At 43.6% G+C, this 72,089-nt stretch overlaps 2 protein-coding genes, 1 non-coding gene and 1 pseudogene across 5 annotated transcripts; all 4 read left to right on the top strand.

Annotated features, from left to right (window-relative positions):
- The first annotated feature begins 21,310 nt into the window (after positions 1-21,310).
- Positions 21,311-47,604, top strand: GCN2 (protein kinase family protein). Of its 2 annotated transcripts, none has more exons than XM_048702121.2 (30): positions 21,311-21,786; positions 22,496-22,567; positions 22,666-22,725; positions 22,799-22,904; positions 23,805-23,909; positions 24,785-25,222; positions 25,770-25,901; positions 26,003-26,089; positions 26,188-26,274; positions 26,384-26,480; positions 27,019-27,136; positions 37,004-37,058; positions 37,160-37,326; positions 37,973-38,160; positions 38,601-38,749; positions 38,905-39,154; positions 39,739-39,997; positions 40,129-40,225; positions 40,975-41,055; positions 41,188-41,244; positions 41,435-41,566; positions 41,644-41,730; positions 41,950-42,058; positions 42,140-42,276; positions 42,876-42,980; positions 45,528-45,616; positions 45,714-45,816; positions 45,891-46,013; positions 46,818-47,037; positions 47,126-47,604. In XM_048702121.2, exons 1-29 carry the CDS (start codon positions 21,668-21,670, stop codon positions 46,926-46,928), a joined length of 3,720 nt encoding a protein of 1,239 aa, XP_048558078.2. In that variant the 5' UTR covers positions 21,311-21,667; the 3' UTR covers positions 46,929-47,037; positions 47,126-47,604. The 2 variants fall into 2 exon arrangements, with proteins under 2 accessions (XP_048558078.2, XP_048558077.2); XM_048702120.2 differs by having other exon boundaries at positions 24,755-25,222.
- Positions 29,006-30,537, top strand: LOC147985969 (uncharacterized; annotated as a pseudogene). The gene is made up of 2 exons (XR_015616963.1): positions 29,006-30,090; positions 30,417-30,537. The product of XR_015616963.1 is annotated as an uncharacterized LOC147985969 (transcript).
- Positions 47,605-59,460: 11,856 nt separating the features above from the next.
- On the top strand, positions 59,461-59,543 carry TRNAL-UAA (transfer RNA leucine (anticodon UAA)). The gene has a single exon. It is a non-coding gene; the product is annotated as a tRNA-Leu (tRNA).
- A 490-nt stretch (positions 59,544-60,033) lies between these two features.
- Positions 60,034-61,043, top strand: LOC125538821 (putative calcium-binding protein CML22). The gene has a single exon (XM_048702119.2). It carries the CDS (start codon positions 60,145-60,147, stop codon positions 60,790-60,792), a length of 648 nt encoding a protein of 215 aa, XP_048558076.1. The 5' UTR covers positions 60,034-60,144; the 3' UTR covers positions 60,793-61,043.
- Positions 61,044-72,089: the final 11,046 nt, after the last annotated feature.

Here is a 72,089-nt window from a genome sequence, read left to right as displayed (position 1 = left end):
AGTATTTAGTAGCAAAGTAATATGATAGTAGTGGTAATGGTAACAAAAGGTAACCGTAGTAAATGTAGTGTTTTTGGTATTTTATAGTGATGATAGCAATAGCAACGGAAAAGTAAATAAGCGAGGAACAATATATGGAAAGCTCGTAGGCAATGGATCAGTGATGGAGAATTATGCCGGATGCGGTTCATCATGTAACAGTCATAACCTAGGGTGACACAGAACTAGCTCCAGATCATCAATGTAATGTAGGCATGTATTCCGAATATAGTCATACGTGCTTATGGAAAAGAACTTGCATGACATCTTTTGTCCTACCCTCCCGTGGCAGCGGGGTCCTAATGGAAACTAAGGGATATTAAGGCCTCCTTTTAATAGAGTACCGGAACAAAGCATTGGCACATAGTGAATACATGAACTCCTCAAACTATGGTCATCACTGGTAGGTATCCCGATTATTGTCACATCGGGGTTAACGGATCATAACACATCATAGGTGACTATAGATGTGATGGCCTGGCTTATTAGGGATGATAGACTACTCATATCAATAAGGAATTCCTTCTTTTCCGGTAGCCCATTCGGACAGAACTCCAAAGTTAAGCGATATCAGCTTGGAGTAGTGTCAGGATGGATGACCGACCGGGAAGTTGCTCCCGGGTGCGCATGAGTGAGGACAAAGTGTGCAGAAAAGCCTAGTATTGATCTGTGGGGCCAGACTAGATCCCTCCAGGAGTAACGACCACCGGCGGGTGTGTCCGGGGCGTTACAAGTTGGTATCAGAGCCGACCCTCGCGGTTACATGGATGGTTGCGGACAGGTGCGCGGTCATGTTGTTCATGACGTTTGTGACCCGTCGTGGCACACGGCATGGCACATGTACCGAACTGGATGCACAGACGATTGTGCCAAGAGGGAACGTTCCTGTGGCCCGACGAGGACGTCGGTTCCTCTGAGTGGGGGTGTATGTGATGGCCTGGCTTATTAGGGATGATAGACTACTCATATCAATAAGGAATTCCTTCTTTTCCGGTAGCCCATTCAGACAGAACTCCAAAGTTAAGCATGCTCAGCTTGGAGTAGTGTCAGGATGGATGACCGACCGGGAAGTTGCTCCCGGGTGCGCATGAGTGAGGACAAAGTGTGCAGAAAAGACTAGTATTGATCTGTGGGGCCAGTCTAGATCCCTCCAGGAGTAACGACCACCGGTGGGTGTGTCCGGGGCGTTACAATAGACTTGCAAGATAGGATCAAGAACTCTCATATATTGATGAAAACATAATAAGTTCAGATCTGAAATCATGGCACTCGGGCCCTAGTGACAAGCATTAAGCATAGCAAAGTCATAGCAACATCAATCTGAGAACATAGTGGATACTAGGGATCAAACCCTAACAAAACTAACTCGATTACATGATAAATCTCATCCAACCCATCACTGTCCAGCAAGCCTACGATGGAATTACTCACGCACGACGGTGGGCATCATGAAATTGGTGATGGGGGATGGTTGATGATGACGATGGCGACGGATTCCCCTCTCCGGAGCCCCGAACGGACTCCAGATCAGCCCTCCCGAGAGGTTTTAGGGCTTGGCGGTGGCTCCCTATCATAAAACGCGATGAATCCTTCTCTCTGATTTTTCTCTCCCTGAAACCAAATATATAGAGTTGGAGTTGAGGTCGGAGGAGCTCCAGGGGGCCCACGAGGTAGGGGGCGTGCCCTAGGGGGGCAGGCGCGCCCCCCACCCTCGTGGACAAGTGGTGGGCCCCCTGGCCTTCATCTTTTGCGAGGATTTATTATTATTTCTGAAAAGTTGCTGTGTGAAGTTTCAGGTCATTCCGAGAACGTTTGTTTCTGCACATAAATAACACCATATCAATTCTGCTGAAAACAACGTCAGTCCGGGTTAGTTCCATTCAAATCATGCAAGTTAGAGTCCAAAACAAGGGAAAAAGTGTTTGGAAAAGTAGATACGATGGAGACGTATCAACTCCCCCAAGTTTAAACCTTTGCTTGTCCTCAAGCAATTTAGTTGATGAACTGAAAGTGATAAAGAAAAACTTTTACAAACTCTATTTGCTCTTGTTGTTGTAAATATGTAAAGCCAGCATTCAGGTTTTCAACAAAGATTATAACTAACCACATTCACAATAACGCTTAGGTCTCAAGTTTACTCATATCAATGGAACAATCAACTAGCGAGCAATAATAATAAAACTCAGATGACAACACTTTCTCAAAACAATCATAATATGATATAACAAGATGGTATCTCGCTAGCGCTTTCTGAAACCGCAAAACATAAATGCAGAGCACCTTTAAAGATCAAGGACTGACTAGACATTATAATTCATGGTAAAAGAGATCCAGTCAAGTCATACTCAATGTAAACTAACAGTAATGAATGCAGATGACAGCGGTGCTCTCCAACTGGTGCTTTTTAATAAGAGGATGATGACTCAGCATAAAAATAAATATATAGGCCCTTCACAGAGGGAAGCAGGGATTTGTAGAGGTGCCAGAGCTCGATTTTGAAATAGGGGTGAATAATATTTTGAGCGGTATACTTTCATTGTCAACATAACAACCAAGAGATGGCAATATCTTCCATGCTACACACATTATAGGCGGTTCCAAAACAGAATGGTAAAGTTTATACCCCCCCTGCCACCAACAAGCACCAATCCATGGCTTGCTCAAAACAACGGGTGCCTCCAACTAACAAGAGTCCCAGGGGGAGTTTTGTTTGCAATTATTTTTATTTAGTTTGCATAAAGCATGGGACTGGGCATCCCGGTGACCAGCCATTTATCTTGTGAGTGAGGAGCGGAGTCCACTCCTCTTGAGAATAATCCGCCTAACATGGAAGATACGGACAACCCTAGTTGATACATGAGCTATCGAGCATACAAAACAGGATATTTATTTGAAGGTTTAGAGTTTGGCACATACAAATTTACTTGGAACGGCAGGTAGATACCGTATATAGGTAGGTATGGTGGACTCATATGGAATAACTTTGGGGTTTATGGAGTTGGATGCACAAGCAGTATTCCCGCTTAGTACAGGTGAAGGCTAGCAAAAGACTGGGAAGCGGCCAGCTAGAGAGCGACAACAGTCATGAACATGCATTAAAATTAATTGACACCGAATGCAAGCATGAGTAGGATATAATCCACCATGAACATAAATATCATGAAGGCTATGTTGATTTTGTTTCAACTACATGCGTGAACATGTGCCAAGTCAAGTCACTTAAATCATTCAGAGGAGGATACTACCCTATCATACCACATCACAACCATTTTAATAGCATGTTGGCACGCAAGGTAAACCATTATAACTCATAGTTAATCAAGCATGGCACAAGAACTATGATCTCTAGTTGTCATTGCAAACATGTTTATCCATAATAGGCTGAATCAGGAACGTTGAACTAATCATATTTACAAAAACAAAAGATGTCGAGTTCATACCAGCTTTTCTCATCTCAGACAGTCCATCATATATCATCATAATTGCCTTTAACTTGCACGACCGAATGATGTGAATAATAATAATAGTGCACGTGCATTGGACTAAGCTAGAATCTGCAAGCATTCAATAAACAGGAGAAGACAAGGCAATATGGGCTCTTTTGTCAGATCAACAATAATGCATATAAGAGCCACTTCAACAATTTAATTATGGTCTTCTCCTATCGACCCCCAAAGAAAAGAAAAGATATAAAACTATTTACACAGGAAAGCTCAAAAGAACAGAAAATCTTTTTGGGTTTTCTTTTTAGTTACTACTACAAGCATGGAAAGTAAACTAATTAAAAGCTACAACTAATTTTTTTTGTTTTTCTTAAGGTTTATCAAACACACAAGAAGAAAGCATAAAAAGGAAATAAACTAGCATGGATGATACAATGAAAAAGTATGAGCACCGACATCTAGCAATGAGTGTGTGAACATAAATGTAATGTCGGTGAGAAATACATACTCCCCCAAGCTTAGGCTTTTGGCCTAAGTTGGTCTATGGCCACGGCTGGCCTGGCGGGTATCCATAATAATAGTTGGGGTCGTACTGCGATGAAGAAGACTCTGATTGCCACTGGTTGGCAATCATCTCCGGATCCCAATGGTAATTAGACTGTCGTGGAGGATCAACTTGTGGTTCCGGCTCTGGCTCTGTGGCTGATGTAGGGTTCCGGTAGGCATGAATAGCCTCTAACAGAACAAGGTACTGGCCTAAAGATAAATCAAACAAGGAAGGAGCGGGCAGGGGAATAGTATCAGGATGATGTTTATCAAAGAGCAATTTGTATTTAAGCTCCCCTTCCCTATTCTTAACAATAAAATCGTGTGCCACCATACTCCTATAATCTAAATAAACACGAGGCAACACTTTTTCTTCCTTCTCATAATGCCTAATATGTATGTTAAAATGTGCAGCTAGGCGAGAAGCATAGATGCCTCCAAAGATGGGGCCCTTTGTACGGTTCAGACTTAACCGTTTAGCAATAATGCCACCCATACTAACAGAGTTATCACTGAATAAACCGTGGAGCAAAATAATAATATCAGGAACACTAAGGTTTCCACAGTTTCCGCGACCAATTAAACAACGACTAGCAAATAATGCAAAATAGCGTAAAATAGGAAAATGTATGCTAGTGATTTGTGCATCGGAAACCTTCCTTGTTTCCCCTACAGTGATGATATCAATAAACCCATCCACATCGCTGCGATGTGGTTCCTCTGTCGTGCCCTCGAAAGGGACCAAACAAACCCGACAAAAATCATAAAGTGACATCTCCTTATGCTCATCATATAAATAAAACTCCACCGCAGGTGGTGAGCTCCTAGAATGGAAATGAAAGTTTTGCACAAAGATATTTGTGAGTAAGAGATACTGATCGCATTGGTCGTGGAGGAAAGCGGTGAGGCATGCATTTTCAGCCAATTCATAAAAATCTTCATAAATCTCGGCTGCTCTCAAGAAATCATCGGAAGGTCATTCACACGACTGAACCTCCGCGGTGCGAGGCAGATTATATTTGGGCTTCGGTGCCTTTTCCTTCGAGCTTCGGCTCGATGAGCCTCTCAAAAGTCTCTTCATTGTTTTCTGAAAAATTCTGAAATTTTTAGTAACTTCAAAATAAAAGTAAACCAAACTCAATAATATTGATAGCAACTACTCATACAAGTGCCTAGGGCCTATATCATGCATCAAAACTACTTTTGACCATATAAATTTGACATGCAAGCTCAAGAACTGGGTCACCTAAGCAGCAAAAATTTGCAATGAATAAAGCACTAGAACAAAAACTAATTGGACAAATGGAGGAGTCACATACCAAGGAACAATCTCCCCAAGCAGTTTTGTGAGAGGTGCTCTGAGCAAGGAGATCGAAAATGGCAGCAAGATGAGCTAGAACTCGTGCTTGAGCTGGATATTCGTGTTTGTGGGAGGAAGAAGGAGCGTATGGGTGAAAGGATAAGTGGAGGAGGGCCACCGTGGGCGCACGAGGCAGGGGGCGCGCCCCTGAACCTCGTGGCCAGGTGCCAGCTCCTCCTGCTGTGTTCTCAGTGCCAAATATTCTCAAATATTCCAGAAAAAATCATATTTAAATTTCAGGGCATTTGGAGAACTTTTATTTTCAGGGTATTTTTATATTGCACGGATAAATCAGATAACATACATAAAAATATTATTTTATTTTATTTAATATAAATAACAGAAAGTAAAAGGAGGGTACAGAAAGTCGTGCCTTCTAGTTTCGTCCATCTCATGATCATCAAAAGGAATCCACTAACAAGGTTGATCAAGTCTTGTTAACGAACTCATTCCGAATAACATGGGACCAGAGAAATTTTGAATAAGACTATGTTACCTCAACTGGGATATGCACATCCCCAATAATAAGAATATCATATTTCTTCTTGATGGTAGGAAGAGGAAATTCAAAACCTCAAAATATAATCGATGGAATTTTTCCAATAGAGTTGATACTATGAACTTGAGGTTGTTTCCTCGGAAAGTGTACCATATGCTCATTACCATTAACATGAAAAGTGACATTGCCTTTAGTGCAATCAATAACAGCCCCTGCAGTATTCAAAAAAGGGTCTTTCAAGAATAATAGACATACTATCGTCCTCGGGAATATCAAGAATAACAAAGTCCGTTAAAATAGTAACGTTTGCAACTACAACAGGCACATCCTCACAAATACCGACAGGTATAGCAGTTGATTTATCAGCCATTTGCAAAGATATTTTAGTAGGTGTCAGCTTATTCAAATCAAGTCTACGATATAAAGAGAGAGGCATAACACTAACTCCGGCTCCAAGATCACATAAAGCAGTTTTAACATAGTTTCTTTTAATGGAGCATGGTATAGTTGGTACACCAGGATCTCCAAGTTTCTTTGGTATTCCACCCTTAAAAGTATAATTAGCAAGCATGGTGGAAATTTCAGCTTCCGGTATCTTTCTTTTATTTGTAACAATATCTTTCATGTACTTAGCATAAGGATTCATTTTAAGCATATCAGTCAATTGCATACACAAAAAGATAGGTCTAATCATTTCAGCAAAGCGCTCAAAATCCTCATCATCCTTTTTCTTGGATGGTTTGGGAGGAAAAGGCATGGGTTTCTGAACCCAAGGCTCTCTTTCCTTACCATGTTTCCTAGCAACAAAGTTTTTCTTATCATAACATTGATTCTTTGATTGTGGGTTATCAAGATCAACAGCAGGTTCAATTTCTATATCATTATCATTACTAGGTTGAGCATCATCATGGACATTATTATTAACATTATCACTAGTTTTAGGTTCATTACCAGATTGAGTTTTAGCATCAGAAATAGAAATATCATTTGGATTCTTCGGTGTTTCAGTAATAGGTTCACTAGAAGCATGCAAAGTCCTATAATTTTTCTTTTTCTGCTTTTTAGAAGAACTAGGTGCATCTATATTATTTCTTTGAGAATCTTGCTCAATTCTCTTAGGATGGCCTTCAGGATACAAAGGTTCCTGAGTCATTCTACCACCTCTAGTCATAACTCTAACAACATTATCATTATTCTTATTATTTAATTCATTGAGCAAATCATTTTGAGCTTTAAGTACTTGTTCTACTTGAGTGGTAACCATAGAAGCATGTTTACTAATAAGTTTGAGTTCACCTTTGACATTAGCCATATAATCACCCAAGTGTTCAAGCATATTTGAATTGTATTTCAATTGTCTACCAAAATAAGCATTAAAATCTTCTTGCTTAGCCATAAATTTATCAAACTCGTCTAAGCATGGGCTAGCAAACTTAGTAAATGGGATTTCAGCTTTATCATATCTATAGAGAGAATTCACCTTTACTACCTGTGTCGGGTTATCAAGACCATGAGTTTCTTCAATAGGTAAAGGATTAAGATCATATGTTTCTTCAACAGGCGGTAAATTAAGACCATGTATTTCTTCAGTAGGAGGTAAATTCTTAACATCTTCAGCTTTAATACCTTTTTCTTTCATAGATTTCTTTGCCTCTTGCATATCTTCAGGACTGAGAAATAGAATACCCCTCTTCTTCGGAGTTGGTTTAGGAATAGGCTCAGGAACTGGCTCAGGAGGTGTCCAATTATTTTCATTTGTCAGCAGATTATTCAATAGAATTTCAGCTTCATCCGGTGTTCTTTCCCTGAAAATAGAACCAGCACAACTATCCAGGTAATCTCTGGAGGCATCGGTTAGTCCATTATAAAAGATATCAAGTATTTCATTTTTCTTAAGAGGATGATCAGGCAAAGCATTAAGTAACCTGAGAAGCCTCCCCCAAGCTTGTGGGAGACTCTCTTCTTTAATTTGCACAAAATTATATATGTCCCTTAAAGCAGCTTGTTTCTTATGAGCAGAGAAATATTTAGCAGAGAAGTAATAACTCATATCCTGGGGACTACACAATCAACCAAGATCAAGAGAATTAAACCATAACTTAGCATCACCCTTTAATGAGAAGGAAAATATTTTAAGGATATAAAAGTAACAAGTTCTCTCATCAGTAGTAAACAGGTTGGCTATATCATTTAATTTAGTAAGATGTGCCACAACAGTTTCAGATTCATAGCCATGAAAAGGATCAGATTCAACCAAAGTAATTATATCAGGATCAACAGAGAATTCATAATCCTTATCAGTAACACAGATAGGTGAAGTAGCAAAAGTAGGGTCAGGTTTCATTCTAGCATTTAGAGATTGTTTATTCCATTTAGCTAATACCTCTTAAGTTCGTATCTATCTTTGCAAGCTAAAATAGCTAAAGAAGCTTCATTATCAAAAACATAACCCTTAGGAATAACAAGTGATTCTTCATCATCACTTTCATCAGTATTATCAGATTCAATATTTTCATTCTCTCTGGCCCTAGCAAGTTGTTCATCAAGAAATTCACCAAGTGGCACAGTAGTATCAAGCATAGAAGTAGTTTCATCATAAGTATCATGCATAGCAGAAGTGGCATCATCAATAACATGCGACATATCAGAACGAATAGCAGAAGCAGGTTTAGGTGTCGCAAGCTTACTCAAAACAGAAGGTGAATCAAGTGCAGAGCTAGATGGCAGTTCCTTACCTTCCCTCGTAGTTGAGGGATAAATCTTGGTTTTTGGATCTCTCAAGTTTTTCATAATGATAAGCAGATATATATCCCAAGTGACTCAAAGAATAGAGCTATGGTCCCGGGCAACGGCGCCAGAAAATAGTCTTGATAACCCGCAAATATTGGGGATCGCAACCGTTTTCGAGAGTAGAGTATTCAACCCAAATTTATTGATTCGACACAAGGGGAGCCAAAGAATATTCTCAAGTATTAGCAGCTGGGTTGTCAATTCAACCACACCTGGAAACTTAATATCTGTAGCAAAGTATTTAGTAGCAAAGTAATATGATAGTAGTGGTAACTGTTGGGGATCGTAGCAGAAATTTAAAATTTTCTACGCATCACCAAGATCAATCTATGGAGTAATCTAGAAACGAGGGGAAGGGGAGTGCATCTACATACCCTTGTAGATCGCTAAGCGGAAGCGTTGCAAGAACGCGGATGAAGGAGTCGTACTCGCAGCGATTCAGATCGTGGTTGATTCCGATCTAAGCGCCGAACAACGGCGCCTCCGCGTTCAACACACGTACAGCCCGGTGACGTCTCCCACGCCTTGATCCAGCAAGGGGAGAAGGAGAGGTTGGGGAAGACTCCGTCCAACAGCAGCATGACGGCGTGGTGGTGAAGGAGGAGCGCGGAACTCCAGCAGGGCTTCACCAAGCACTACGAGAGACGAGGAGGGAGAGAGGTAGAGCTGCGCCAAGAGGGAGATAATCTCGTGTGTCTTGCAGCCCCAATACCTCAAATATATATAGGGGAAGGGGAGGGGCTGCGCCCCCATCTAGGGTTCCCTCCCTAGGGGTGGCGGAAGCCCCAAAACCCATCTAGGGTGGCGGCCAAGGGGGGAGAGAGGGGGCGCACCTAGGGTGGGCCTTAAGGCCCATCTGGACCTAGAGTTTGCCCCCTCCCACTCTCCCTTGCGCCTTGGGCCTTGGTGGGGGGCGCACCAGCCCACCTGGGGCTGGTACCCTCCCACACTTGGCCCACGCAGCCTTCTAGGGCTGGTGGCCCCACCTGGTGGACCCCCGGGACCCTCCCGGTGGTCCCGGTACGTTACCGATAGCACCCAAAACTTTTCTGGTGACCAAAACGGGACTTCCCATATATAAATCTTTACCTCCGAACCATTCCGGAACTCCTCATGACGTCCGGGATCTCATCCGGGACTCCGAACAACATTCGGTAACCGCGCACATACTTTCCCTATAACTCTAGCGTCATCGAACCTTAAGTGTGTAGACCCTACGGGCTCGGGAGTCATGCAGACATGGCCGAGACAACTCTCCGGTCAATAACCAACAGCGGGATCTGGATACTCATGTTGGCTCCCACATGCTCCATGATGATCTCATCGGATGAACCACGATGTCAAGGATTCAATCAATCCCGTATACAATTCCCTTTGTCTATCGGTACGATACTGGCCCGAGATTCGATCGTCGGTATCCCGATACCTTGTTCAATATCGTTACCGGCAAGTCTCTTTACTCGTTCCATAACACATCATCCCGTGATCAACTCCTTGGTCACATTGTGCACATTATGATGATGTCCTACCGAGTGGGCCCAGAGATACCTCTCCGTTACACGGAGTGACAAATCCCAGTCTCGATTCGTGCCAACCCAACAGACACTTTCGGAGATACCCGTAGTGCACCTTTATAGCCACCCAGTTACGTTGTGACGTTTGGCACACCCAAAGCACTCCTACGGTATCCGGGAGTTGCACAATCTCATGGTCTAAGGAAATGATACTTGACATTAGAAAAGCTTTAGCATACGAACTACACGATCTTGTGCTAGGCTTAGGATTGGATCTTGTCCATCACATCATTCTCCTAATGATGTGATCCCGTTATCAACGACATCCAATGTCCATGGTCAGGAAACCGTAACCATCTATTGATCAACGAGCTTAGTCAACTAGAGGCTTACTAGGGACATGGTGTTGTCTATGTATCCACACATGTATCTGAGTTCCCTATCAATACAATTCTAGCATGGATAATAAACGATTATCATGAACAATGAAATATAATAATAACCAATTTATTATTGCCTCTAGGGCATATTTCCAACAGTCTCCCACTTGCACTAGAGTCAATAATCTAGTTCACATCGCCATGTGATTAACACTCACAGGTCACATCGCCATGTGACCAACATCCAAAGAGTTTACTAGACTCAATAATCTAGTTCACATCACTATGTGATTAACACTCAATGAGTTCTGGGTTTGACAATGTTATGCTTGTGAGAGAGGTTGTAGTCAACGGGTCTGCAATATTCAGATCCCTATGTATTTCGCAAAACTTTATTTCATATCGTAGATGCTGCTACCACGTTCCACTTGGAGCTATTCCAAATTATTGTTCCATTATGCGTATCCGGTATCTCTACTTAGAGCTATCCGGATAGGTGTTAAGCTTTCATCGACGTAACTCTTTACGTCGAACTCTTTATCACCTCCATAACCGAGAAACATTTCCTTATTCCTCTAAGGATAATTTTGACCGCTATCTGGTGATCCACTCCTAGATCACCTTTGTACCCTCTTGCCAGACATGTGGCAAGGCACACATCAGGTGCGGTACTCAGCATGGCATACCGTATAGAGCCTATGACAAAAGCATAGGGGACGACCTTCGTCCTTACTCTTTCTTCTGCCGTGGTCAAGCTTTGAGTCTTACTCAACTTCACACCTTACAACTCAGGTAAAAATCCCTTCTTTGACTGATCTATTTTGAACTCCTTCAAAATCATGTCAAGGTGTGCGTTCTTTGAAAGTATCATCAGGCGTCTTGATTTATCTCTATAGATCTTGATGCCCAATATGTAAGCAGCTTTATCCAGGTCTTCCATTGAAAATCACTCTTCAAACAACCGTTTATGCTTTCCAGAAATTCTACATTATTTCGGATCAACAATATGTCATCCACATATACTTATCAGAAATGTTATAGTGCTCCCACTCACTTTCTTGTAAATACAAGTTTCTAGCAAACATTGTATAAACCTAAAAGCTTTGATCACTCCATCAAAGCATATATTCTGACTCCGAGATGCTTGCTCTAGTCCATAGAAGGATCGCTGGAGCCAGCATACCTTTTAGCATCCTTAGGATCGACAAAACTTTGATTGTATCACATACAACTCTTTCTTACGAAAACTGGTAAGAAAACTTGTTTTTGACATCCATCTATCAGATTTCATAATCGAAAAATACAGCTAATGCTAACATGATTCCGGCGGACTTAAGCATCGCTACGGGTGAGAAATTCTCATCGTAGTCAACTCCTTGAACTTGTGAAAAGACTCTTTCCCACAAGTTGAGCTTCATAGACGGTAACATTACCGCCCACGTCCGTCTTCTTCTTAAAGATACATTTATCTCAATGGCTCGCCGATCATCCGGCAAGTCCACCAAAGTCCATACTTTGTTCTGATACATGGATCCTATCTCGGATTTCATGGCTTCTAACCATTTGTCAGAATACGGGCCCACCATCGCTTCTCCATAGCTCGTAGGTTCATTGTTGTCTAACCTCATGATATCTAAGACAGGATTACCGTACCACTCAGGAGTAGTACATATCCTTGTCGACCTATGAGGTTCGATAGCAACCTGATCCAAAGCTTCATGATCACTATCATTAACTTCCTCTTCAACAGACGTAGGCGACACAGAAAGCATCTTTCTGTGTTGCATCACTCTCTGGTTGAAATAAAGGTTCGACAACCTCATCAAGTTCTATCTTCCTCCCACTCAATTCTTTCGAGAGAAACTCCTTCTCGAGAAAGGACCCATTCTTAGCGACAAACAATTTGCCCTCGGATCTAAGATAGAAGGTGTACCCAACTGTCACCTTTGGGTATCCTATGAAGATGTGTTTTTCCGCTTTGGATTCGAGCTTCTCCGGCTAAAGCCTTAAGCATCGCAGCCCCAAACATTAAGAAACGACAACTTTGGTTTCTTGCCAAAGCAATGTTCACACGACGTTGTCTCAACGGACTTAGATGGTGTCCTATCTAAAGTGAATGCAGCCGTCTCTAACGCATAACCTCAAAATGAAAACGGTAGATCGGTAAGAGACATCATAGATCGCACCATATCTCATAAGGTTCGATTACGACGTCCGGACACACCATTACCCTATGGTGTTCCAGGTGGCTTCAACTGTGAAACAATTCCACAATGTCTTAAGTGATTGCCAAACTCATAACTCAGAAATTCTCATCGATCAGATCGTAGGAATTTGATCTTCTTGTTATGATGGTTCTTAACTTCACTCTGAAATCGCTTGAACTTTTCAAACGTTTCAGACTTGTGCTTCATTAAGTAAATATACCTATATCTACTCAAATCGTCAGTGAAGATGAGAAAATAGCGATATCCACCGCACGCTTCAATTCTCATTGGATCACACGCATCAGCATGTATGATTTCCAACAAGTCACTTGCCCGTTTCATTGTACCTGGAAACGGGGTCTTAGTCATCCTGCCCATGAGGCATGGCTCGCATGTGTCAAGCGATTCAAAATCAAGTGACTCCAAACATCCATCGACATGGAGTTTCTTCATGCATCTTATGCCAATATGACCTAAGCGGTAGTGCCATAAGAAAGTGGTACTATCTACATCTTTTGGTGTGAACATGTGTATTACCATGACCGAGATTCACTGAACCATTCACATAGGGTGCATGACCATGAAAGGTATTATTCATGTAAACAGAATAACCATTATTCTCTAACTTAAATGAATAACCGTATTGCAATGAACATGATCTAATCATATTCATGCTCAACGTAGACACCTGATAACATTTATCTAGGTTCAATACTAATCCCGAAGGCAGATGGAGCGTGCGATGGTGATCTCATCAATTTTGGAAACACTTCCAACACACATCATCACCTCGCCCTTAGCCAGTCTCCGTTTAGTCCGTAGCTTTTGCTTCAAGTCACCAATAATAGCAACTGAACCGGTATCCAATACCCAGGTGCTACCAGGAGTACTAGTGAGGCACACATTAATAACACGTATATACTTTGTTGAAGTTGCCAGCCTTCTTATCTACCATGTATTTGGGGTAGTTCCGCTACCAGTGATCATTCCCCTTACAATAGAAGCACTTAGTCTCGGGTTTGGGTTCAACCTTGGGTTCCTTCACTTGATCGGTAACTGGTTTGGCATTCATGAAGTTTCCCTTCTAGCCCTTGCCCTTCTTGAAACTAGTGGTCTTGTTAAACCATCAACACTTGATGCTCCTTCTTGATTTCTACCTTTTGCGGTCTTAAGTATCGCGAACAGCTCCGGGATCAACTCCATCCCTTGCATGTCATAGTTCATCACCAAGATCTAGTAGCTTAGTGATAGTGGCTAGAGAACTCTATCAATCACTATCTTATCTAGAAGTTCAACTCCCACTTGATTCAAGTGATTGTAGCACCCAGACATTCTGAGCACATGCTCACTAGCTGAGCTATTCTCCTCCATCTTGTAGGCAAAGAACTTGTCAGAGGTCTCATACCTCTCAATACGAGCATGAGCCTGAAATCCCAATTTCAGCTCTTGGAACATCTCATATGTTCTATGGCGTTCAAAACGTCATTGGAATCCCGATTCTAAGCCGTAAAGTATGGTGCACTTAACTATCAAGTAGTCATCAGGACGTATCTGTCAGATGTTCATAACATCCACAGACAACGCTGGAGGGGTTGGCACACCGAGCGGTGCATCAAAGACATAAGCCTTCTGTGTAGCAGTGGGGACACTCCTCAGGCAACGGACCTAGTCCGCGTCAATGCTTACAATATCTTTCAACTTAGTCTTTTCTCTAGGAACGTATTAAAACAGGGAGCTAAAGCGTGAGCTATTTATCCACAACATATTTGCAAAGACAATTTAGACTATGTTCATGATAATTAAGTTCATCTAATCAAATTATTTAATGAACTCCCACTCAGATAGACATCCCTCTAGTCATCTAAGTGAAACGTGATCCGAGTCAACTAGGTCGTGTCCGATCATCACGTGAGATGGACTAGTCAACATCGGTGAACATCTTCATGTTGATCGTATCTTCTAAACGACTCATGCTCGACCTTTCGGTCTTCCGTGTTCCGAGGCCATGTCTGTACATGCTAGGCTCGTCAAGTCAACCTAAGTGTATTGCGTGTGTAAATCTGGCTTACACCCGTTGTATTCGAACGTTAGAATCTATCACACCCGATCATCACGTGGTGCTTCGAAACAATGAACCTTCGCAACGGTGCATAGTTAGGGGGAACACTTTCTTGAAATTATTGCGAGGGATCATCTTATTTAAGCTATCGTCATTCTAAGCAAATAAGATGTAAAACATGATAAACATCACATGCAATCAAATAGTGACATGATATGGCCAATATCATTTTGCTCCTTATGATCTCCATCTTTGGGGCTCCATGATCATCGTTGTCACCGGCATGACACCATGATCTCCATCATCGTGTCTTCTTGAAGTTGTCTCGTCATCTATTACTTCTACTACTATGGATAACGCTTTAGCAATAAAGTAAAGTAATTACATGACGTTTATGTTGACACACAGGTCATAAATAAATTAAGACAACTCCTATGGCTCCTGCCGGTTGTCATACTCATTGACATGCAAGTCGTGATTCCTATTACAAGAACATGATCAATCTCATACATCACATATATCATTCATCACATCCTTTTGGCCATATCACATCACACGGCACATGCTGCAAAAACAAGTTAGACGTCCTCTAATTGTTGTTGCAAGTTTTTACGTGGCTGCTATAGGTTTCTAGCAAGAACGTTTCTTACCTACGCCAAAACCACAATGTGTTATGCCAATTTCTATTTACCCTTCATAAGGACCATTTTCATCGAATCCGATCCGACTAAAGTGGGAGAGACAGACACCCGCTAGCCACCTTATGCAACTAGTGCATGTTAGTCGGTGGAGCCAGTCTCACGTAAGCATACGTGTAAGGTCGGTCCGGGCCGCTTCATCCCACGATGCCGCCGAATCAAGATAAGACTAGTAACGGCAAGTAAATTGACAATATCGACGCCCACAACTGCTTTGTGTTCTACTCGTGCATAGAAACTACGCATAGACCTAGCTCATGATGCCACTGTTGGGGATCGTAGCAGAAATTTAAAATTTTCTACGCATCACCAAGATCAATCTATGGAGTAATCTAGCAATGAGGGGAAGGGGAGTGCATCTACATACCCTTGTAGATCGCTAAGCGGAAGCGTTGCAAGAACGCGGATGAAGGAGTCGTACTCGCAGCGATTCAGATCGTGGTTGATTCCGATCTAAGCACCGAGCAACGGTGCCTCCGCGTTCAACACACGTACAGCCCGGTGACGTCTCCCACGCCTTGACCCAGCAAGGGGAGAAGGAGAGGTTGTGGAAGACTCCATCCAGCAGCAGCACAACGGCGTGGTGGTGAAGGAGGAGCGCAGAACTCCAGTAGGGCTTCGCCAAGCACTACGAGAGACGAGGAGGGAGAGAGGTAGAGCTGCGCCAAGAGGGAGATAATCTTGTGTGTCTTGCAGCCCCAATACCTCAAATATATATAGGGGAAGGGGAAGGGCTGCGCCCCCATCTAGGGTTTCCTCCCTAGGGGTGGCGGCAGCCCCAAAATCCATCTAGGGTGGCGGCCAAGGAGGGAGAGAGGGGGGCGCACCTAGGGTGGGCCTTAAGGCCCACCTGGACCTAGGGTTTGCCCCCTCCCACTCTCCCTTGCGCCTTGGGCCTTGGTGGGGGGGGGGGCGCACCAGCCCACCTGGGGCTGGTCCCCTCCCACACTTGGCCCACGCAGCCTTCTAGGGCTGGTGGCCCCACCTGGTGGACCCCCGGGACCCTCCCTGTGGTCCCGGTATGTTACCGATAGCACCCGAAACTTTTCCGGTGACCAAAACGGGACTTCTCATATATAAATCTTTACCTCTGGACCATTCCAGAACTCCTCGTGATGTCCGGGATCTCATCCGGGACTCCGAACAACATTCGGTAACCGCGTACATACTTTCCCTATAACCCTAGCGTCCTCGAACCTTAAGTGTGTATACCCTACGGGCTCGGGAGTCATGCAGACATGGCCGAGACAACTCTCCGATCAATAACCAACAGCGGGATCTGGATACCCATGTTGGCTCCCACATGCTCCACGATGATCTCATCGGATGAACCACGATGTCAAGGATTCAATCAATCCCGTATACAATTCCCTTTGTCTATCGGTACGATACTTGCCCGAGATTCGATCGTCGGTATCCCGATACCTTGTTCAATCTCGTTACCGGCAAGTCTCTTTACTTGTTTCGTAACACATCATCCCATGATCAACTCCTTGGTCACATTGTGCACATTATGATGATGTCCTACCGAGTGGGCCCAGAGATACCTCTCCGTTACACGGAGTGACAAATCCCAGTCTCGATTCGTGCAAACCCAACAGACACTTTCGGAGATACCCATAGTGCACCTTTATAGCCACCCAGTTACGTTGTGACATTTGGCACACCCAAAGCACTCCTACGGTATCCGGGAGTTGCACAATCTCATGGTCTAAGGAAATGATACTTGACATTAGAAAAGCTTTAGCATACGAACTACACGATCTTGTGCTAGGCTTAGGATTGGATCTTGTCCATCACATCATTCTCCTAATGATGTGATCCCGTTATCAACGACATCCAATGTCCATGGTCAGGAAACCGTAACCATCTATTGATCAACGAGCTTAGTCAACTAGAGGCTTACTAGGGACATGGTGTTGTCTATGTATCCACACATGTATCTGAGTTTCCTATCAATACAATTCTAGCATGGATAATAAACGATTATCATGAACAATGAAATATAATAATAACCAATTTATTATTGCCTCTAGGGCATATTTCCAACAGTAACGGTAGCAAAAGGTAACAGTAGTAAAAGTAGTGTTTTTAGTATTTTGTAGTGATGATAGCAATAGCAATGGAAAAGTAAATAAGCGAAGAACAATATATGGAAAGCTCATAGGCAATGGATCGGTGATGGAGAATTATGCCGGATGCGGTTCATCATGTAACAGTCATAACCTAGGGTGACACAGAACTAGCTCCAGTTCATCAATGTAATGTAGGCATGTATTCCGAATATAGTCATACGTGCTTATGGAAAAGAACTTGCATGCCATCTTTTGTCCTACCCTCCCGTGACAGCGGGGTCCTAATGGAAACTAAGGAATATTAAGGCCTCCTTTTAATAGAGTACCGGAACAAAGCATTAGCACATAGTGAATACATGAACTCCTCAAACTATGGTCATCACCGGTAAGTATCCCGATTATTGTCACTTCGGGGTTAACGGATCATAACACAGAGTAGGTGACTATAGACTTGCAAGATAGGATCAAGAACTCTCATATATTGATGAAAACATAATAGGTTCAGATCTGAAATCATGGCACTCGGGCCCTAATGACAAGCATTAAGCATAGCAAAGTCATAGCAACATCAATCTCAAAACATAGTGGATACTAGGGATCAAACCCTAACAAAACTAACTCGATTACATGATAAATCTCATCCAACCCATCACTTTCCAGTAAGCCTATGATGGAATTACTCACGCACGGTGGTGAGCATCATGAAATTGGTGATGGAGGATGGTTGATGATGACGATGGCAACGGATTCCCCTCTCCGGAGCCCCGAATAGATTCCAGATCAGCCCTCCCGAGAGGTTTTAGGGCTTGGCGGCGGCTCCGCATCGTAAAACGCGATGAATCCTTCTCTATGATTTTTTTTCTCCCTGAAACCAAATATATATAGTTGGAATTGAGGTCGGAGGAGCTCCAGGGGGCCCACGAGGTAGGGGGCGCACCCTAGGGGGGCAGGCGCGCCCCCACCCTTGTGGACAGGTGGTGGCCCCCCCGGCCTTCATCTTTTGCGAGGACTTTTTATTATTTATGAAAAGTTGCTCCGTGAAGTTTCAGGTCATTCCGAAAACGTTTGTTTCTGCACATAAATAACACCATAGCAATTTTGCTGAAAACAACGTCAGTCCGGGTTAGTTCCATTCAAATCATGCAAGTTAGAGTCCAAAACAAGGGCAAAAGTGTTTGGAAAAGTAGATACGACAGAGACGTATCAGCAGGGAGCTTTGGCTGTTACAGGAAAACTCTGAAAGGAAATAATGGACCTCAAGTAGCAAGTCAATAAGCTCGAGGAGGAGAATCGTATCTTGAGGGGAATCATCGCCAAGAACATCACATCACCATCCCCGAAAAGAGAGACATAATCACATGGGTATGGGCACTCCCCTTGGCAACTGCCAAGCTTGGGGGAGTGCCCCGATATCATATCACCATCACCTTTATCTTTACCAGTTTTCTTAGTTCGATCCTTTTGGTAATATCTTGATCTAGTAGTTTATGGCATGATCTAGTTTTGAGTTTTGCTTTATGATCCTTCTATGTAATCGAGTCCGTGAGCTATATATAATAAAGATTAGTGTTGAGTCAAGGGCCTGATTATTTTGCCATGATCCTAAGTGAATAAAAGAAAAGAGAAAGAATAAAAAGAAATAAAAGAGATCATATGGATCACATGGAGAGTAATGAGCTCACATAGAAAATGTATGATGAATAAAAGTTGTTGAGAGTTGATAAACATAGTTTTGGTCATCCTCCAAATTCATCGCACCAAGTAGAGATACTACTTGTGCTTCCAAATACCCTTAAACCAGTTTTGTCATGAGAGTCCACCATACCTACCTATGGATCGAGTAAGATTCTCCAAGTAAGTTGTCATCGGTGCAAGCAATAAAAATTGCTCTCTAAATATATATGACTTATTAGTGTGGGAGAAAATAAGCTTTATACGATCGTGTAATATGGAAGAAATAAAAGCGACAGACTGCATAATAAAGGTTCATATCACAAGTGGCAATATAAAGTGACGTTCTTCCGCATTAAGATTTTGTGCGTCCAACCATAAAAGCGCATGACAACCTCTGCTTCTCTCTGCGAAGGGTCTATCATTTATTTTTATCTCGTACCTTGCATAAGAGTCATGGTAATCTTCACCCTTCCTTTTTACATTTTATTCTTTGGCAAGCACAGTATGTTGGAAAGATCCTGATTAAAACTCTATACCCATAAGTATTGCGTGAGTGTCAGTAATTATGAAAGACTATATGATAGTTGAGTATGTGGACTTGCTGAAAAACTCTTATATTGACTCTTTCCTATGTTATGATAAATTGCAATTGCTTCAATGACTGAGATTATAATTTGTTGGTTTTCAATGAAGTTTACGATTCATACTTGAAATTGTGATTGAATTATTACTCTAGTATAAGAGATCATATGACAAGAATTATATAAGTTTCTGTTCTAAGAATGATCATAATGTCCTCATGTCCGTATTTTATTTTTATCGACACCTCTATCTCTAAACATGTGGACATATTTTTCGATTTCGCCTTTCGCTTGAGGACAAGCGAGGTCTAACCTCGAGACTCCTCGCCTGCGCTTGTCTTTTTAGCACCAAAAAAGAAACGAGTACACTGCGCGCGCTGGCGTCCGCCTGGCCTTGGTCGTCATGACTTGCGTCATAGGGACCTCGCGAGGTGCCCTTCGCCTTGATCTCTTCGCCCCTCACGAGCTAGCCTGGTGAGGCCGTCCCCGAGGAGATCTTGCGTCGTCCGCCTCGCGAAGGTCTTGAGTGTTTGCTGATGAAGATAAGCCGTACAGGGTCGCTGGTGGAGCTACGTCGTGGGCCGCAGACAGGCAAGTCTGGAGACCCCGTTCCCAGAACGCTGACATACTCCTTTCGTTTCTTTTTAGTCTGCATATAAGATTTGGTCAAAGTCAAACTTTGTTAACTTTGACTAAGTTTATAAAAAAATATATCAAGATTCACAATATGAAATCAATATCATAGATGCATCATGAAATTAATTTTCATACCATATAGCTTTAGTATTGTAGATGTTGATATTTTTTTCTATGAAGTTAGTCAAACTTTAGAAAGTTTGACTTTGACTAGATCTTATATGCAAACTAAAAAACGGAAGGAATATCTACTCTCACAAACTTTTCACTGCAATCGAAGAGACTTTATTTCAAAATCCAACACGCCATCGTTGTCGCCACCTCACCGATGCCACTAGAAAATACTCCTTCCGTTCCTAAATATTTGTCTTTCTAGACGTTTTAAATGACTATCACATACGGATATATATAGACATATTTTAGAGTATAGATTCACTCATTTTATTCGATATGTAGTTACTTGTTGAAATGTCTAAAAAGACAAATATTTAGAAACGGAGGAAGTAGAACGTAAAAAAGAAACCTATTAAGACTGAAATTAAGGAAGGATTCCTTTAGCCAGCGAATGTTTGCTGGGGACGGCATTTGCACAAGTTTTTTATGGCAATTTCTTCGAAAACATATGACATATCCTGGCAAACAATGGATTTACTATGAAAATTGGCGTATTCGCTTGAAGGAATTGCTATACTCCCAACACATAAATCGCCGCAAAGAACGTTCGTTTTGATATGCCCCCCAGCGAAGGTTCGCTGAATAACATTGTCGTTAACGAAAAGGATGGATCCCACTCATCTGTCTGCTGACGCAGAGAGAGGGGGAGAGAAGGAGGCGGCGGTGTGGAGGAGACACTGGGTGGCGGCTAGAGCTGGGGAAGGAAACGCTCATCCGAACCGAAGTTGGTCACAAGGTCTCGCCGCCTCTGCGCTGACTGGATCGAGATAACAGTCTGGACCCCGGTCACGACGCACGCAGCCCCTTCCACTCCATTCCACGTCAAAACCTCCTCCCGGACTCGAGTCAGAGAAACCCCAGCACACAGATCCCCTCCCTCACCCGGAACATCCAATCCGATCATCCCCGTCTCCCCACGGGACCAAATCGCCGCCGCCGCACCCCCTCTGGTCCGGCGCTGCCTCCGACGCGGCCGCGCGCGCTCCGCTCCGATGGGGCATAGCGCGAGGAAGAAGAAGAAGAAGGGCGGCGCCGGGCGCAAGGCGGCCAAGGACCACGCCGCGCAGCTCGAGGGCGACCAGACCGCGCTCACGGACGAGCTCACGGCGCTGTAAGGCCCCATTGCACCAGCCCCAACCCCACCGATTTCGTGCTGCGCCCCTGTTCGGTTTTTCAAGTTCTCAGCAATCTGCGAACCCAGTGTTGTTCAGCTGTCTCTGCTTGAATACTAGTTCGATAGCATTTGTTACACATATCGAGTTAACCCCCGGTTGTATCCCCTAAGAGATGCTGGAGGTAGCATCACCTTTTGGTTTTGGAACTGGATTGCTGTACTGACAGTCACAGATGGTTTTTACTCTCTGATGATGTTACACTGTCTAATATGTCAGTGTTTTGGAGACTACAAAGCTTGGGTTCCTGTAGAATATTTGCTCGTTGTATATGTTTATCTTCCAAGTAGATTGTAAAGTATGGTTTTATTGCTCTGTTCCTGATAACTCCATGGTGGGTGGTCCTGAGTCTGTAGCTGCCTAATATTTTGTCTATTGCCAGCTATGTTTGTTATGGCGTACTTTTGGTACTTGTTCTAGCCTTTTTGTTCTCTGGTTGCTTTGTGATCGTTAAGTTTGAATTATGGAATGTGGAGTACGTATTATCCAACTGTTCGATACAGAATTTCAGGGTGGACTGAATACTGACAAGTTATAATTGACTCACTCTGCAAACTGTCAACCAGGGCACTAAAATAATTTAGTCTCCCTGATTCTTATGTGTTTTGGTTATCTGATCTTAATGCCACCTTTTGGTATATCAATCAGGGCTGCAATTTTTCTCGAGGACTTCAAAATAACTTCACAATCACCTCACACCCGATTTAGCATATGTATCAGGTATTGTCTTATGTGAACCCAAACATACTTCTAAATGTATCACTAATTCACTATGTATTTGACCATCTAAAGTTTCTACATCAATGAATAACATACAGGCCTTACTCTGATGGCATGGGCTTTGGAGATTTAAATGTTTCGGCTATTCTTGACGTAATGTAAGTCTTTTTGTTTAAGAGATGTTTCGTGTGTTTTGCACTTGATGACATCCATCTTTTGATTACAATACAGTTGCTTTGCTGGTTACCCCCACAAGTGCCCAAAGTTGCGAATCATACCTGAGAAAAACTTGTGTAAAGAAGATGCTGATCGGCTACTTTCCCTTCTTTCTGACCAGGTATTTTGACTCCATCTGACTTTATTACCTATCACTTTTGGTTGAATCCTTTGACAGAGGACTGTTGAGTGCCCACGCATTGCAACAGATCAAAATATATCATGACCAATTTAAAAGTCGGAATTAGTTTTACAGCGAGGACCAGCTCAGGAGATAAGGTCTCATTAAAAGAAAGATGGATAGGGTATGCTTATAGTTTGCTTAGGATTTTTGGTGGAGGTGATTTATGTGGTGTGCTCATTCCTTGTGTGGTTTCTTAGCTGAAGGTGGACAAACAGACCACTCATCACCAATTGTCCCTTTAACTTCTGGGGGCGACAACTTAACTTGATGCGGTACAATTGACACATGACTCAACGGCAACTAAATAACACAGCTAATCGAGCACACACTTACTAGCGGTATGAGCTGTGACAGTAAAAAAATAGAGACCGTAACAGCGCCATGACCCTTAACAGTAATTAAGTATAAGAAGCCTCATTCAAGTTTTGTGGCTTTATGGGCTTAAGCTTGTATGGTTATTCGGTTTGCCTCTAAATATCATTTTCATTGAACCATTGATAGTCCTGGAACTTCGGTACTGCAAAATAATAAGAGAGCGCAGGCTTTGCATGAGCATCCTGTTGTTAGATGCTTGTGTTCAAACGGTAAAGCAGTTTATGTGCGTTCCTGGCAAGTACTAGAGTAGCATCCGAAAGCTGAGTACCTTAGTAAGTTAGTAGTATCCCAGTCAAGAAAACCACTTTAATCTAGTTGCAAAGATAAAATTTCTGTCTCACTATTTTCTTATTAAGCCCAAGTTTTTCTAATCAGACAACGATGCGAAATGTGATAATTGCTTTTCCTTGGTACGTGCATATACTAAGCATCTTCGACTCGTCTGTTGGTGTTTGTTTTCAGGCAAACATTTATTCCCGAGAAGGGCGTGTTATGATTTTTGATTTGGTAGAGGCTGCTCAAGAATTCCTGTCAGCAATTGCTCCAGCTACTGATTCAACGACTACTGTAAGTCGGTTTCATGGCATTCATTATAATACATAACATTGAGTTTGACATCCTTTTCATTGTTCTTGTATGCGGTGCATTGTCTATTTTTCATTATGACATTAATTTGCTTTCATATAAGATGATCAAGATTGCCCCTTAAAAAAAGATAATCAAGATTCACCCGTTTCCTGACCATTTGTGTTGACCTAAATTTCCATTGATATCTTCTCTTCTCATGCTCCTTGCGTGCTTGAGAAAGTAGACCAGTTGGCTTTTCTTGTTTAGTTCGGTCAGGTTTGCTGAAGTTGCATTTAGCTTGGGATTATAGGTTATCTATCACCTTCACTGGTTGATGCTATACTACAAATTTTTGATATGCTACCCTTCTGCTTTTGACTCATTTGGTCAGCTAATTTCATCATGGTTACTTCACATGTTACTTGGTAATCAGTGCGCCATGTTTTATGATTTATATTGTGAGAACTTGTGGAAATGCTCTATTTCACATTTTGTGTAATCTTGAACTCATGCAAATAGTCTTTTTTTAGAACATGCAAACCACTGCATGTGTGTATAGTAGATAGAAAGAAATGAGGTCTTAGAGACTGTTCAAGCCATAGCAGAAAAAGGACCACCAGACATACTCATGCAATAATAACTCTGTTAAGGTACTTGATTAGTACAGTTTAAATATATAATCTATTGCCTCTGCTACACATTGCTATCTGGAATAACTGATCCTAGGATTTCATGTATGGGATTACTTGTTTTTCCACTTCATCAGTGGATAACTTTATTTTGTTTATTTATCGAGCTTTAGGATAAGAAACATATCTTAGGAGGCTTATTATCCTATATTGCAGGCTCCTCACTTAGGTTCAAATACAATACAGGAAGCAACTGACGCAGATGTGAAAGCTAGCCTTGATGGCGGTCCTTACCCTGGAATCTTTTACATCTATAACTCATTCGATTTGTATAATCAGCTATATGATGATAATAGTTGGCAAAGGCAAGGTTTCGATCCTACAACTGATAATGCCAAGAAAAATATTGGATCTCAAGTCAATTCAAATGTTAGAAGCAAGAGGAAAACAGTCAATGAGAAATCCCGTTTTTCAGCTGATAAGGTCAACGCTGCAAAAAGTTCATCTCAGGATAATGGTGAACAGCAGCATGCCATGAAGCATGGTGTTGTACGAGAGGTAGTTCCAAGTTTACCTGTTGTTGCAGAGGAAACTGATAATGACAGCAAAACTTTGTCCACAAGCAACGGAGGAGGTATGGCAGATACTCCAGAGAGGAGTTTCAGCAGTGTACATGAATCCGAGGTGATAAAACAGAACTTCTATAGGTTCTCGGTGCTTCACAGTTTTCCTTTTAATACATTATGACATATGGTTCACATATTCACAAAGAAAAGGAGTTGTTTATTTGAAGGACAGTCTGATTCGTGGAATGCTGTTCTGGAGAAAGAAAACTGTATAATAATGCGAGATTTTTAGGGAACTCTTTATGATCTAAGCTGTACATGAACATTCAAATTTTCTTTCATCCTACTTCTTTTCATGGCTTTGAATTATGTGTTATAATGTTTTGTTCTACTTATTTATGCTTTTCTGTTTGGTAAATTGATAGCACTAGCTTACATTTTCCATCAGGTGTCAATTTTTATTCCTAAAAAACAAATGTTTATTTGATGGTTTGCCTTTTTGGGGTGAAAACTAGATGGTTTGCTAGAAACTTCTGCAGTGCTGCTCCTACTTTATTACCTGTACTACCTTTCTGCTTACTTTTGAATGATCACATCTACACTGATATACTGAAATGAGTCATCCAGCATGCTGAATCTGACGACATATTTGTTAATCCTCGTAGGACTCTGACCTTGCAGATGAAGGTTGGAATGATGAAGATTCTGCCCCAGACTCTGGCTCTTCAAATGCACCATCTCATGTTTCAGACATGTATGATGATGCTTCGCAAAATAAGAGAAGGGATTTAATTCTGGTATTAGTTTCGCATACATATTTGTTCCAGTGTGATTTTCTCACCCCGTTTTGAGCAGGATTTTCTCCTTGAGTAATGACCATGTTTGGTACCCTCATTAGGTACACTTGCTTCGGTTAGCCTGTGCATCAAAGGATTCTCTTTCAGCTGCTTTGCCAGTAATATCATCGGAGTTATGCAACATAGGGGTGTGTCAATCTAGTATAATAATTTATGTTTCCTTGTCGATTCCTCTTGATCACATTTCCCAGTTAGATGATTTACATGTTATTTTTCTGTTAACCAGGTTCTTTCTGAATGGGCTAAGCAATTAATTTCTGAATCTCCTGCTGTTTTTGGGGAAACTTTTGATCATGTTTTTGGGCAACAAATGGTATGCCACGCCTGATACTGTTCTGCTAACTCATGATTTACTTCTACCAATACTGCTGTGGTGTTGAGCGTTTCTAATTGCTATTTGGCTTTCTGATGACATCAAACAGATATCTTCAGAGTGCTCTCTATTTTGGAGGGCTGACAATTCATCGTCTAGGCCAAACTCCCGTTATTTGAATGATTTCGAAGAGCTCCGTTCACTTGGTGAGTGCCTTGCTTCCGCTTGATACTGTTCTGCGTACTATGAATGGACCAATCATTTACCACACTCTTGGATAATTTGGATGTTGGATACGCACCAATTACTGTGTTCTGTACTATGCAATAAGGTTCTACTACATAATACTTTTTAAAAAGTTTTAAACATGATTTAGACCAAAAGGTAAGGAATTCATTGGAAGTTCTGACACTTACCGAGCTTGCTTATTATAGGCCTTAGGTCTTGGTTTCAGGTGCTTAATCTGCTCAACGTTTCACACTAAATGACTAACATGAGTGGTGCTGGCTTGTTCTGTATTCACTTTTTCATTTGGTATGGTAAGTAAGACAGTTATGCTAAGATAGTTGATAGTTGTATAAGTTATGGATTGATGCTGTCTTATGTCCCCAAATGTTACTCACTATAGAGTGGATTAGTATGTATTAAATGTATGCACCTTATCATTCATTTTGTTGGGACGCGCTAACAAAATGAATATATTTTCATGGATTGGCATAACTCCTAAGAAATCATTTGTGACAGGTCAGGGGGGCTTTGGCCGTGTGGCATTGTGTAAAAACAAGCTCGATGGACGCCAATATGCTGTAAAGAAGATACGCCTCAAGGATAGAAGTCCTCAAGTGAATGAAAAGATTCTGAGGTTTGAATGCCCCTGATCTTGTTCTTTTAGTTGAGATGTGCTGTCTCTCTATCCTTTTCATGTACACATTTGCAAATTTACTTGCTAAATGGTGCATCTTTATTGCACCCAAGCACACCTGCTCCTGGAAAGAATAGTGACCATTTGCACTAAAAGGCATCAAATGTTGGTTTGTATTCTTGCACAAAAAATAGACAAGGGATGAAGGGAGGGGTTAATTGTTATCAATTATATGTGTATCCAATTTGACTATTTTTGTGCAGGGCAAACGTACATTTGTCATTTTTTCTATGCAAAAGTTTGCAAGTGCACATAATATTCCCACATGTACATATATGATTTTTTGTGGGTTATTTCGAAATGCATTTCTTTTCTTGCCTGAGAGCAATTATCGGTTGTTAACCAATGTTGATGAGTTAGGCAAAAAAACTTGACAATTTCACTGTTTCCTTGAGATAAACTATTGGAAGGATGACACCGAGTAGAAACATGCTCTAAAACTTGTTTGGTAATAGTATATACTATATAGCCCTACACTCCCAAGTCCATATAGCTCTATATGTTTTCATTTCACTTATGTTGATAATTGGTCACTAGCAAAGTAACCATTATGTTTAAGGTACTAATCTAACTCCAGCATTGTCATTCCCTATCTATGAGTTGCTATAACTGTGTGAATTTAATAAATACCCTACTTCACTTGTTACTCCCTTTGATCCCAAATGTAAGTTGTTTTTGGACATGATCATGGCCTCTAAGGTGACACTTTGACCATCAGTTTCTATGAAATTTGTTGCTTCATATAGTAAAATAACTGTGCATTGTGAGAATATGTTTGAGGATGGATTTGGTAATTTCATCTTGGCAACGTTTCTATTTATTTTTATATTCACGGTCGAAGTAATAAATGTTGGCACAGATTAGAATGACCTGTGTTTCGATTTTCAAGAGGATTTATACTTGATCCTCTTAGGCCTCCTTTGGTTTGTAGGATTTTTGTAGGAATTCTATAGGATAGGATTTGCAAAGGAAAAATTCCTTTGAAGCCCTTTGGTTTGTAGGAATGGATTCCTATTCCTATGTAGGATAGGAATCAATCCTTCACGTTTTGGAGGGAAAAGAACATTAGTGTTGAACCGGTATGGGCCCTAGCCCATCAAGATCTGTCTCTTGGGCCCAAGCCCATGAGGTGCTGACCTAGAAGAGGAGCCCCTCTTCCCTTGTCCCGTGTGAGCCGCCACATCTGAGACACACACTCACGCAGGAAACAAGACAGGAAGCGAGGCTGCTGTCTGAAGGTACCCATCTCCCGATTCAACATGGCATCGAGCCAGGCGACGACGGTGGCGGCGTAGTCCCTCGCTGGAGAGGCGGCGGTGGGGCCCAGCGGGGTCAGGCGAGAAAGGAGGCTGCGTGCGTGCGCGAGGCAGCGGGTCTGCTGTGGTGCGTGCGGCGGCGGCGCGGCTGGGCTCGAGGAGCTGCGACGCGGCCGGGAAGGTGCTGCTTCCTCTTGTCCTGCTTCGCGTCCCTGGGGTGGCTAGCTGCGAAGGGGGCGGCCGAGGAGGGCTGCTGCGGGCTGTGCAGGCGGCTGCAGCAAGAAGAGGAGGAGGAAGAAGGCGGCGGCGGATTTGGGCTGTGTGCGAGTCAGGCTGCGGCGGGGAGCTGCTGCTGTTGGTGCTGCGGCAGAGGAAGAGGTGCAGCCTGCTGGACTGCTCGTTCTGGAACAGGAAGAGCCTGGGCTGGACCGCTTGTGTGCTTTACAGAGATTTTTTTTCTCTGTGGACTTGTTGTTGTGGTGGTGGTGGTGCTGCTTGGGAAAGAAGACTCTCTGAGGCTGAGTTTTGCTGTTGCTGCTTATCCCGTCAAACGATGGCTGAACCAACTGGTCTTGCCGAGGCTTTGGAGAAGCTCGCTAAGATCCTCGTGGAATCCAACTCTGGGGCCATCGTTCCTCGACAGGAAGTGGCTCAAAAGCTTGAAATGTCGCCCCTGGACATGAAGCTAGAGGGGGCAACAAATTATTTGAGCTGGTCCAGGAGGGCTTTGTGGGCTGTGGAGCAGAAGGAGCTTGATGGATATTTGTTGGGCACCGTTGTAGAACCAGGGGACAAGAGTAGTGCAGAAGGCAAGAGGTGGAAGGTCATCCACTCTGTACTTATGGTGTGGTTGTTGAACTCTGTGGTGCCCTCCATTGGACGCTCTGTGGAGGGGCTATCCTCATCTGCTGAGATATGGAAGATTCTGTCCACTCAATACTCTGGCAAGGGCAATGTCATGCTCATTGCTCAGATTGAGGACAAGATTAGGTTGCTGCGCTAAGATGATGGCATGTCAGTGATGACATACGTGGCAGAACTGCAGGCTCTGTGGGCTGACCAGGATAACTGTGATCCCCTGGAACTCTATGACGCGGCTTCAATCGAGTCAGGGCATAAGTGGATGGCACGCAGGCGTGTGCTGAAATTTTTGGCTGGCCTCAAAGGTTGCTTTGATGGCAGGAAGGCTTCCCTGTTGCACCAACCTAGTCCGCCTACCATTCCCGAGGCTATTGCAGCGATGACTCAAGAGGAGGTGCGCCTATCCATTGAGCATGCAGACGTGAAAGGTTGTGCCAGCTTCGACATTTGCAGTCACTGAGCGCATGGAGTGGGGAGATCCCACCAAATGTCATATCTGTGGGGAGGTAGGTCACTGGAAGAGAGAATGTCCAACTCGTGGCAGAGGCAGGGGATATAACAGAGGGGGAACAAGCAGAGGTAGAAGTGCTAGAGGCAGAGGTGGATACTCAGAGACCTCATGGGGCCAGGCTTCTAGAGGCAGAGGTGGCTACTCAGGACACTCAGGGGGTCAGAGGGCTCACATGGCCGTTGCAGGAGACACTGGGACGTCCAAAGGCAAAGATGTAGATGATGTTGTCTATGGAGACTTTGCTCACTGGGCCTCCACTGATGAAGGTAATCCGGAAAGAGCATCTCTTGCTATTAATGAGAGTGCTCCAGAGCGGGTTCTTGACTCTGGAGCATCTAAGCATGTTGCTAGTAACTCCTGTGTGTTCGAGTCTTACACTAAGCATCCTCCCTCTCACACGGGCACTATACAAACGGCTGATGGCACAAAACAACCAGTCATAGGGGTTGGTACAGTGAAGTGTACTCCGACCATTTCCCTATCATCAGTTTTACATGTGCCAGCCTTTCCTGTCAATTTGGCCTCTTTCAGTGCACTCATTGATCAAATGGACTGTCGTGTGATCCTTGACAAGTTCGGTTGCTTGATTTAGGTGCGACAGACGAGCCAGACGGTTGGGACTGGCACCAGGCGTAGGGGGCTCTGGTACATGGACCAGGAGGTGCAGCCGGACTTGGTGTGTGCTGCGACCATGGAGGATAAGGAGAAGCAGGCGATGATCCATCACTGTAGGATGGGGCATGTATCTTCTCATAAGATGGGTAGAATATTTCCGGATGTTATGTGTGGAATAGGCAAAGGCAAGCTGACATGTGATGCTTGTGAATATGCAAAACACACACGGGCCTCATATGTGAGTAAGGGGCTCAGGAGCATATCTCTTTTTATGCTTATTCATTCGGATGTATGGACTAGCCCAGTGGTGTCAATGAATGGGAAGAAGTATTTTGCTACCTTTATTGACTGCTATTCTCGCATGACTTGGATTTACTTGATGCGTCACAAGGATGAGGTGTTTAGCTGTTTTCAGAACTTCCATGCTCTTGTAAAGAACCAGTTTCAGGTACAGGTCAAGGTGCTCAGGACGGACAATGGAACGGAGTATGTGAACAACATTTTTGGGGCTTTCATGGCTGACCATGGGATTCTTCATCAAACTTCATGTCCGGACACCCCCCCTCAGAATGGAGTGGCCGAACGGAAGAATCGTCATGTTCTTGAGGTTGCTCGGTCATTGATGTTTACCATGAATGTGCCTAAGTTCTTGTGGGATGATGCAGTTATGACAGCCACATACTTGATCAACCGGACACCATCCAGGATACTTGGCATGAAATCTCCGTCTGAGTTGCTCGTTAGAGATAATAAGTTTGTTATTCCGCCAAAGTTGTTTGGCAGTACCTACTTTGTTCGTGATCACCGACCATCTGTTGGCAAGCTTGATCCTCGGGCAGTGAAGTGTGTCTTTCTGGGATACTTGTCTAGTCAGCAGGGGTATAAATGTTGGTGTCCCTCTGAAAAACGCAGGTTTGTAAGTATGGACGTTACGTTCAGGGAGTCTGAGCCATTCTATGGTGAGCCGACTGATCTCAGTCTGCTGTTTGCAGAGCTTGACCACCTACACCCTGTGCATGATGGTCAAGAGGGGGAGAAGGATGTGTCTCATACTCACGGAGATTCTGTGGACATTAACGCTGATAATGATGTGCAGGCTCAGGTTCAAATAGTGGGTACAATTCCGGTTAGTACCATCACTGATGATGATGTGCAGGCTCATGTCGAGCCAACTGTCGATACACTTAAGATTGGTGCTCTCTAGGTTCCTGTTCGGGATCGATGGCAGACGAATACCCTGGTGTACTCGCGACGGCAACCACAAGTGCAGGGGGAGCAGCAAGGCAGGGAGGCAAGAGTGCAGGGGGAGCAGCAAGGCAGGGAGGCAAGAGTGCAGGGGGAGCAGCAAGGCAGTGAGGCAAGAGTGCAGGGGGAGCAGCAAGGTAGTGAGGCAAGAGTGCAGGGGGAGCAGCAAGGCAGTGAGGCAAGCTCATCTAACACAGTGGAGCTGCCCATTGCATTGCGAAAACCTACACGTGAAGCGGCAAGGAAGGGTGAGGTAGCAAGGAAGGCTCTGCCAAAGGATGATGCTTGTGATGACCTTGATATTGGCAATTTTGTGTCTTACAAGGCTTTGTCACCTTCATATAAGGCGTTTGTTGCCTCTCTGCAAACTGTGTCTATCCCTAAGGATTGGAAGGCTGCAAAGCAAGATCCGAAGTGGCGTGAATCGATGATAGAGGAGTTAGAAGCATTGAAAAAAACAAGACATGGGTGCTAACCACATTGCCGGCAGGAAAGAAAGCAGTGAGTTGTAAGTGGATTTTTACTGTGAAGCAGAATCCTGAGGGCAAGGTGGAACGGTATAAGGCTAGATTGGTCGCCAGAGGATATAGTCAAACTTATGGAATTGACTATGATGAGACATTTGCTCCAGTTGCAAAGATGAACACAGTACATGTATTGGTCTCGTGTGCTGCAAACTTTGGGTGGAAATTGCACCAGTTAGATGTCAAGAATGCCTTCTTACATGGTGACTTGAAAGAAGAGGTATACATGGAAGATACCGCCAGGTTTTGGCACAGAACAGACTACGGGGAAGGTATGCAGGCTGAAGAAATCCTTGTATGGCCTGAAGCAATCGCCGAGGGCATGTTTTGATAGGTTCAGACGAGCTGTTTGGAATATGGGGTATGGCCAATGTAATGGTGATCACACGGTGTTTTATAGACACACTGATAAGAAGATCACCATTGTTGCAGTGTATGTTGATGATATCATCATCACCGGAGATGATGAGGAGGAAATAAAGAGAGTGAAGGGGTGTCTGAGCAAGGAGTTTGAGGTAAAAGACTTGGGAAATCTGAAGTACTTCCTTGGCATAGAAGTGGCTCGGACAGAGAAGGGAATATCTTTGTGCCAACGAAAATACACCTTGGATCTTTTGAGTGACATGGGCATGATGGGATGTCATGTAGCCCCTACTCTGATTGAACAAAATCATCAAGTAACAGCACAATCAGGTGAGCTAGTGAATAAGGAAGATTATCAGAAGCTGGTTGGGAGGTTATTATACTTGTGTCATACCAGGCCTGACATTACGTATGCCGTGGGGGTGGTGAGCAGATACATGCATGAACCAAGGAGTGGGCATCTTAATATTGTTCACAGAATCCTGAGATACTTGAAGGGGACTCCGGGTAAAGGGTTGTGGTTTGCGAAGAGTGGACATCTTGAGGTGGATGGCTATAGTGACTCTGATTGGGCTAGCTGTCAAGATGATAGACGATCAACTTCAGGCTACTGTGTGTTTGTGGGAGGAAATTTGGTGTCATGGAGAAGCAAGAAACAAACTGTTGTGTCTAGATCAACAACAGAAGCTGAATATGGAGCATTATCTCAAGGGTTGTGTGATATGCTCTGGGTGAAGCACCTACTATGCGAGTTGAAACTTTTGAGGAAGGGACCCTTAAGGGTGTGGTGTGACAATCAGTCAGCTATAGCCATTGCTAATAACCCAGATCAACATGATAGGACGAAGCATGTGGAAATTGATCGCTTCTTCATTAAAGAGAAACTTGATGCTAGGATCATCAGCCTTACTCATGTCAGCTCTGGGCAGCAGTTTGCAGATTGCTTGACAAAGGGGCTGGGAACAAAGGACTGTAACTTGGCGTATGACAAGATGGGGATGATAGATATCTACCACCCATCTTGAGGGGGAGTGTTGAACCGGTATGGGCCCTAGCCCATCAAGATCTGTCTCTTGGGCCCAAGCCCATGAGAGGTGCTGACCTAGAAGAGGAGCCCCTCTTCCCTTGTCCTGTGTGAGCCGCCACATCTGAGACACACACTCACGCAGGAAACAAGACAGGAAGCGAGGCTGCTGTCTGAAGGTACCCATCTCCCGATTCAATAATTAGCCTAGACTCAATGGAAAAAATCCTATCCTATGCACCAAATGGCATCTCTTTCTCTATAGGAATTGACATGCATGTCATCTCACTTCCTATGATTTTCCTATTCCTATAAAATTCCTATCCTATGAACCAAAGAAGGCCTTAGGTAGCTGGAACGTAGGGTCCTTGAAGGTAAGTTACAGGAGTTAGTTGATACAGCAGTGAGGAGAGGTGTTGATATCCTATGCGTCCAAGAAACCAAAAGGAAGGGACAAAAGGCGAAGGAGGTGGAGGATACCGGCTTCAAGCTATGGCACACGGGAACAAGTACAAACAAAAATGGAGTAGGCATCTTGATAAAAAAAGCCTCAAGTATGGAGTGTTGGACGTCGAGAGGCAAGGGGACCGGATTATCCTAGTCAAGCTGGTCGTTGGGGACTTAGTTCTCAGTCCTATCAGGGTGTATGCCCCACAAGTAGGCCACAATGAGAGCACCAAGAGAGAGTTCTGGGAAGGCTGGAGGAGATGGTTAGAATGTAACTATTGGCGAGAAGCTCTTCATAAGAGACCTCAATTGCCACGTGGTTACATCTAACACAGGTTTTGAAAGGGTGCATGGGGGCTTTGGTTATGTCAGTAGGAATCAAGGAGAGGATGTCTTAAGCTTTGCTTCAGCCTACGACATGATCGTAGCTAATACCAGGGACAGAGCTGCCTTGTAAAGCACTGGGGTCAATTGACCCCAATGAAAGTAGCAGATCCTTCACTAACTTAGTACTAATCACTATACATTTATAGAAGATGATCCCACTGTAATAAACATGACCCCATTAAACTTTTTTTCTAGCTTCATCCTTGGCTAATACCCTCTTTAGAAGAGAGTCCCATCTAGTGGCTTTTAGTAGTGGTCAACACTCTAGCTTGATTGATTTAGTCCTCAAGAAGAGAAGACAAGCGTGCTTGCCTAGATTGAAGGTCATACCTGAGAGAGTGTTGTCCCTCAACATAAGCTTGTGGTGGCTGACTTCCGTTTTGGGCTCGTGTCCATCGGGATAAGGGCACCAAAATGCTAGAACGAAGTGGCGGAAGCTCAAGGGGGAGGCAGCTCAGGCTATCAAGGACCCTGGGGAGGAAGGAGGTGATGCAAACAATATGTGGATGAAGATGGCAACTTGCATTCGGGAGGTGGCTTCAGTGGGCTTTGGGGTGACTAGAAGTAGAAGCAAACCTAAAGATACCCGGTGGTGGACCGATGATGTCCAAAAGGCTATTAAGGAGAAGAAAGATTGTTGCAGACGCCTAGTGCAGACATCATAGAGAAGTACAAGGTGGCAAAGAAGAGCGCAAAGCGAGCTGTGAGTGGAGCAAGGGGTCGGGTGTATGAGGACCTCTACTAGCGTTTAAACACGAAGGAAGGCGAAAGGGACATCTATAAGATGGCCAAGATCCGACAGAGGAAGGTGAGGGATGTCAACCAAGTCAAATGCATCAAGAACGGAGCAGATCGGCTTTTGGTGAAGGACGAGGAGATCAAGCATAGATGGCAAGAGTACTTCGACAAATTGTTCAATGGAGAGAAGAGCTCTACCATTGAGTTGTATGACCCCTTTGATGGTATCAACAGACGTTTTGTGCGATGAGTCTAGGAGTTTGAGGTCAGGGAAGTTTTAAAAAGGATGAATGGAAGCAAGCTATGGGCCTTGATTGTATCCCCATTGAGGTGTGGAAAGGCCTTGGAGGCATAGCGATAGTATGGTTAACCAAGCTTTTCAACCTCATTTTTGGGTCAAACAAGATGCCCTAAGAATGGAGGCGGAGTATATTAGTACCAATCTTCAAGAACAAGGGGATGTTCAAAGTTGTACTAATTACCATGGATTTAAGCTGATGAGCCATACAAAAGCTATGGGAGAGAGTCATTGAGCACCGCTTAAGAAGAATGACAAGCGGGACAAAAAATCAGTTTGGTTTCATGCGTGGGAGGTCGACCATGGAAGTCATTTTACTAGTACGACAACTTACGAAGAGATACATGAAGCAAAAGAAGAACCTGCATGTGGTGTTCATTGACTTGGAGAAGGCCTACGCTAAGATACCATGACATGTCATGTGGTGGCCTTGGAGAAACACAAAGTACATTACCTTCATCATGGACATGTACGATAATGTTGTGACAAGTGTTCGAACAAGTGATGGCGAGACTGATTACTTTCCAATTAATGTAGGACTTCACAAAGGGTCAACTTTGAGCCCTTATCCTTTTACTTTGGTGATGGATGAGGTCACAAGGGATATACAAGGAGATATTCTGTGGTGTATGCTATTTGCTGACGATGTGGTGGTGCTAGTCGACGATACTCAGATGGGGGTTAATAGAAAGTTAGAGTTGTGGAGATGTACTTTGGAATCAAATGGTTTTAGGCTTAGTAGAACTAAAACTGAGTACATGAGGCGTGGCTTCAGTAGTACTCGGCATGAGAAGGAGGCTAGCCTTGATGGGCTGGTGGTACCTCACAAGGACAACTTTTGATATTTGGGGTCAATGATGCAGAAGGATGGTGATATCGATGAAGGAGGTGGCATCAAATCAAAGCTTGATGGATGAAGTGACGCCAAACTTCTGGCATGTTCTGTGATGTTCTATAGGACGACATTCAACCTGCGATGTTGTATGGCTGTATGGCGCAGACTGACGGCCAACTAAAAGGCGACATGTCCCAATTGTGCATGTTGAGATGGATATGTGTCCAGACAAGAAAATATCGGATTCAGAATGATGATATACGTGATAGAGTTGGGGTAACACCGATTGAAGAGAAGCTTGTCCAACATTGTCTGAGATGGTTTGGGCATATACAACGCAGGCCTCCAGAAGCGCCAGTCCATAGTAGACGGGATGAACGTGTTGATAATATCAAGAGAGGTTGGGTAGACCAAACTTGACATGGGAGGAGTCCGTTAAGAGAGATTTGAAGGATTGGAATATCACCAAAGAACAAGCCATGGACAGGGGTGCGTGGGACTTGCCTTTTGAGATCTTATGGGTTTCAGTTCTAGCCAACCCCACCTTGTTTGCGACTAGAAGATGTTTCGATTTTCAGAGGGATTTATACTTGGTATACTTGTAGTTCAATAAGTCTTCTTTGCTTATTTATTGACAGTTTTTTCCGCATTTCTGCTCTCTCTTGTTTGATGTATGTAATTGATATTTTGACGAGGTATTCAGAGAAGTTGCCACACTTTCACGATTGCAGCATCAGCATGTTGTTCGTTACTACCAGGTGAATATTTTATACATAAGTTTTTTTTTCCATTGAAGTTATTATTATGTTCAAGTTTAGGAGATCATACAATTATATCTCACCTGTCTTTGTGATACTAGGCATGGGTTGAAACTGAATATGGTCAACATAATGTTGTGAACACTGGGGGGTCACGCACTGCTGAGAGCTCTATGTACAGTTTCGACGAGATCAGCTTGTCAGATTCAGGTGCTGGAAATAAGCAGGAATGCACATACTTGTACATCCAAATGGAGTATTGTCCTAGGTATGTTCATTACGCAATTAGTGCACTAGGGAAGTTTTATTGGAACACAGGGTCTAGAGCTGGTCTTGCTTTATTATGGTGAAACTACGTTAGTGTACAACAATTGAAAGAAACCAGAGAAACATCGGAGGAGTAACAATGCTGCATCTCTCGACTCTCAGTACCTGGAACTTCAAATAACTTTCACTACGTAAAGCTATGCTACTGTTATCTCTAAAGAAATGAGTGACATTTATACGAGGAGTCGATGTCCTATATGCACCAGACCTAGTCATAGTCTGAATTTTGTTTGAGGAGCTCAGGCAGGCAGTCTTTTCATGGTTGGGCAGTGCTAAAGTTCACCTGTAAGCTTGATTGCTGACCAGACAGTTTTTGGTGTAGTTGTTTTACCTTACACATCCACTTTACGAATAATAGAAGCTAATTATTTCAGAATAAACAGAGTAGACTTACAATAATAAAAGGGCTAATTGTAAACTTCTAAGCTGGGTCATGGGCACGATCTTTGGCCTGAGAATTCAGATGTGGGACTGTGACTACCCAATCATTCTATTTCTTATTTTGGTCATTTAGTGACACATAATGTTACCTATGCTATTGATAATGGTTTCTCTTTACCTAACTTTGTTTTGTGTGTTGTTTTCAGAACCCTGCGACAGGACTTTGAGACATATAGTTCATCTTTCAATGTCGACCATGCATGGCACCTATTTCGACAAATCGTGGAAGGCCTAGCACATGTTCATAGTCAAGGCATCATACACCGGGACTTGACACCTAGCAACATATTTTTTGATGTGCGCAACGACATCAAAATTGGAGATTTTGGTCTTGGTAGGTGAACTTTCCTAGTTATATCCGGAACTGACATTTCTTTGCAGTCGGTTGGATTTATATTTTCATTCTAAATGGTATGTACTGGTTAAGCAACAAATCATGTGGTTTCATAGATATAGTTATTGGCAATATTTTATTTCTTCCCGGAGTTGTGATGTTGATTGGTTGGATACTGTCATCTTGACATGAAGTGTTAACATGACGTACAAAGTTACCACTTCAGTTTTTTCTCTCCAGTATATTGACATTTGAATGTTAAATGAACCCACAAAATAGTTCAGATGTAAATTGTCATGAATATCTTGGCGGAATTTTGGGGGTTTGACATCCTGAATTGCAGATATTTTCTATTTAGTTAATTACCCTGTTTTATGTGAAGTGTAACTCTAGGTGATTGAGGAAAGTTTGAACTGACACCATTTTAATCATTTTTTCAGCCAAATTTCTAAAGCTGGAGCAGCTGGATCATGACCAATATATTCCTACTGAAGGAATGGGTGTTTCAATGGATGGAACAGGTCAAGTAGGCACCTATTTTTATACTGCACCAGAGGTAGAACAGAAGTGGCCACAGATAAACGAAAAGGTCAGAATAGAGTTCTATTTTTTCATTTAAAAAAAAAGAACAAATAGATATATCTTTGTTGAGAATTAGTTAGAGTATTTCTTATGATAATAGCAACTTAATACCAGTTGTAGTATTTTCTAAACTTCTTGGGTTTTTATCTTGGTTATTTTCAGGTTGACATGTACAGTGCGGGTGTTATATTCTTTGAGCTTTGGCATCCATTTTCAACAGCAATGGAAAGACATCTTGTTCTCACTGATCTTAAACAGAAAGGCGAGTCTCCAGTATCATGGTCAACACAATATCCTGGTCAATCAAATCTATTAAAACGCTTACTATGTCCAAGCCCGTCCGAACGTCCATCTGCGATTGAGCTTTTGCAAAATGACTTGCCTCCTCGGATGGAGGACGAGTGGTTAAACGGTAAGTTTTGACTTTTCTGCATTAACATCAGGTCGTACCATTTGAAGAACAGATCATTAGGCGATGTTTAATTGATGACTGCTAATTCTTTTAATTGATGAATTTTAAGTTTCTTCTATTTTGTGTGGCCCCTCTGCACAAAAACAGGGGGGGGGGGTCATTTCTCTGTTTTATGCCTTTATGTGCTCATGTCTGTGCTTTATACTTTGTTTTCTCGAACACGTACTAGACTGCTTTTGTATTAAGAAGAGCACCAAAGCGGTGCTAAATTTATAATTGGTGACAACAACAAAAAACAAAATAAAACTTTACATGGGCAATTGTGCTGCACAAATATAGACTGTGCTTTGTACTTTGTTGATTTTTGACTGCAATTGTGCTCCTCCAACAATAGACTGTTTGTCTGCTCTATGGTGCTCGCTTTGTGTGCTCTGTAATTTAATAAATTGGTGGATATTATTATCATCATGGGCCTTTCAGGCAACTTGTTTCAGCCTTTTCCTTGTATATGGATATTGAATATATTTGAAGTGGCAGTTCAATCTTTTTTACTTATTATGTCTGCCTTTGTCCACTTGATGCAGATGTACTTAGAATGATACAGACACCTGAAGACACTTACGTTTATGATCGAGTTATATCTACAATATTTAATGAAGATCGACTGGTCGCCAAAATGCAATGTCAGCATGAAAGCAGTAAAAAAACCACTTATAAAAATGATAACAGTGAACTCTTGGATTCCATTATTGAGGTTAGCAAAGAGGTTTTTAAGCGACATTGTGCTAAAAGGTTCCAGATATCACCCTTGCATACATTGGATGGAAAATTTACTGAAAATAGGTGTGTTTGAATTCTAGTCTGCTTACCTTATGAATATTTAATGTGTGAAGAAGACAAACTAGTGATTGTTCCATCACAACTACTCTTTGCTGACATTTATATTATTATTTTTATTATTTGCAAATTTGTAGTGGAAAGACAGTGAAGATCCTAACACAAGGAGGAGAGATGCTAGAACTTTGCTATGAGCTGCGAACACCATTTGTTATGAACGTTGCTGCTAACCAGGTCTATAACAAGTGTCACACTTGTTTTTTTGTGGCCCTTATCTAATTGTGTGACTGTATGCCTTGATTGTCTTTACATCTTATTTGCTCCCAACTTTCAGATCTATTTCTTCTATTTCCTATTTCCTTTAGAAATAGGGCGATTGCTGTGTAGGGGAATTGATCTGGAAATCGGGGTTGGGATGCAGTGATCAGGGAACTTGGGCACAAACTTGATCAGGGTAACTGTTGTCATGAGAATCGATCAGAAATAGAAATCGAGATGATACCGAGAAAAGATAAAAAACAATCTGTCTGAGTTAGAGAGCAGGAGTTGTGTGCGGTGGGAAGAAAACCTAGGGCTCTGATACCATGTGAGGAAGTATGCAAATGTGCAACTTATATTTCCATAAGGCCATAGGCCGATAGCAGCTTTATTTCCATAAGGCCATTTTTTTTGCGGGGGATTTCCATAAGGCCATTGGCTGATAGCAAATTGTATTTCCATAAGGCCATAGGCAGAAAACCCCGTATACAGTGGAGATACTACACAGCTAATTCATGGAAAGCATATACAACTCTTAACAGATTCTAGAATGGAAATGTTTCTAATGAATGGTAGTAAACCATTTGTTCCAGACTAGTGTAGTAAATTTGAATGTGCGTCTTGTGTAATGATTTCACTCATTCATTTTAAGAGTTGTAAGAGATTGCCAGTGAGTACAATGATGTATAGCTAACAGCGAATACTTTTACACAATTCACTTGCAGTTATCATCATGTAAGCGTTATGAAATATCATGGGTTCACAGAAGAGCAGTTGGCCATTCAACTCCTTATCGTTTTCTTCAGGTAATGTTCTATTTATATAATTATTATTTACTGTCAAGCTGGATTATAGCCATATCTTTCTTTGTCTACTGTTTCACTGTCATGAAATCATTTCCAGATTCCTTCTCTAAGATTATGTTCATGCCTTTTTAGGGTGATTTTGACATCATTGGAGGTTCTTCACCAATAACACATGCCGAAGTTATCAAGGTAATACATTTTCATGTGGTATCATTTGCCTTGTTTCTGTGACTGCATTTTGCGGTGATCTTATATTCTTTAGATTATGTTTCATTTGCAACAATGCATTTCGAAGTAGGCATTTATCTTAGAAATTTTTTTTAATGTTGAAGATGTACTTTTGTATCGTGACATAAACAATTACTCCATGCAACCATAGGTAGCTTTGGACCTTGTGAGACGTTTTTACAATTCTAAGGCAATAGTTATTCGGCTGAATCATAGCAAACTCGCTGAAGCAGTTTGTTCCTGGGCAGGAGTTCCTCAGGAACGAAGACAGAATGTTGCTGAGGTATGCTATTTTGCCTTAACAGTTTCTGTAATTTGCGGAATCATTTTAGCTGATACTTATCCTTTCCTGTTGTTCAGTTTCTATCTTCTACTCTTGTTCAATATTGCCCAAATAAGGCGGATCGTAAGTCACAGTGGAGTTTGATTCGAGGGCAACTATTACAGGTATAACCTGCTTCCACGAGTAGGAAGTGTGAAGTTTGTTTATAATTCACACGCTTCATTAAATGTGTCACAAGTTATCTTATGTGTTTCATTGTGTTTTGTGAATTGAATATACTGGTTATTTCTGCGAGTCTTGTAGTTACACACCTGAACATCATAAAAGAGACATTTTGTGGCAAATAATTTTCAGTGTTTAGGCTAATTTATTGAATCAACCAGGATCTTCGTCTTTCTGAAGAAGTTGTTGAGAAGCTGCATAAAGCAGATCAGCGGTTTTGTGGATCTGCAGATCTAGTACTTGCTAGATTAAGAGGGACCCTTTTCTATGGTACTGGCTATTACATTTCTTAACATAGCTCCTTACACTAGGAATTTCTATGATGGCATCATTGTGTGTTTCCTGTTGTAGATAAATCTGCTTGCAAGGCTCTTGATGATCTCTCCACTTTCCTCAAATGTTTGAGGGTATGGTCAGTTGAAGAACATATTGCTATTGATGTACTTATGCCTCCTTCAGACTATTACTACACGGATCTGTTTTTTCAGGTGATGAACTGTATCTTTATATCTTCTCTTTTCTGGAATTCTAAAGCATTGGTGAACAGTCCGATTGTATCTTTGGAGAGAATTATTTTTCAGTTCTCATGATATGCAGTAGTATCACCAAAGAGCTAGCTATGGACAGGGGTACGTGGAAGCTTGCTATCCATGTGCCAGAGCCATGAGTTGGTTGCAAGATCTTATGGGTTTCACCTCTAGCCTACCCCAACTTGTTTGGGACTAAAGGCTTTGTTGTTGTTGTTGTTGCATGATATGCAGTATAGGCTGTACATCATTCTCGTCTTATATTTACCATAATGTAATGAGAATATGGTAATGGGAATAAATAGTACTGTATTTTTCTTCTCAATCTCAACTTGTGTTAAGTTCAGTCACATAGTTTAAAACATGATTTGTTAATATGCGCAAAGCATACGTTACTGCTTGATGACTTATTAGTCATCAATATGGCAATAAAAAGTACTGTATTATTCTTAATCCCAACATTTGTTAAGTTCAAAGTCACATGGTTTAAAAGATGATATGTTATATGTGCACTTAATGTTTGATGATATAATATCTCAGTTAACCATGCTTTATCACAGATCTACTCAAAAGAAGGTAGTCCTGCGTCGAGTTCCCATGAAAAGCTGCTTGCTGTTGGCGGGCGATATGATGTGTTGATGGAAAATGCTTGGGATAAGACACATGTAAGTTGTTCTTGATGCTACTGTATGCTTGAGGGGAACTTAAAAGAATTAATGGAACTGTTTGCAGTAACAAGTAACTACATATAGATGGCACGGAATCCTTAGAGCAACTCCAAAGGGCCGACCCATTTCGTCCGCATGTGTCCGTTTGGGTCGGCGCTGACAAAAGTGGCGGCCCAACGCGCCGACCTAAACCCAAATCACGTGCGCGTCGCTTCCGCGCCAACGCATTTGCGGCCCAAATTTGCGCCCCAAATGCGTCGGCGCGGACGTCGAACGGACGCTTCGCGCGCCTTCTCGCTGTCCGCCGCGTCCCCACATGGCGGCCGTCCAACTACCCACTGCCCACGCAGTCCTTTTTTAAGCCGACCGTGCGGCGGGGCCGTCCTCATCCAAACTCGCCGTCCACATCTGCCATCCTTTGCTCCCTCGTCGCCGGCAAGCCCTAGCCACCACAACCACATCGAGATGGGCCTCTTCTCTGGCGCCAGCGGCAGCAAGGCCAAGGGCAAGTCCCCGCCACCCCTTTCCACCCGCCTCCGTCGGCGCCAGCGCCTCGCCGGCAGAGGCAACGCGTGAATGTGCCAGTGCACCAGGCGGAGTGGCACTGGCAGCACCGGCAGCCTCTGCCGTATCCCGACGTGACGCTGCCGCACGACTGGCATCTGGATCCAGATAGGATCCCAGTGCCGGCGGCGCCGCGGTCGGCTCGTGCTCACGCGGAGGAGGTGCGGCGTCGGCGGGCGCTGCTGACGCCGGAGCAGCGCCGCGACCCCGCCTACGCAACCGACTCGCCCAACTGGGCGAGGTGGTTCGCCTTCGAGCACGAGGAGGCGAGGCGATGGGGCGTGTGCGAGGTTGACCGGAGGTCGCCGCCACCGGCGCTCGTCGTCCGCGAGGAGGACCAGGCGGCGGAGGACGCCTACCAGGCGGCCGTCTGCCGGGAGAGCGAGGAGGACGAGCGGCGCAGGGCGGAGGCGGCGAAGGCGGAAGAGGAGGCTCGGTACGAGGCGTTAATGGCGCATGCCCTTGCCCTCTCCGCGGCGGGCGACAGTGTGGTGCCGCCGGTGGCCCCGCCGTCCCCCATCAAGCCGGAGCCGGAGTGGGAGCCGTCCCCCATCGAGCGCTACTCCTGGATGGGAGTAGTGCGCGAGTGGGTACGCGCGCCGCTGGTCTGGATGGGAGCGACGCCGGCGCAGGAGCAGGCGTACCTCGAGCACTGGCGCAAGATCAGGGTGGCCGAGGAGTGCCGCGACGGCGAGTACCTCGAGATGCTCGAGCGCGACCTCGAGGAGGAGCAGCGCAAGGCCGAGGAGGCGCGCCAGGCCGCGGCTGCACAGGCGGCCGCACACCCCCCGCGCCGGCACTGCCTGCGCCGGCACTGCCCGACATGACGGCGCTCTGGAACACGGCGTTCGCCTGGGCCGGGCCGGCGCCAACGCTCATCGACCTCACGGACCCCGAGGACGACGACGACGACGCCTAGGGCAGCGCGTCGCCTCGTAGTTTAGGCTGTTTTTATTTTTTTTAAATGCAAATGTGGACGCGTGGACTCTCGCCGGCCTTCGTGGCCGGCTTTAATGTTTAATTAATGCTGTTTCTCTTTTTTAATATGCATGCGTTCATTTTTTTTGTGCCGTCAAAATGGGTTCAGGCCAGCGTTGGGCGCACGCGCCGACCCAAATGCGGAAGCGGACATCATGTCCGTCTGGCCGACCCAAACGGACAAAAAGCGGACGAGATCGCCGTCCGTATGGGTCGGCCCGTTGGAGTTGCTCTTAAGGACATCTTAAATCTTCCAAACCCCTTTTATTCAATACTCGCCCATCGAAGTGGATTTGCTAGGGAATGGGTGTACATAACAGAAGGGTGCTTTACCACTGCACCGGCTGTTCTATTGTGCAGCTCTTTCACCAGCAATGTGATGGGAGGTGTACATAACTCTATTTCTTCCTTTAGCACTGATGTCCGGAAATACTTGTCCAAGGAATGGATGTATCTAGATGTATTTTAGTTCTAGATACATCCATTTGTATCCATTTCTACGACAAGTATTTCCGGAAGGAGGGAGTATATACCTTGACAGGGAGGCTTCTGGCCTGTGCTTCAGAAAGATGCAAAGGAGATGAGTCATGAGATGGAACTTTTGTGGCATTAGAACTGAAGGAGTGACTAGGGGGGTATAGAAACTTTTCACTGGCACCAGATGGGAAATGGGGAGAAGTGCAAAATGTGGCAGGAAAAGTAGGTCTAGAAACTTTTCTCAATTTTCTGTACCGTAGCCATCCCCTAGATACGCCGTTTGTTTTGATAGGAAGCTGCTCAAGCCGTATGATAAATGACATTTTGATCTCATCTGCTTAGAAACTCACTCTGCATTCTTCGATCATGACCTTTAGACATTCAAGTGCTGGTGATTCCTCGGAACGAGAAAACAAAGGAGTTATATAATTGTTGTTACCACAATATTTTCCCCTGTGAATGCTTATCATGCGATCAAAATGAAAGACTGCCAAGTGATTAACTTGTATTTGATAACCTGCACAGAAAACCAAACCCCCGGGTGCTGTTGGTGTGAGCATTGCACTTGAGAAATTCCTTCCTAATAATCCTTCATCTGACGTTGGGTTGCCAAGGTTACACAACTGATCATCTATCTTTTCTGCATTTCACATCCCCCTTTAATGGGTCACTGAGATTTCTTTAGACGCACTAATATTTTTTGGACATCAGGATTGAAAATAGCATCAGTGTACTTGTATGTTCAAAGGGTGGCGGCGGACTCTTAAACGAGCGCATGGAACTTGTTGCAGAACTTTGGGAAGCTAACATAAAGGTGAATTCTACACAAGCCTTGCAGATTATATATATTATATTTTCAGTCAGTGCTGATAGATTTACTATTATTAGGCCCAGTTTGTTCCTCAGGAAGACCCAAGTCTTCAAGAACAATATGAGTACGCCAGTGATCATGACATCAAATGCCTTGTGTTTATCACTGAAGCAGGTCTTTCGCAAACAGATCTTGTGAAGGTAAATATGTTGAGGTTATATTACCTTATTGTGTTTTTACACTGTTAAGAAGTGGTATTTTATCATTGTCACAAAATAAAAAGAGCCTGTGACATGAATACCAGAATGATGTGCACTGATTTGCATTTGGACCATCTGCTTCTATTGTGAGTACAAATCTTAAGTTTTACGGGTTTTTTTAACCTAGTTTTACAGGTTCTTGACAGTACCTTCTTGCTGGGAAGACTTCTTGAGTGTCTTGTACGAATAATTTCAACATATTTTAAAAACATTGGATTTTGTTTCTTTATTTTGGATAATCATTGAGTAACTAGTTCCATCTGAAAATCTAGTACTCCCTCCGTCCGAAAAAGCTTGTCTCTCAAATGGATGTATCTAGCATTCAGATTGAACCAGTGACTCAATGATTATCCAAAATAAAGAAACAAAATCCAATGTTTTTTAAAAGATGTTCTTTTATTCTAATGTAGTACGGAGGCACACTAAAAACATCATGCAAAATACTCCCTCCGTTCCTAAACTACATACGGAGCAAAATGAGTGAATCTACACTCTAAAATATGTCTATATACATCCGTATGTAGTTTGTAGTGGAATCTCTAAAAAGACTTATATTTAGGAACGGGGGGAGTAGTGAACAATTTAGGATAGATGGAAACTTGACAGTTGATATGTCTATTTCGACGAGGAAAATTAGCAACAAGGAAAACCACAGATTGTTCTATCTGCACTTAGTGAATCACTAATGCACTTAGGATTTTTGAGATTACTAATGTTGCTATGTTTTTGTTATCTTCGGTTCAGGTTAGACATCTCGATGCAAGAAAGGAGAAAGATGTTGAAAAGGAAGAAATTGTGAAGTTCCTGTCTGAAGCAATATCTTTACAGTTCAAAAATCCTACAATCTGGAGTTGATTGGCAATCTGCTCGTTAGTGAATTTTGTTCAGGTTTGCTATTCCAAAGGATCAATCGATATCAGACTTTTTATCTACCTGTCCTGGATATAATCTTTCCTATGGTCAGGTTAGTTTCCATTATTTTCTCAAGTTCCATCTTTTTCTGCGGCTGAGCCAGTTTGTGGTTACTGATATTTTTCTCTTTGAACTTCCAGGTGAAAGCAGTGTTGCCTTTCCAAACATTTTGACCGACACCAAACGCATTCATGATGCTACAGTACAATATTGCAAGGTGACTGGTGGCTTTGTGCAATCTTGGTTGTCCCTGCATGGGCCAAGATTATTCGGTGTGTCCCCAGTTCAAGAAAAGTGATTTGATTTGATGGCCTGGTGTAATCCTGATTGTCCTAGAGCAGTATCGCAGTCGATGCAAGCTGACGGGTAGCTGTTGTACGGCAATATTGGCTGCCACCATTCTGTGGATAGCTAGATGGGGAGAGTTGCTTCTGCGATGTGACTATGGAGCTGCAATCCTGCACAACGTTCTTGTTGATAGCGGAACGGCTGTGCAACAGGCTCACCTAGTTACGCCCTTTGCAATTTTTTGGCTTCAAATTCTTACAGAAGGCAGTCTTGTGCATAGTTCAAATTGTTTACAATCATGTACAGGCCAATTTAACTTCTTTGATGCTCATAGGGAATGCCCAGTTTGCCAGTGCAGTTTTGCTACATATCAGTCAGAGTAGAGTGTATGTAACCTGTGCACGGTGCTAGAGAGCATCACTTGATTCAACTCAAGTGTTTCCGTCACTGTGCCAAGTACCAACCCGGCATGAGAGGCCGGTGTCGTGACGTTGATCTTTGCAGTTGTCACCTCCCGTTTGAGCCCTTTGTCAAACTGAACACCACATGATTAGGTAAAGCGAGCTGCTGTCCGTCCGTGCCCGTCACTGCCAGGACCATTCTATCAGTTCCTGTTCTTTATTCGCACTAGGCGAGCACTGCTCGGCTGCCCGTCGGAAACTCACGCCTTGTACTGCGCGGTGCACATGGAATGCCACCATTCGAGAAGGAATCTATCGCCCTCCTATCTCCCAAGTCTCCTCCTACACTATTAAGCTAACCCGGCATGTCCAGACGATTCTTAGCACGGGGATTAATCTACCAAATCCATGCACGCGCTTCGCGAACCACAGGTCAGTTCCGGTCTGACTGCCACCCTTTTCAATTCAGGCTACATTATACAGCGCCAAGGATGAGCTGCAATCCAGTGAAGCCAGCTGCAGTATGTGCATGTACCCGCGGAATGAGAGGGCGCCGGCCTGTCGGCGGTTCGGCACGTGCGGCCCGCACGGGCCCCCACGTGCGGCAGCGCGCACATCTGTCGCTCCGTGCGCCGTCGATGTCCGATCGGACGGCGAGATCGCGGTCGACGGTCGACGACCGAGATCCGCATCCGACGGTACAGTGGGGACTGCTTGCTCCACGCGTTTTTTTTTGGATGCCTCACGCGGTTTCGGTTGACCTGTAGTTTTCTTGACCTTTCTTTTCTCTCCGGTGCCTCTGCGGCTCCATAACTTGAATATGAAGAGGAGTGCAGACCAACTACCTGCCAAAACGCGTTTGCATGCGACTTGATGACAAGGGCCGGCCACCGTTTTCGTCGGTATATACTTTGGGAGCTCTCGCTCCTCACCTGGCATGGCCACAGGTGTCTCCAGCCCCCAAACGTAGGAGGTACTATCGGCGGCAGCATATCCCGTTCTCTTGTTTAGGAGGAACGGGCGTTCAGACAATCAGACGTGACAAGATGTTCGCTTTATATTAACACAAATGGTTCTGTATGCCAGTGCACTTAACGAGCAATATGGAAAGTGGTTTGTCCATATGTTTGCAGCATTTCTCTTCGTTTATTGGGGTATATATATGTATATTGAGTGGGTAGTACGTGCCAGCAAGTCTTTTAGTATGAAAACAGGTAGATATATGTATATTGAGTGGGTCACCGGTATTGTACCAGAACCACCGGAAGGGATCCGGAGTCCACCAGGTGGGGCCACCTGTCACGGAGGGCCCCATGGGCTGAAGTGACGTGGGAACCAGTCCCTGTTGGGCTGGTGCGCCTAGGGTTGGAAACCCTAAAGGGGTGGGGGCACCTCCACCTGGCTTGGGGGCCAAGTCACCCCTAGGCCGCCGTCCCTCCCATTAGATGCGATCTCTAGGGACCGGCGCCCTCCCAGGGCCCCTATATATAATGGAGGGGAGGGAGGGTAGGAGAACCCAAGCCCTGGCGCCTGATACGTCTCCAACGTATCTATAATTTTTGATTGCTCCATACTATATTATCTATTGTTTTGGACTATATTGGGCTTTATTTTTCACTTTTATATTATTTTTGGGACTAACCTATTAACCGGAGGCCCAGCCCAGAATTGCTGTTTTTTGCCTATTTCAGTGTTTCAAAAAAACGGAATATCAAACGGAGTCCAAACGAAATAAAATCTTCGGGAACATGATTTTCTCACCGAACGTGATCCAGGAGACTTGGACCCTGCTCCAAGGAACAAAAGAGGCGGTCACGAGGGTGGGGGCCGCCCCCCCCCCTAGGGCGCGCCCCCAGCCTCGTGGGCCCCTCGTTGCTCCTCCGGCGTATTTCTTCCTCCTATATATATACACACGTACCCCCAAACGATCAGAACAAGAGCCAAAAATCTAATTCCACCGCCGCAACTTTCTGTATCCACGAGATCCCATCTTGGGGCCTGTTCCGGAGCTCCGCCGGAAGAGGGCCGTCATCACGGAGGGCTTCTACATCATCATAGCCTCTCCGATGAAGTGTGAGTAGTTTACCTCAGACCTTCGGGTCCATAGTTAGTAGCTAGATGGCTTCTTCTCTCTCTTTGAATCTCAATACAAAGTTCTCCCCCTCTCTTGTGGAGATCTATTCGATGTAATCTTGTTTTTGCGTGTGTTTGTTGAGACCGATGAATTGTGGGTTTATGATCAAGTCTATCTATGAATAATATTTGAATCTTCTCTGAATTCTTTTATGTATGATTGGTTATCTTTGCAAGTCTCTTCGAATTATCTGTTTGGTTTGGCCAACTAGATTGGTAGTTCTTGCCATGAGAGAAGTGCTTAGCTTTGGGTTCGATCTTGCGGTGTCCTTACCCAGTGACAGAAAGGGAAGCAAGGCACGTATTGCATCGTTGCCATCGAGGATAACAAGATGGGGTTTATTTCATATTGCATGAATTTATCTCTCTACATCATGTCATCTTGCTTAAGGCGTTACTTTGTTTTTAACCTAATACTCTAGATGCATGCTGGATAGCGGTCGATGAGTGGAGTAATAGTAGTAGATGCAGAATCGTTTCGATCTACTTGTCATGGACGTGATGCCTATATACATGATCATGCCTAGATATTCTAATAACTATGCTCAATTCTGTCAATTGCTCAACAATAATTTGTTCACCCACCGTAGAATACTTATGCTCTTGAGAAAAGCCACTAGTGAAACCTATGGCCCCCGGGTCTATTCTCATCATATCAATCTCCATCACTTTAATCTTGCTTTGCCTTTTGCTTTGCTTTTACTTTTTACTTTGCATCTTTATACCAAAAATACAAAAAATATTATATCTATCAGATCTCACTCTCGTAAGTGACCGTGAAGAGATTGACAACCCCTAATCGCGTTGGTTGCGAATAGCTATCGCTTTGTGCGGGTACGAGGGACTTGAGTGTGGCCTCCTACTGGATTGATACCTTGGTTCTCAAAAACTGAGGGAAATACTTACGCTACTCTGCTGCATCATCCCTTCCTCTTCAGGGAAAACCAACGCAAGCTCAAGATGTAGCAAGAAGGATTTCTGGCGCCGTTGCCGGGGAGTCTACGCAAAAAGTCAACATACCAAGTACCCATCACAATCCCTATCTCTCGCATTACATTATTTGCCATTTGCCTCTCGTTTTCCTCTCCCCAAATTCACCCTTACCGTTTTATTCGCCCTCTCTCTCTATCCTCCCTCTCTATTTGCCTCTTTTTGCCCGTTTGCTTTTTGTTTGCTCGTGTGTTAGATTGCTTGTTTGTCGCGATGGCTCAAGATACTACCAAATTGTGTGACTTCACCAATACCAATAATAATGATTTCCTTAGCACTCCGATTGCTCCTCTTACCGATGCTGAATCTTGTGAAATTAATACTGCTTTGTTGAATCTTGTTATGAAAGATCAATTCGCCGGCCTTCCTAGTGAAGATGCCGCTACTCATCTGAATAGCTTCGTTGATTTATGTGATATGCAAAAGAAAAAAGATGTCAATAATGATGTCGTTAAATTGAAGCTATTTCCTTTTTCGCTTAGAGATCGTGCTAAAGCTTGGTTTTCGTCTTTGCCTAAGAATTGTATTGATTCATGAAACAAGTGCAAAGATGCTTTTATCTCTAAGTATTTTCCTCCCGCTAAGATCATCTCTCTTAGAAACGATATTATGAACTTTAAATAACTTGATCATGAACATGTTGCACAAGCTTGGGAGAGAATGAAATTAATGATACTTAATTGCCATACTCATGGTTTGAATTTGTGGATGATCATACAAAATTTTTATGCCGGATTGAATTTTGCTTCTAGAAATCTTTTAGATTCGGCCGCGGGAGGCACTTTTATGGAAATCACTTTAGGAGATGCTACTAAACTCCTAGATAATATTATGGTTAATTATTCTCAATGGCATACTGAAAGATCTTCTAATAAAAAAATGCATGCGATAGAAGAAATCAATGTGTTGAGTGGAAAGATGGATGAACTTATGAAATTATTTGCTACTAAGAGTGTTTCTTCTGATCCTAATGATATGCCTTTGTCCACTTTGATTGAGAATAACAATGAATCTATGGATGTGAATTTTGTTGGTAGGAATAATTTTGGTAACAACACTTATAGAGGGAATTTTAATCCTAGGCCATATCCTAGTAATCCTTCTAATAATTATGGGAATTCCTACAACAACTCTTATGGAAATTATAATAAGATGCCCTCTGAATTTGAGAATAGTGTTAAAGAATTTATGAATTCACAAAAGAATTTTAATGCTTTGCTTGAAGAGAAATTGCTTAAAGTTGATGATTTGGCTAGGAACATTGATAGAATTTCTCTTGAGGTTGATTCTTTAAAGCTTAGATCTATTCCTCCTAAGCATGATATCAATGAGTCTCTCAAAGCCATGAGAATTTCCATTGATGAGTGCAAGGAAAGAACCGCTAGGATGCGTGCTTCCAAAGATGCCTTTATTAAAGCGTGTTCCCCCAATTCCTATGAAAATCAAGATGAAGATCTAAAATTTATTGATGTGTCCCCTATTAAATCTTTGTTTTGCAATATGAATATTGATGAAACTGAATATGATCTTCCTTTACCTAGAAGGCGTTCTAAAAATTCGGAGTATTTAGATCTTAATGATGAAATTGATGAAAGTGGGATTGAAAGAAATAAAAATCTAGATGTTGCTAAACCCACTATATTGGATTTCAAGGAATTTAATTATGAAAGTTACTCTTTAATTGATTGTATTTCCTTATTGCAATCCGTGCTAAATTCTCCACATGCTTATAGTCAAAATAATGCCTTCACCGAACATATTGTTGATGCCTTGATGCAATCTTATGAAAAAAACTTGAGTTGAAAGTTTCTATCCCTAGAAAACTCTATGATGAGTGGGAACCAACTATTAAAATTAAAATTAAAGACCATGAGTTTTATGCTTTGTGTGATTTGGGTGCTAGTGTCTCCACCATCCCCAAAACTTTGTGTGATTTAATAGATTTCCGCGATTTTGATGATTGCTCTCTAAACTTGCATCTTGCGGATTCTACCGTTAAGAAACCTATGGGAAGGATTAATGATGTTCTTATTGTTGTAAATAGGAATTATGTGCCCGTAGATTTCATTGTTCTTGATATAGATTGCAATCCTTCTTGCCCTATTATTCTTGGTAGACCTTTCCTTAGAACAGTTGGTGCGATTATTGATATGAAGGAAGGGAATATTAGATTTCAATTTCCATTAAAAAGGGCATGGAACACTTTCCAAGAAAGAAAATAAAATTACCATATGAAACTATCATGAGAGCCACTTATGGATTGCCTACCAAAGATGGCAATACCTATCTATCCTCGCTTTTATGCCTAGCTAGGGGCGTTAAACGATAGCGCTTGTTGGGAGGCAACCCAATTTTATTTTTATTCCTTGCTTTTTGCTCATGATTATTAATAAATAAATTATTTAGCTTCTGTTTTGCTTGTGTTTTTTGTGTTTATTAGTGTTTGTGCCAAGTAGAACCGTTGGGAAGACTTGGGGAAAGTCTTGTTGAACTTGCTATAAAAAACAGAAACTTTAGCGCTCACGAGAACTACTGTCATTTTTATTTGAAGAGTGCTATTTAGTTAATTCTTTTTGCATATGATTAATAGATAAATTCCTCACGTCCAGCAATTTATTTTAGAATTTTTGGGGTTCCAGATCGTGAGCTAGCTACAGATTACTACAGACTATTCTGTTTTTGACAGATTCTGTTTTTTCATGTGTTGTTTGCTTATTTTGATGAATTTATGGTTAGTAAAATAGTTTATAATCCATAGAGAAGTTGGAATACAGTAGGTTTAACACCAATATAAATAAATAATGAGTTAATTACAGTACCTTGAAGTGGTCTTTTGTTTTCTTTCGCTAACGGAGCTCACGAGTTTTCTATTTTGAGTTTTGTGTTGTGAAGTTTTCAAGTTTTGGGTGAATTCTTTTGATGGATCATGAAACAAGGAGTGTAAAGAGCCTAAGCTTGGGGATGCCCATGGCACCCCCAAGATAATCCAAGGACACCAAAAAGTCAAAGCTTGGGGATGCCCCGGAAGGCATCCCCTCTTTCGTCCACCTCCATCGGTAATTTACTTGGAGCTATATTTTTATTCACCAATATGATATGTGTTTTGCTTGGAGCGTCTTGTATTATTTGTGTCTTTGTGTCTTAGTATGCCACAATCATCCTTGCTTTACACACCTTTTGAGAGAGCCACACATGAATTAAAATTTGATAGAATACTCTATGTGCTTCACTTATATCTTTTGAGCCAAGTAGTTCTATGTGCTTTACTTATATCTTTTGAGCGTTATAATTTTGCTCTATGTGCTTCACTTAGATCTTTTAGAGCACGGTGGTGGATTTGTTTTTAAGAAACTATTGATCTCTCATGCTTCACTTAAATTATTTTGAGAGTCTCCTAATAGCATGGTAATTTGCTTAATAATAATATGCCTGGTATTCAAGATTTGTGAAACTTTCTTTTGAGTGTGTTGAATACTAAGAATACTTGTTAGTTGTGAATTGTTTTGAGATATGGAGGTGATAATATTAAAGTCATGCTAGTTGAGTAGTTGTGTATTTAAAGAATACTTGTGTTAAAGTTTGTGATTCCCGTAGCATGCACGTATGGTGAACCGTTATGTGATGAAGTCGGAGCATGATTTATTTATTGATTGTCTTCCTTATGAGTGGAGGTCGGGGACGAGCGATGGTCTTTTCCTACCAATCTATCCTCCTAGGAGCATGCACGTAATACTTTGCTTTGATAACTTCTAGATTTTTGCAATAAGTATATGAGTTCTTTATGACTAATGTTGAGTCCATGGATCATACGCACTCTCACCCTTTCACCTTTGCTAGCCTCTCTAATACCGCGCACCTTTCGCCGGTATCATACACCTACCATATACCTTCCTCAAAACAGCCACCATACATACCTATTATGGCATTTCCAAAGCCATTCCGAGATATATTGCCATGCAACTTTCCACCATCTAGTTCATCATGACACACTCCGTCATTGTCATATTGCATATCCCGGTACACCGCCGGATGCATTCATATAGAGTCATATTTTTTTCTAAGTATCGAGTTGTAATTGTTGAGTTATAAGAAAAATAAAAGTGTGATGATCATCATTATTAGAGCATTGTCCCAAGTGAGGAAAGAATGATGGAGACTATGATTCCCCCATAAGTCGGGATGAGACTCCGGACGAAAAATAAATAAAAGAGGCCAAAGAAGCCCAAATAAAAAGAGGCCATAAAAAAAGAGAAAATGCCCAAATAAATAAAAAATGAGAGAAAAAGAGAGAAGAGACAATGTTACTATCCTTTTACCACACTTGTGCTTCAAAGTAGCACCATGATCTTCATAGTAGAGAGTCTCTCGTGTTATCACTTTCATATACTAGTGAGAATTTTACATTATAGAACTTGGCTTGTATATTTCAATGATGGGCTTCCTCAAATTGCCCTAGGTCTTCATGAGCAAGCAAGTTGGATGCACACCCACTTAGTTTCTTTTTGAGCTTTCATATACTTATAGCTCTAGTGCATCCATTGCATGGCAATCCCTACTCACTCACATTGATATCTATTGATGGGCATCTCCATAGCCCGTTGATACGCCTAGTTGATGTGAGACTATCTTCTCCTTTTTGTCTTCTCCACAACCAGCATGCTATTCCACCTATAGTGCTATATCCATGGCTCACGCTCATGTATTGCGTGAAGATTGAAAAAGTTTTAAAAAAGTTAGAGTATGAAACAATTGCTTGGCTTGTTATCGGGGTTGTGCATGATTTAAATATTTTATGTGGTGAAGATAGAGCATAGCCAGACTATATGATTTTATAGGGATAACTTTCTTTGGCCATGTTATTTTGAGAAGACATAATTGCTTTGTTATTATGTTTGAAGTATTATTATTTTTATGTCAATATAAACTTTTGTCTTGAATCTTTCTAATCTCAATATTCATACCATAATTAAGAAGATTTGCATTGAAATTATGCCAAGTAGCACTCCGCATCAAAAAATCTCTTTTTATCGTTTACCTACCCGAGGACGAGCAGGAATTAAGCTTGGGGATGCCTGATACGTCTCCAGCGTATCTATAATTTTTGATTGCTCCATGCTATATTATCTACTGTTTTGGACTATATTGGGCTTTATTTTCCACTTTTATATTATTTTTGAGACTAACCTATTAACCGGAGTCCCAGCCCAGAATTGTTGTTTTTGCCTATTTCAGTGTTTCGAAGAAACAGAATATCAAATGGAGTCCAAACGGAATAAAATCTTCGGGAACATGATTTTCTCACCGAACGTGATCCTGGAGACTTGGACCCTGCTCCAAGGAACAAAAGAGGCGGTCACGAGGATGGGGGCGCGCCCCCTGCCTCGTGGGCCCCTCGTTGCTCCTCCGGCGTACTTCTTCCTCCTATATATACACACGTACCCCCAAACGATCAGAACAGGAGCAAAAAACCTAATTCGACCGCCGCAACTTACTGTATCCACGAGATCCCATCTTGGGGCCTGTTCCGGAGCTCCGCCGGAAGAGGGCCGTCATCACGGAGGGCTTCTACATCATCATAGCCTCTCTGATGAAGTGTGAGTAGTTTACCTCAGACCTTCGGGTCCATAGTTAGTAGCTAGATGGCTTCTTCTCTCTCTTTGAATCTCAATACAAAGTTCTCCCCCTCTCTTGTGGAGATCTATTCGATGTAATCTTGTTTTTGCGGTGTGTTTGTTGAGACCGATGAATTGTGGGTTTATGATCAAGTCTATCTATGAATAATATTTGAATCTTCTATGAATTATTTTATGTATGGTTGGTTATCTTTGCAAGTCTCTTCGAATTATCCATTTGGTTTGGCCAACTAGATTGGTAGTTCTTGCCATGGGAGAAGTGCTTAGCTTTGGGTTCGATCTTGCAGTGTCCTTACCCAGTGACAGAAAGGGCAGCAAGGCATGTATTGCATCGTTGCCATCGAGGATAACAAGATGGGGTTTATTTCATATTGCATGAATTTATCTCTCTACATCATGTCATCTTGCTTAAGGCGTTACTTTGTTTTTAACTTAATACTCTAGATGCATGCTGGATAGCGGTCGATGAGTGGAGTAATAGTAGTAGATGCAGAATCGTTTCGATCTACTTGTCACGGACGTGATGCCTATATACATGATCATGCCTAGATATTCTAATAACTATGCTCAATTATGTCAATTGCTCAACAGTAATTTGTTCACCCACCATAGAATACTTATGCTCTTGAGAGAAGCCACTAGTGAAACCTATGGCCCCCGGGTCTATTCTCATCATATCAATCTCCATCACTTTAATCTTGCTTTGCCTTTTACTTTGCATTTACTTTTTACTTTGCATCTTTATACCAAAAATATTATATCTATCAGATCTCACTCTCGTAAGTGACCGTGAAGGGATTGACAACCCCTAATCGCGTTGGTTGCGAGTAGCTAACGCTTTGTGCAGGTACGAGGGACTTGAGCGTGGCCTCCTACTGGATTGATACCTTGGTTCTCAAAAATTGAGGGAAATACTTACGCTACTCTGCTGCATCATCCCTTCCTCTTCGGGGAAAATCAACGCAAGCTCAAGACGTAGCAGCGCCTCCCTCCCTCCCGTGACACCTCTTCCTCCCCGCTTGCGCTTGGCGAAGCCCTGCCGGGATCTCGCTACTTCGACCACCACGCCGTCGTGCTGCTGGATCTCCTTCAACTTCTCCTCCCCCTTGCTGGATCAAGAAGGAGGAGACGTCTCCGCTCCGTACGTGTGTTGAACGCGGAGGTGCCGTCCGTTCGGCGCTAGGATCATCGGTGACTTGGATCATGACGAGTACGACTCCATCAACCCCGTTCTCTTGAACGCTTCCGCTTAGCGATCTACAAGGGTATGTAGATGCACTCATCTCCCTCTCGTTGCTAGATGACTCCATAGATTGATCTTGGTGATGCGTAGAAAATTTTAAATTTCTGCTATGATCCCCAACACAAACACCATGACCACCGCAGTAGCAAATCTCACCATGGCGTCTCCGTATGTGCTCTTAGATATTCGGAGGTACTCGCCCCATGAATCTGCAGTCGTGCCATATGCAAGCATTCGCTATGCAGCCATGCCCTTGTGCTAACTAGAGCAATCTAATTCTTCCTACAACATCCTTGTTCAAGATGAAGTAGTCATCGTAGGACCGCATGCCATTGGAGATGCGACCAAACACATTTTTTCGCACTCGAAAGCATCGAAGAAAATTGTCAGCGAATAGGGCGTTGGGGGTGAAGTAGTCGTCCATCAACATCAAATGCCCACGTGCACTGTTCCAATCCAACACGCGATGACCATTGATCGATCCCTTGAAATTGAGCACATGCTCTTCCGCACGCTCCACGTCTAGAAGGACCGCTTGTGTCATCGTTATTGTATCCGCATACCTCCTCGTCGGTCGAGTCATTGGACGACTGAACGTAGTGCTCGTACATGGACTCTATGTTTAAATCCATTGCTTCAAAGAAGGGAGAAAAGGTCAAAAATTTAACACGGGTATTTCACCAAACAATTGCCGAACGTGGTGACCCACGGATAGCATCCACATGGGCGGATGGTACCTGCATGGTGGAGGGACGAGTGGTGACGAACGACGGCGTAGGCAAAGCACGTGGCGACTGGGTGGAGCGGTGGAGGCAGCGGAGGTCCGACAAGGGCTTGACGGACGGCCAAGATGGTACAACGGCGATGACCAGGGAGCAAGCAGATGCAGAGAAAGGGAAAAGGGATGAAGACCGGGTCTGGGTGTGGTTTTGGGTGGGCTGTGGGTGTCGGAGTCTGACGTAGCAGCTGTCCGGACCCCGGCAAAGCCTCCCTAGTTTGCTTTCGGTTTACGGGAAAATGAACATGCGAACTGGTCTGCGGACTGGTGCGGGATAATGTTGGATGTCAACGCATCCGGTCAGCGCCGTTCTGGACGTTTACCGGCGATTCGAGGGTCCGCTTTTAGAGATGCCGTAACCTGGCCAGATTTTATTCTCAAAACTGAAGTCAAATGTATTTTATGCTGCTATTAGTTTTCAGCTTCTAGTTCCATCGTGGCAACAAGTCTGGGACAAAGCATAGCACACCGAAATAAAGAATAAAATGCTGCATTTTTTAGTTATGCGGAAACCATATGCCTCATAACAATTCAAAAGTTAAATTTAATAATTCAGAAATACCAAAGAATTTCCCCTCCCCTCACCGTCTTGCTCTTCTCTTATCTTCCACATATATACTCCCTCCATTCGAAAAAACTTGTCCCTCAAATGAATGTATCTAGCACTAAATTAGTGTTAGATACATCCATTTGAGAAACAAGATTGAGACAAGATTTTCCGGACGGAGGGAGTACACCATATTTCAGAATTTTTTTTCAATAGCGCCAAATTAAAGGGGAGTAGCTCTCCTCTTCTCTTATCCCCCCCCCCCCCCCCCCCCACACACACACACATATATATATACACATCAATACCAACGTTGATCAACTCTAGCAAGCTCCATATTTCTACACAGACATTAAATAAAGTGCCATTTAAATTTTGTCTCTGCTGTTATTTCAGCATGATCATATGTGAGTTGTGCAATAATAGTATATTTTACGAAAGATTTAACTTTCTCCATCAAGAGCTGGTTTGCCCGAGTGGTTAAGGGGGAAGACTTAAGATCTTCTGCACATAAGTGCGCGTGGGTTCGAACCCCACAGCCAGCAATTTTTTGTCTACTTTTGACACGCAAAAAAAACATATGTATTTTTCCCAAAACATATAAATGTGATTTTTTTTTTGCAAATTTCGTGAAATGGGTTCATACGTAGACATGTTCAGAGTAGCATGTTCCTATACTTGGAACACATACTTCCCGCAAACGTATTTGTACCGCTGTTCGTCCTTTATTTTTGCGAGTCATACCGTTTTTCGATGGGATATTATGCATACCAGTACAATGCTTCTAGGCAAGGGGGAAAACCCGAGTAAATTAAGTAAGACAAAATGACACTTTATTTGGAAGTCAAATCAAGACACGGGGAAATGGAGTCCGTCCCAAATTCTTCATCGACTGAACTCCATTTTTTAAAGCAATAGAGTTCATCGACTGAACTCTTGACATACAAGGACACGGAAGCACTTTATCCCTTTTACAAGAAAAAAAGAAAGAGAGCAATACGCGAGAAAGGAGTAGTATAAATACAACCCTGGTCCACGGCAAAAGCTTTGCGCCAACACCACCACCACCAAACTCTCTCCCACCCAACTCAACTCGAGCGATCTTCCTTCAAAGCCTCCACAGCGAGCAAAGCAACACCACCCTCCATGCCACCCTCCGGCCTCCTCTCCTACATCCCGACCAGCCTCTCCTCCATCCTCCCTGTCCGCGGCTGCGCCGCGCCCCCCTCGCCGTCTCCGTCTCCGTCGCCGGCGCCTCCACCGGCAGCGTCTCCGGCCCCGAGCAAGATGTCGCCCTCGGTGAAGGCGGCGGACCGCGCGGAGCTGGCGCGCGTGTTCGAGCTGTTCGACCGGAACGGCGACGGGCGCATCACGCGGGAGGAGCTGGAGGACTCGCTGGGCAAGCTGGGCATCCCCGTGCCGGGCGACGAGCTGGCCGCCATGATCGCGCGCATCGACGCCGACGGCGACGGGTGCGTGGACGTGGAGGAGTTCGGCGAGCTCTACCGCACCATCATGTCGACGAGCAGCGGCGGGGACCAGAAGGATTCGTCGGACGAGGAAGAGGACGAGGACATGCGGGAGGCGTTCCGCGTGTTCGACGCCAACGGCGACGGGTTCATCACGGTGGACGAGCTGAGCGCCGTGCTGGCGTCGCTGGGGCTGAAGCAGGGCCGGTCGGCCGAGGAGTGCCGCCGCATGATCGGGCAGGTCGACCGCGACGGCGACGGCCGCGTCGACTTCCACGAGTTCCGCCAGATGATGCGCGGCGGCGGGCTCGCCGCGCTCGCCTGATCGACTTCGACTGATGCTGATGAATGTGCGCTTTGTATGCTTGGTTGGTAGCAGGTGTATGTAGATATCTGGCTCGGGCCGGGGCGAATCCGTGTAACCGCTCCCGAAATTCATCTCGTTTTTTCCGGTTTGTTTGTTCCTTCGTACGCTTAATCTAAGATGTACTGTAAGATTGATGGGCTTGCAGATTAATGGTTTGTACGCTTGCTGCTCGCAAGAGTTACTTGGAAGAATTACCACAAGGTTTTGTTCGTCGTGTGCACGTAAACACTGTAGCGCATCTCTTGGCGCCAGATTCTGTCGTTGAGTTGAGTTGAATCCGGCGTCTCTGCTTGGCTATTTGCGAACATTCCGGCAGAGTCTCCCTGCTGGTCTGCGTGCTTCGTGGCACTGGCTGGATCTGAAATGTGCAATTGTGCACCCAAGAGTTGAGTTGACCCGCCCCCATTGCACTTCACGATGCATGTGACGATGGGCTCACCGGCTAGCTCGGACGAATTAGATATTTGTGTCCTCTCTCCCCTAGAGACTAGAGTAGGAGCATGAGCTAGCGGCACAGCGATCTGCCAGTCTGGCCGATCGACGCGCTTCCTGCGCGGCCCATCCAAGTAAGGCCATCTTCAATGCGGACCCGCAAACCTTTCGTAACTGTTCAACACACACGTTTCATTGTGTGGGCCGGATACGATTTCTCTTACAAATTAAAGACAAAAGTGAAGGAGGTTTATGAGTCCGGACCGATTCTAAGTCCGCTTTTGACCGTCTTGACCCATCAAAAACCTCTACCCTCTCCCGCGCGTTTTCAGTTTGCGCCCGCATTCATGCCCAGGTAGAGCGGACGCGGCCGCTCATTGGCGCCGGCATGGAAGCTTTTCGGTGCAGGTGACCGTCGCGCGTTTAAACGACACGACGGCCGCCTGTCCGTCCGTCTGCCGCCCGCATTGATGGCACACAGTTGCCGAGGCTTCTCCTCCGGCGCCACACATCCGTCCCTCTGTCCACCCACCGGTGCTACCACTGCCCCGGTGCCCCAGCCATAGCCACAGTCATTACTCTTCGCACCACTCCCCGCCGTGGATCCCTCCGCCGTCAAAACTCTCTGGGACGGGTTGACATCAGAGCAGAAGAAGGCCATGGCCTCCATTGCCGCCGGTAGGCAACCGGAGGGCGCCTCCTTCTCCGACGTGCAAATGGAGGGCGCCTCCTCCGACGAGCCAGCGCCACCCTCCTCTTCCTCCACGGCACCATCCTCCTCCGCTCCACCCTCGCCGGTGCATTGCACCATGACCATCGGCAAGGCCCGTGCCCATTTATATGGACATGGTGCGGGAGGAACGAGAGGACCGGTTTCGGGAGGCGCAGGCCGACACCAACTACAACCACAACCTCCTGCAGGAGCATCTGCAGGCGGAGGAACAGGTCGCGGCGACGGCAGCGCGACCGCGCCGGACACGGACCTAGCCGAGCAGAAGGCGTTGCTCGAGTTCTACCTCTCCACCTGCTCCACCCCGCCTCGCCCGCTAGCGGTACTGGCAGCGGGTAACGGAGGTGGCGGCCGCCGGCAAGGAGTGCGTCGGGGAGGAGGCCGCGCCCCGACGCCATGACCACGAAGAAGCCGACACGTCCGTGAGCGCCGCCGACAGCCAAGACGATTAGTGCACGGTAGGTCGTCGACGCTCGTGTCCTAGGAAGGCCACTGCTCCTTCCCTCTCGTCGACACCAAGCTTGGTGGGCTGAGCATCTTCGGCCGATTAGTCGCTTGGCGACGACATGGAGGCGGACAACTAAACTTCCCGGGCCTTCGGAGACGGAGGTTACAAAGGCAGATATGGAGAGCGTCGAGGCGGAGCTGGACACGGCGAAACTTCAGTTCTCTTGGTTCATGGCCAAACACGGGGAACTGGCGCCGGCGATTATTTAGATTAGGTATTAATTATACTCTAGAGCCCACCTAGCACAACTTTAATGTATTTGTAATGAAATCCGTTATGTTTATATGAAATCTGGCCGTGTTTATATGAAATCTGGACTTGTTTGAACGAATTTCGTCCCGTTGATTCGAGTTGTTGTGAAAATGTATACGGCTACGGTTGGATAGCTATCTTTTGCATCCGTGCCCGCAAAAACGCGGACTAATTCTCTATCCACGGACGGGTTAAAGAGGGAAATTTTCAGGTTACAGTTGAAGATGCCTTAACAGAACGACGCGTAGGCCACGTCGCCGATCGATCGTGCGCCCACGGCTGCGCACACAGCTGGCGGAGTGACGGGGACGCGTGCCATATTACGACAGGTCAGCCATCCCCCACACGATCGTCCCACGCTGCGTGCGTGCACGGCCGTTGGAGGCGCCGCGGGCGTGGGCGTCGGCGACGGCGTGGGCGCGTGGCCGTGCATGGGCCGTTCGGCGGCCAGCCGTAGAACGCGCGTTGCCTCGGTCGGCCAAACCGGCGAACGTGGCTCGGTCGGTCACAGTCGCACACGACCTTCAACCTGGCCTAAAAATGGCTGACGTCCGTGCGCGTCGCGATTGGCAGAAAACACTTGTGAACGGAATCCGGCGAACGTCAATTCAGGTTCAGGCTGTTTTTTTTTCTTTTGGACAATCGGATGGCTTTACGTGTTCAAGGTCAAGCCTTCAAACTTCAAAGGAGTATGTTGCACCCGGTCCTGGCCTCATGAGCCGTCAACGCAGCTGCATAACGAATTTACTCCTACGAATTACGACGACAGAGATGCAGATGCAGAGCGACGTGATGTGCTTGGTCGTCCTGCCGGCGGCCGGTTGCCTAATTCAAACGTCGCACACGGCCTGGTAAGAGTGCACGGCAGGTAATGATGCGGCCAGGGTGACCAGCAAGTTAATCCCGCCGCTCTGACTCGTTCGGTTTCAGGATTGGTCACGGCATGTCGAAATCCTCTGCTTTATAGCGCGTCAACAACAGCAGTAATCCCTGACAATGCAGGCTAATAATTACGTCCATAGTCCTGATATATTCCTTTTGTTAGCGGTAAACCACACTTTATTAGCTAGTAGTTCGGTTTACTCGGATAACAAAAAGGTCATGGGGATACATACCCTACTACAAATGGCGATCAACATCTAAGGAAGTAGAAAAATTAACTAAATTGTGTACGTCAACATTCATCTGACGTCCTTAAAAACAAAATCACACCTAGTAAATTCCCGAGCATGAACTGTGATCTCCTTTGATGATAGCGCCGTATCTCCCTTCTGATCTAGACTCGATCTCTTCTACTACTATTTTGCAATCACATGCTATAGCCACTTGGTGCAAAGATAGGTCAAGTGCTTAGGGCGAGAGTCTCGCGGCATGCGAGCGCTTCCAACGTCGGCGGGTTAATAATGTCACTGAAAACCACTGCCGAAGAGCCTAAAGATAGTCCTGTGTGATCTCTGCATACCATTGCCGTTGCTCCCCTTTGCTGTTCCTTGAGAGCCCACCATTAACTTGGATTTTTTCCACATCTATTTCCACCCTTGCGAGCCACTGGGTCGAGCAACATGAGATGATGTATCTGGCGTGTCTCCTGCTGGGTTTTGGATAGTTGCTAGTTCAGCGATGAAGCTGTTAACGAAAGAATGAGTAGCATGTGGACTTTGCAGTACACCCTCGTGGATTGCCTTTCACCGGGCCGACCAAATGGCCCACATGGTGACTGCCATCTTGACCGAACTGTCATGTGGTAGATGATCTATTGCTTGAAATAAACACACTTTGGCCCTTGGCTTTGTAGATGCTTGTATAAAATCTGCTACATCTTCATCTACTAGCGTCCATACGCATAAGCGGATGGCGCCATGAGTCTTGCATTCCACACAACCGTCACTTGTCATCGTCTACCATGCCGGATATCCTCGGTAGGGATTGAGTGCTTGGCCAGTCTCCATAAGAAATTGTGTATTTTTCTTAGAACTTGGACATACCACAAAGATGACCATGCCTTTGCTTCAGATTCATAATCATAGGAGCTCGCGTTACCTTCTAGCCATTCTTCATGTCATCTCTTTGTATCTACCAACATGCGATATACTGATCTTATAGTGAACAATCCATTCCTTTTGAAGTTCCAGGCCCAATTGTCATCTATCTGCCGAGTGCAAATAGATATACTCAGAATAGCTGTCGTGTCCGTCGCCACAAATGTCTGATCTAAAACCCCTCTATTCCATGATACATTATGAGTATCAATAAATTCATTTGCCATCGATGGCGGGTTAGCCGACAAGCATGCTGTCAGCCTCATCGTGGCATTCCTTGGAATCTAGTTGTCCATCCAGATTTTTGTTATCGAGCTGTCGCCCATTCTCATAATCAGCCACTGTTTAAGTACATCTCTTCCTTCTACAATGGCACGCCAAACCTGAGATGGCCGGTTTCCTAGTTCAGCATCAAGAATTGTGTTCCAAGGGAAATAAACGACCTTCAACAAGCTCGCACACAATGATTCAGGCTACTATAGTAGCCTCCAAGATTGCCTTGCCAAGAGAGCTAAGTTAAAAAGTTCAAAGTCATGAAACCCTAAGCCAACCATGAATTTAGGCCGAGTCATAGATTTCTAAGAAACCTAAGCTGCCTTTCGTTTTCCTTCCTTACTACGCTACAAAACTGTCTTATAAGTTTGTTTAAATGCTCACAAAGTCCCCTTGGTAGCTTAAAACAAGACATGGAGAACACTCTGACTACTTGTTCTACTAACTTCACCAAAACCTCTTTGCCTACATAGGACAAACATTTTTCTAACCATCCTTTCACTCCACAACCTATCTTTCGAATACTTGAATGCACCAAACTTTGAAGTACATATATCTGATGGCATGCCCAGGTACTTGTCATTCAAAGTCTCATTTGGTGCATTTAGGATTCCTTTTATCTCATCCTTAATAGTAGTGGGACAACCTTTGCTAAAAAAAGTTAGACGGCTTGGATGAGTCTCTGACCCGAAGCCTTACAATATTTCTCCAAAAGGTTTGATACCCCAGTCACCCCTCCACCAGTTGCTTTGAAGAATAGTAGGCTATCATCTGCGAATAATAAGTGATTAAAAGGTGGGGCTGAAGGCGCCACTTGTATCCCACCCAGTTGAGATGACTGACTTAATTTTTTAAATAGGCCTGAAAGGCCCTCCGCTGCCAACAAGAACATGGAGATAGGATCTCCCAGCCGGATTACTCTACTAGGTTTAAAATCCTGAAACTTTTTCCCACCGAACAAAACTGAATATCAGGCCGAGGTGACTAGGTTCATAACAATACCCACCCATCTTCGCGAGAATCCCAACTTCATCATAATTGCTCCCAGGACTCAGGTACTCCCACTCTAGCCTATCATGTGCTTTCATCATGTCCAATCTAAGAGCACAATGACGGTGCTTGACTACCTTATTGTGCTACATAAAATGCAAACATTCGTATGCCACAATTATATTATTTGTAATAAGGCACCCTGGAACAAAAGCAGACTACTCTGCTAAAATAATCTCAGGAAGTACCATCTTCAGTCGGTTAGCGATAACTTTCACAACTATTTTGTAGAGCACATTACACAAACTGATTGGACGAAACTATGAGAGTAGAGACAAATTTTTTACCTTCGGAATTAAGACAAGGTAAGTTTGGCTAATACCCTCTGCACTCTCTCCCCCCTTCAACAATCTTGAGCACCGCCTTGGTAACCTCTTCTTCACACCCTGAAATGTTTCTGAAAAAATGCGAGGGGAAGCCGTCGAGGCCCGGCGCTTTAGTAGGGATCATTTGGTAAAGTGTTGGTTTCACCTCTTTCTCCATGTAAAACGCATCAAGTAGGGTGCGCATGTCAGTTGTGATCTTTGAAGGGAGCACGTCCAAAACTTCTTGCATGTTAGCACAACCCTCTAATGTGTACAGGTTCTTATAGAACTCTGTTGTCATTGTCTCTAGCTCGACGACACTCAGTTAGCTGACCGTCTAGCCTGGCCAAAGCCTTAATATGGTTCTTCCTCCTCCACATGGATGCACACTGCTGGAAGTACTGTGTATTTTTGTTTCCATAAGTAAGCCAGTCCACCCTAGCTCACCGACGGCAGAGGATCTCTTCCCTATGGTATAGTTTGACCAACCTATCAGTAACTTTGAGTTCTAAATTGACTCGCGCCGATCCGTCTTGGCACACTTTTCAACACCTCCAGCTGCCTTGTTAATTGTCTAATCTCCCGGCCGCTTGACGCTCCCAAACATGTGCCTATCCCAGTTTTATAAGTTATCACTGAGATCCTTCAGTTTATCCCTCACATCTTCTGTCGATGATCCCTTTGGTTTACTATTCCAGTTTAATTCAACAAAAGCATGTAGGTCGGGGTGCCATTCCCACATTACCTCATATTTGAAGCTCTTGGGGTTCCTGTTTACCTCATCAACATCTGTTAATTTCAGCACTATTGGTTCGCTGTCAGAACATGCTGTAGTTTCATTTTGTACTTCAGCCAGAGGGAACACCAAACTCCATGCTGCATCTACAACCACACGATCAAGATGAACTCTAGTGAATGTTCCTCCAGTAACTTTTTCTCAAAGGTCCACATTCTACCTTTGTATCTGAGATCACTTAAGCCACAAATATCAAGAGTACCCATCCATATGTCCTTGGCCTCTAGGGTTCAACCCATCATGTTCTGCCCGAGTGAGCACTTCATTGTAATCACCCATTACTACCCACGACATGGTGGAAGCCCTGGAGATTAAGCACAAAGCATCCCAAGTCTTATATCATTCCATAACCTACGTCTCTCCATGTATGCAGGTCAACCTCCAAGGCTCCCACTCCTTCCCAAGTGAGTGAGCTCAGAAATACTAGTACTAATGTGGTATCTTGAGTAGCCTATAACTTTTAACTTTATTACATCATTCCAGAAAATAACAAGTCTCCCACTCCTTCCCAAGCTACTGACAGAAAATAATCTATCATAGCCCAAAGTTTGAGCTAAGATCTCGACATGTGCACTAGATAGTTGATTTTGACTAGGCATAACACGATCGGGGAAAATTTTGTCGTGATGTCGCGGACATCTCGAACTGTCGCGGGTGTTAAGGCTGGATCTGGCGGATATTGGGTAGGGGGTCTCGAGCTGGTGACTGATGACCCACAAGTATAGGGGATAAATTGCAGTCCTTTCGGTAAGTAAGAGTGTCGAACCCAACGAGGAGCGGAAGAAAATGACAAGTGGTTTTCAGCAAGGTAATTTCTACAAGCACTGGAATTGTCGGTAACGAGTAGTTTGATAGCAAGATAATTTGTAACGAGCAAGTAACAGTAAATAAAGTGCAGCAAGGTAGCCCAATCCTATTTGTAGCAAAGGATAGGCCAAAACGGTGTTGTAAAATAAGCAAAGCTTTCTTGAGGGCACACGGGAATTTCATCTAGTCACTTTCATCATGTTGGTTTGATTCACGTTCGCTACTTTGATAATTTGATATGTGGGTGGACCACTGATAACCCACAAGTATAGAGGATCACAATAGTTTGCGAGGGTAGAGTATTCAACCCAAATTAATTGATTCGACACAAGGGGAGCAAAAGAATATTCTCAAGTATTAGCAGCTGAGTTGTCAATTCAACAATACGTGAAAGACTTAATATCTGCAACAAAATATTTAGTAGCAAAGTAGTATGGAAGTAACGGTAACAGTGGCAAAAGTAACAATAGCAGTTTTGTAGCAACCGTAACAGTGGCAATGGAAAAGTAAAGTAGCAAAGATCAATATGTGAAAATCTCGTAGGCAATGGATCAATGATGGATAATTATGTCGGATGACATACATCATGCAACGGTTATAACATAGGGTGACACGGAACTAGCTCCAATTCATCAATATAATGTAGGCATGCATTCCAAATATAGTCATATGTGCTTATGGAAAAGAACTTGCATGACGTCTTTTGTCCTACCCTCCCGTGGCAGCGGGGTTATGGAAACTAAGGGATATTAAGGCCTCCTTTTAATAGAAAACCGGAGCAAAGCATTAGCACTTAGTGAATACATGAACTCCTCAAACTACGGTCATCACTGGGAAGTGTCCCGACTATTGTCACTCCGGGGTTGCCAGATCATAACACGTAGTAGGTGACTATAACTTGCAAGATAGGATCAAGAACACAAATATATTCATGAAAACATAATAGGTTCAGATCTAAAATCATGGAACTCGGGCCCTAGTGACAAGCATTAAGCATAGGAAAGTCGTAGCAAAATCAATCTTAGAACATAATGGATACTAGGGATCAAACCCTAACAAAACTAACTCGATTACATGATAAATCTCATCCACCCATCACCGTCCAACAAGACTACGATGGGATCGCTCATGCACGGCGGTGAGCATCATGAAATTGGTGATGAAGGATGATTAATGATGACGATGGCGACAGTTTCCCCTCTCTGAAGCCCAAAAGGGACTCCAGATCTGCCCTCCCGAGGAAGAACAGGAGGTGGCGGCGGCTCCGTATCATAAAACACGATGAATCCTTCTCTCTGATTTTTTTCTCCCCGAACGTGAATATATGGAGTTGGAGTTGAGGTCGGTGGAGCTTCGTGGGACCCACAAGACAGGGCGGTGCGCCTAGGGGGGTAGGGCATGCCCCCACCCTTGTGGATAGGGTGTGGGTCTCCTCTTGTTGATTCTTTCGCCAATATTTTTTATATATTCCAAAAATAATCTTTGTGAAGTTTCAGGTCATTCTGAGAACTTTTATTTCTGCACAAAAATAACACCATGGCAATTCTGCTGAAATTAGTGTCAGTCCGGGTTAGTTCCATTCAAATCATGCAAATTAGAGTGCAAAACAAGGCAAAAGAGTTTGGAAAAGTAGATACGATGGAGACGTATCAACTCCCCCAAGCTTAACCCATTGCTTGTCCTCAAGCAATTCAGTTGAAAAACTGAAAGTGATAAAGAAAAACTTTTACAAACTCTGTTTGATCTTGTTGTTGCAAATATGTAAAGCCAGCATTCAAGTTTTCAGCGAATATCATGAACTAACCATATTCACAATAACATTTAGGTCTCACATTTACTCATATTAATGGCATAATCAACTAGCGAGCAATAATAATAATCTCGGATGACAACACTTTTTCAAAACAATCATGATATGATATAACAAGATGGTATCTCGCTAGCCCTTTCTGAGACAGCAAAATATAAATGCAGAGCACCACTGAAGATCAAGGACTGACTAGACATTGTAATTCATGGCAAAATAGATCCAGTCACAGTCATACTCAATATCAATTAATAACAATGCATACAAATGACAGTGGTGCTCTCTAACTAGTGCTTTTTATAAGAGGATGATGACTCAGCAATAAAAATAAATAGAAAGGCCCTTCGTAGAGGGAAGCAGGGATTTGCAGAGGTGCCAGAGCTCGAGTTTTTGAAACAGAGATAAATAATATTTTGAGCGGTATGCTTTCATTCTCAACACAACAACCAAGAGATCTCAGCATCTTCCATACTAGATACATTATAGGTGGTTCTCAAACAGAATGGTAAAGTTTATATTCCCCCACCACCAACAAGCACATTCCACGGCTGGTCCGAAACAACGGGTACCGTCCAACTAACAACAGTCCTGGGGGAGTTTTGTTTGCGATTATATTTTGATTTGATTTAAGCATGGGACTGGGCATCCCGGTTACCAACCATTTTCTCGTCAATGATAAGAGGAGTCCACTCATCGTGAGAATAACCCATCTAGCATGGAAGATATTGACAGCCCTAGTTGCTACAAGAGCGATTCGAGCATACAAAACAAATTATCATTTGAAGGTTTAGAGTTTGGCACATGCAAATTTACTTGGAACGGCAGGTAAATACCGCATATAGGTAGTTATGGTGGACTCATATGGAACAACTTTGGGTTTATGAAGGTGGATGCACAAGCAGTATTCCCGCTTAGTACAAGTGAAGGCTAGAAAAAGAATGGGGAGCGACCAACTAGAGAGCAACAATAGTCATAAACATGCACTGAGATTAATCAACATTGAGTGCAAGCATGAGTAGGATAAATCACCATGAACATAAATAGCGTAGCGACTATGTTGATTTTATTTCAACTATATGCGTGAACATGTGCCAAGTCAAGCCACTCGAATCATTCAAAGGAGGATACCATCCTATCATACTACATCACAACCATTTTAAAAGCATGTTGGCACGCAAGGTAAACCATTATAAACTCCTAGCTAATTAAGCATGGCATGAGTAACTATAATCTTTAATTATCATTGCAAACATGTTTCATTCATAATGGGCTAAATCAAGAACGATGAACTAATCATATTTACAAAAACAAGATAGGTCGAGTTCATACCAGATTTTCCTCATCTCAATCATTTCATCATATATCATCATTATTGCCTTTCATTTGCACGACCAAACGGTGTGGATAATAATAATAGTACACATGCATTGGACTCAGCTGGAATCTACGAACATTTATTCAAAGCAGAAGACAAGGTAATATGGGATCTTTGTTAGATCAACAATAATGCACATGAGAGCCACTCAACATTGTCATCGTGGTCTTCTCCTCTTGACCCCGAAAGAAAAGAATTTCAAAGAAACACACTAAAATGTTTTTGGAGTTTTTGTTTTTCTAAAGAAAGGTAAAACAAGAACGAAAAAACTATTTACACGGGATAACTCCCAACAAGCAAAAGAAGAACGAGAAATCTTTTTTGGGTTTTCTTTAATAATATAACTAAGCATGGAAAGTAAACTAGCTACAACTAATTTTTTTTGTTTTTTCTTAAGGTTTTTCAAGCACACAAGAAGAAAGCGGGAAAAGAAATAAACTAGCATGGATAGTACAATGAAAAGGTATGAACACCGACAACTGGGATGAGTGTGTGAACATGAATGTAATGTCGGTGAGAAATATGTACTCCCCCAAGCTTAGGCTTTTGGCCTAAGTTAGTCTACACCCATGTATCAAAGTAGCCCTCTCCGGTGTACTAAGGAGGATCCTGGGGATTCGACTGGTTAGCGAGCTCCTGCGGCTCCCACTGATAAACAGGCTCCTGATATGGATCACGTGATGGCTCTGGCTCGTGAACTGGGGATCGCGTCCGCTTGCAGTATGCATAAATGTCGGAGGGAATGATGAGGTATGTGCCTGAATGAATATTAAACAAAGAAGGTGCACGCAAAGTAATAATCTGACAAGTCTTTTCACTAAATACTAGGTTATAAATGAGTCTCTTTTCCTTATCATAGCGAATAAAATCATGTTCTACCA

The sequence above is a fragment of the Triticum urartu genome, chromosome 2A, assembly GCF_056163025.1.
Source record: "Triticum urartu cultivar PI428250 chromosome 2A, HENAU_Tu73, whole genome shotgun sequence".
In the NCBI taxonomy this organism is placed as follows: domain Eukaryota; kingdom Viridiplantae; phylum Streptophyta; class Magnoliopsida; order Poales; family Poaceae; genus Triticum; species Triticum urartu.
The sequence above is the reverse complement of the archived record's forward strand: the minus strand, read 5'-3'. Positions and strand labels throughout refer to the sequence as shown.

Bases quoted from the DNA above. Each gene is read 5' to 3' on its own strand.
- GCN2 (XM_048702120.2), top strand. From the start codon at position 21,668: ATGGGGCATAGCGCGAGGAAGAAGAAGAAGAAGGGCGGCGCCGGGCGC. The intron at 22,568-22,665 runs GTATTGTCTTAT...AATAACATACAG, and splicing joins CGATTTAGCATATGTATCAG to GCCTTACTCTGATGGCATGG. The intron at 41,056-41,187 runs GTAATGTTCTAT...ATGCCTTTTTAG, and splicing joins CTCCTTATCGTTTTCTTCAG to GGTGATTTTGACATCATTGG.
- LOC125538821 (XM_048702119.2), top strand. From the start codon at position 60,145: ATGCCACCCTCCGGCCTCCTCTCCTACATCCCGACCAGCCTCTCCTCC.